Genomic DNA, 72,089 nt, shown 5'->3' with positions numbered 1-72,089 from the left:
AGGATAAAAGAACCTCTGGTGGAATCACCATGCCTGACCTAAAGCTGTACTACAGAGCAACTGTGATAAAAACTGCATTGTACTGGTATAGTGAAAGACAAGTAGACCAATGGAACAGAATTGAAGACCCAGAGATGAACCCAAAAACCTATGGTCACTTGATTGTTGACAAGGTAGCTAAAGCCATACAGTGGAAAAAAGACAGCATTTTCAACAAATGGTGCGGCACAACTGGCCGTTATCATGTAGAAGAATGCGAATTTATCCATTCCTATCTCCTTGTACTAAGGTCAAATCTAAGTGGATTAAGGAACTCCAAATAAAACCAGAGACACTGAAACTTATAGCGGAGAAAGTAGGGAAAAGCCTTGCATATATAGGTACAGGGGAAAAGTTCCTGAAGAGAACAGCAATGGCTTGTGCAGTAAGATCGAGAATTGATAAAGGGGACCTCATAAAGTTGCAAAGCTTCTGCAAGGCAAAAGACACCGTCAATAAGACAAAAAGACCACCAACAGATTGGGAAAGGATCTTTACCTATCCTAAATCAGATAGGGGACTAATATCCAATATATATAAAGAACTCAAGAAAGTGGGCTCCAGAAAATCAAATAACCCCATTACAAAATGGGGCTCAGAGCTGAACAAAGAATTCTCACCTGCGGAATACTGAATGGCAGAGAAGCACCTGAAAAAATGTTCAGCATCCTTAATCATCAGGGAAATGCAAATCAAGACAACCCTAAAATTCCACCTCACACCAGTCAGAATGGCTAAGATAAAAAATTCAGGTGACAGAAGATACTGGCGAGGATGTGGAGAAAGAGGAACTCTCCTCCATTGTTGGTGGTATTTCAAGCTTGTACAAGCACTCTGGAAATCAGTCTGGTGGTTCCTCAGAAAATTGAACATAGTAATACCAGAGGATCCTGCAATACCTCTCCTGGGCAGATATCCAGAATTTGCCCCAACTGGTAAGAAGGATACATGCTCCACTATGTTCATAGCAGCCTTATTTATAATAGCCAGAAGCTGGAAAGAACCCAGATGCCCCTCAACAGAGGAATGGGTACAAGAAAATGTGGTTCATTTACACAATGGAGTACTACTCAGCTATTAAAAAGAATTAATTTATGAAATTCCTAGGCAAATGGATGGACCTGGAGGGCATCATCCTGTGTGAGGTACCCCAATCACAAAGGAACTCACACAATATGTGCTCACTGATAAGTGGATATTAGCCCAGAAACTTAGGATACCCAAGATATAACATACAATTTGCTAAATGCATAAATCTCAAGAAGAACGGAGACCAAAGTGTGGACACTTTGCCCCTACTTAGAATTGGGAACAAAACACCCATGGAAGGAGTTACAGAGACAATGTTTGGAGCTGTGACGAAAGGATGGACCATCTAGAGACTGCCATATCTGGGGATCCATCCCATAATCAGCTTCCAAACTCTGACACCATTGCACACACTAGCAAGATTTTGCTGAAAGGATCCAAAATAGAGCTCTCTCCTGTGAGACTATGCTGGGGCCTAGCAAACACAGAAGTGGATGCTCACAGTCACCTATTGGATGGATCATAGGGCCCCCAATGGAGGAGCTAGAGAAAGTACCCAAGGAGCTAAAGGGATCTGCAACCCTATAGGTGGAACAACATTATGAACTAACCAGTACCCCTGAGCTCTTTACTGTAGCTGCATATGTATCAAAAGATGGCCTAGTTGGCCATTACTGGAAAGAGAAGCCCATTGGACTTGCAAACTTTATATGCCCCAGTACAGGGGAATGCCAGGGCCAAAAAGTGGGAGTGGGTGGGTAGGGCAGTGGGGGGGGGAGGGTATGGGGGACTTTTGGGATAGCATTGGAAATGTAAATGAGGAAAATACCTAATAAAATATTTTTAAAAATTGTAGATGATCCTGCAGGTCCAGGAGTTGATTGAATGTTTTTATGGGAAAGATAATAGTTTTTTTGAGCCCCTGGGCACTGGTAGGTTTCTACTTTCAAGTAGATGGCCCCATGCTCATGCCCAGATGGGAAGCACTAGCTGGCTTTCATGGGTTATAAACAAACAAACAAACAAACAAAACCCACTAAAGTGGGAATAAGCATGCAAAGAAATAAGAGCAGGGAGTAGATAGGAAATATGAAGAAAATACGATTATATTTACTTGTATGTAGGTATTAATTTCTCATATACAAATGAATAACACATGCCCTGTGTGTTCTATTTGAAAAAGTATTACACAATTAGGCATTAAAATTTTTAATTTTATGAGCCTACCGTTTACAGAAAGTAATAATCATTCATATTGGATTTGAAATATTCAGATTTGATTTCATAAGACAAGTATAATTTTGGAAAATATAAAAAAATATTAGAATTGGCAAGGCGCTTTACATGAAGTGACCCTAGTTAAATCTTACCAGGTTTCTTTGTGAGAATTCCCTTAATTCCCTTTGATGTGTTACTGAACTCTCATTCTATTTTAAGATCTTTTAAACTTATTGACAGACTTTCTGATCCTGAAGATTCAGGATCTCTTACAGGTTATCCTGTTTTGCTAATTCAGTGATGTAAATTTCACAGACATTTGTAGCTCCTACCAGTCAGACAAGGGATGTCAACCACACTTTCCTAACTCACTGAGCCTTGCAGTCAACTAGACTCACATATAATGCAAGTTTCTTTCATACCATAAAAACTAAAACTAAAACTAAAGCAAAAAACAATAACAAAAAATAAACAAATTAAAAAAAAAAAGACAAACCACCTCTATTTCTTCTTCAGTTAGTTTATGTCATGAGAAGCCCACTACATTAGCAGATGGGACAGTTCAGGTAGTGGCTTACTGTCATCTTGTTCTCATGAGACTCATGTTGCAGGAATGGTTCTCAGTGAATCTATGATTAAAGATGAGTTTGTGGGAGGTGTCAAGTAACAGGGCTCTTACCTCATTCTGTGCTAAGTCACTGATGGGCTCATAATTAGATGTACTGTTGAGAAGTGAGGAAAATTTGAGAAGCAGAGCTCAGTTGAAGGCATGCTACTTCAGGGAGTTTCTTTTTTTACTTTTGAGACAGGGTTTCTCTGTATAGCCCTGGCTGTCCTGGAACTCACTTTGTAGACCAGGCTGGCCTAGAACTCAGAAATCTGCCTGCCTCTGCCTCCTGAGTGCTGGGATTAAAGGCGTGCTCCACCACACCCGGCACTTCAGGGAGTTTGTTATCTTCAGCTTATTGTCCTATTTTCCATCCTGACTGACAAAAGAAAAGTCACTTATGTTAGTGTGCTGTGAAGTCACAACAGGATGGGAGTATAGAGCTGAGGACTGACACCTATGAGAACGTGAGTCAAAACAACAAACCATTGTTATTGCTTTTATCAAATATCCTGCATAGCAACAGAAATGATGGTAAACACCGAAAAGTTCATTTTATAATAAACAAAATATCAGGAGACAGAAACATGCTTATGAAACAGCACTAGCTGTGAGATGAGCCAAGGCAAGACTCTCAATATTCACATTCAGCGTTACTCAAGGCCTCTTTCTAGTTTCTTGACATCTAATACAAATGGTCAGTTATTTGATCACTGAGGAAAGGTGTTTCTGGAGACTTGCACAGCATGTTAACTGTAGTTAATGATATTGTACAAAGTTGTTAAGAGGGTAACTTTCCAAATTCTCTTACCACAAAATTGCATTTTAAGTGGATGGACCAATATTTATTTCCATCCTAAGTGTGTCATGACATTAATTTTTACACACACACACACACACACACACACACACACACACACACCCCTGATCCCCAGTCCTGTACCTCTCCTCTCCAACCCAGTTCTCTCTCCATTCACCTCTTATTTTATTTTCCTTACTTAGTGAGATTCAAGCATCTTCCCTTGGGCCCTCTTTGTCACTTAGCTTCTTCGGTTCTGTAGATTCTGACACAGCTTTCCTCTACTTTATGATTAATGTATATCTATAAGTAAGTACATACCATATGTGTCTTTCTGGCTCTGGGTTACCTCATCTGGATTGATCTTTTCTAGTTAGATCCATTTGCCTGGAAGTCGCTTGATGTCTTTGTTTTAATAGCTGAGTAGTGTTCCACTGTGCAATGTACTACATTATCTTCATTCATTATTTTTAATTTTTTTATTAATTTATCTTTTTATACTCCATATTTTATTCCCCCATACTCCCCTCTGACTGTTGCACATCCCACACCTTCTCCCCATCGACCTATATCCCACTCCCCAATGCACCTGAACTCTAAACTCCTTGGGGCCTCCAGTCTCTTGAGGGTTAGGTGCATCATTTCTGAATAAACACAGACCTGGATGTTCTGTATTGTATGTGTGTTGGGGGCCTCATATCAGCTGGTGTATGCTGCCTGTTTGGTGGTCCAATGTTTGAAAGATTTTCGGGATCCAGATTATTTGAGACTGCCTGTCCTCCTACAGGTTCACCCTTCTCCTCAGCTTCTTTCAGCCTTCCCTAATTCAACAAAGGGGAATCAGTTGCTTCTGTCCATTGGTTGGGTGCAAATATCTGCCTGACTCTTTCAGCTGCTTATTGGGTCTTTTGGAGGGCAGTCATTATAGGTCCCTTTTTGTGAGTGTTCCATAGCTTCAGTAATAGTGTCAGTTCTTGGGGTTTCCCCTTGAACTGGATTCTGCTTTGGACCTTCTTTTCCTCAGGCTCCTCTCCATTTCCATCCCTGTAATTCTTTCAGACAGGAAAAATTATGGGTCAGAGTTGTGACTGTAGGATGGCAACTCAATCCCTCACTTGATGTCCTGTCTTCCTGCTGTAGGTAGGCTTTATAAGTTTCCTCTCGCTAATGTCAGTCATTTAGTCTCTCACCTCCCATGTCTCTGTTGTATCTTGGAGGGTCCCCCCAACCTCCTATCTCTTGAGGTTGCCTGTTTCTATGGAAGACTTTCCCTTCTCAGAGGAGGAGCAGGGAAAGGAGAGGGTTGTGTAAGAATAGTACTGGGGCAGGGGAGGAGGGTTGAGGCTTTTATTGGGATTCAAAGTGAATAAATGAATTAGGGGAAAAAAGTCTCATTGATGGCATCAACCTCCACCTATAAAGTGTAGGGTGACATCTCAAAAATTGACCACCCCTTGCTTCAGTATGATGCAGATGGGAATGATCATGGCCAGGCTGCATTTCTAAAATTAAATCATATAAATATTGCAGAAAGCACATAAGTTCTCAATAATTTAATGAGAAATTTCAAGGTATTTTAAGGAGATAGTTTAATATACAATAGTCTATATATGCCTTAGTTACCTATTAAATAGTTTTAAAGTATCTATTATTTCAAAATAGTTATCAGGTTTAACGTATGTATCATCACAAGCCTGCAAAAATAATCCTTAGCTTTTATCACTTGTTCATATGCTGGAAATCTACTAACAAAGCTCAGAAATTGCAAATATCCAACATTCAGTAAAACAATTAGATCATCAGAAAACAAAAGAATAATCTATATTTTGACAAAAAAATCACATTTGGGCTGTAATTTTTGGTCATATCTTCCATTTATTGAATCTTGGAACTGTAACTGGTTTGGTGATTTAAAATAACTATATCACAATTCTATATGATAAAGAAAAATACTGTTAATTAATCTAGTATTTTCTAGTTTATGATGGATCCAAAACACCATTCAATATTCATATTATATATTGATTTGTGGAAGAAACAAGCATAAATTTACAGAAAGAACAAAAAAGTTGCATACAAAATATTATAATGTATCTATATTGAAGCTGGTCTATTTCTAAAACAATGTAAAAAAAAACCAATTCATGTGAAGTTAGTAGTACACTTATAATGTTTAAATTCACTACAAATTTATCTGATTAATATAATATGATCCTCCATAAGCAAAGACAAATAAATCAATGAAATAAATCAATATTTCAAAAGTAAATCATTCATTCACAGTTGGTTTTAGCAAAGTTGTCAAGAATATGCAGTGAAATAAACAACAGGTCAAAGGATTATGGGATAACACACAAATTTTTAATTAAGATTTCTAACCTAATATTGTATAAAATTAACTCAATGTGGATCAAAGATCACAAAAATATGACTTAAAAAGCAATCACTGATATAAATTACTGTATACCTTAAACATGATAATACATACATTCAAAAGAAAAAATTTAAATTTCAATGAAGCATTTGGTTAAAAACTTCATCAAAAGTTGTAATAAAAAGAGTGAAAATGTTCTAGGACTATGGTTCAGTTAAGAAATGCGTTGTCTGGAAAGCATAAGGTCCTGACTTTTATCACTAGAGATTGTGTAAAAGAGCAGGGCATGCGGGACATGCTCATAGTCACAGTAGAGAAGAAGCAGAGAGAGGCAGACTCCTGAGTTTCACTGGCCTGACAGCCTAGCCAAGTCTGTTAATTTCATGCTGGGGAAAGACCCTGATACAGTCTTTTAGCGTTACAGATACACTGGTAAATACATATATACGCTTATGTGCTCCCATACACGCCCGCGTGCCACTTGCAAATAGTCTCCCTAACAAAAGACTGTCATCCAGAGTAAATATTTAAAGCCTGTTACAACATGCCCTAAGTCAAATTAGAGAACATTACAGAAATCCACAAGTGGTCAAAATGCAGAAGCCCATCTCACCATGGGATATTCATCTCCCATTGATGAACTAGTTCAACCCCTACACTTGATGCTTAGGGGACATTACCTGAGATTCAAAAGAAAATTGTTAAGAGCCACATGATCATGTTATCTTCTGCCACAAGATAATATTTCTTTTTTTTTTTAAACAATTTTTTATTAGACATTTTCTTCATTTACAGTTCAAATGCTATCCTGAAAGTCCCTTATACCCTTCCCCCACCTGCTCCCCAACCCACCCACTCTTGCTTTCTGGCCCTGGTATTCCCCTGTATTGGGGCATATAATCTTTGCAAGACCAGGGGCCTCTCCTCCCAATGATGGCCAACTAGGCCAACAAGATATTATTATATAGATGACAGCAAGCTGTATCTATGAAATCTTAACGATATGGTCATCTAACCAAGATGTGTGCCATTTTAATACCAGTTAACATGTACTGGGTTTGGGGAAAACTCACAAGGCCCTATCCAGAGATGAAGAGCTATAGGCAATTATGGCTGCTAAGTGAGCAAATTAGTCCTTTTTAAGAAAAAATCCTTGACAGGCTATCTAAACCTAAGTGGACAGCTCTAAACAACTATACATAGGAAGAACACTAGATGGACCTAGTATGGTAAGGAGGAGACATAATCATAGGCTATTGTAAACAATAGGAACTTATTCTCAGAGTCCTGAAGGTTGGAAGTCCAGAGTCAGGATGCCAGTCTGAGTAAGGTTTGCTTCTCATGGTGTCTTCATGTGGGAAGCACAATGCAAGAAAGCCGTTTATTGTCTCTCTTTAAGAGTATTTATTCTACAGGAGTGTATTCCACCTCATGTTCTCTTCACCTCAGAAATTTCCCACTTCCCAGAACCCTGCAGAGCTCAAAACCTGACACTGTGGGACATCTATTAAGTCCTTGACACTAATAAACATAGATATTTTCTCCACTATTCAGAAATATAGAGATTAAAACAACATATTTTTCATCAAATAAAACAGAAAAACATAAAAGTCAATAAATATTACTGTTTGTAAGCTGGGGAAATATATAGTGTCAGCACTGTGTTGGTGAGAATAGAAAAACAAAGGTATAAAGTCCTGAGGCTTTTTTTTTTTAACTTATTCACTTTGCATAATCCCTGCTGCCCCTTGCACACCCTGAGACTTTTAAGAAAAGTACCGAGGCATATTATACATGCTATACTTTAAATCAGAAGTTCATATTGTTTGTAGTAGATTAGCAGTAATACATAGGTACTGGTTTTATGAAATGTAGATATTTAAATTATGGATCACGGTGTCTCCTTCAAATACACATCAATTTTGTCATTTTGGCATCAGACAGTTTGTTTTCATGTAGGTAAAATGTGACAGTAAAAGGAAGCTTAACAATGAGACCATTTACTTTGCAATAGAACCAATTGCTTTGTTCTATGGGATCAGCTGTTTTGAGAAGACTTTTTAAGCATCTAGGATCTGAAGCAAACCGGAGCATAAGGGGCATCACCTTTTGATCAGGAACCCCCAGGGACCGTGCTCCGCAGGGCATGCTCCAGGACAGTGAGCCACTGCCACAGGAATGGCATTGGGTGAGAGGTATATCTGGGTATAGGTCACAAACCTGTATTTAACCAAAAGATAAAACAACTAGTTTCAATAAATGTGTAAGTAAGAATGAGAGTGACCAGAGTAGATCAATAAATTTCTCAATATACAATGACTTAAGCTACTTTTTATTTATGAAAATCACTAAAATGCCCATTGTTTTTTTCTGTATAGAATAGACATTTAAATTCATAATTTGATTTTCAATTTTAAAATTATAGCCTTGGTAAAGATTATCTGCACAACTGTTAAGCCGGTTGTTTACTGTCACTACTTCTGATTAAAGGAAAGTTTTCTATAATTAAAATTGAGAAATATGTAATAGATAATTTCACTTCTTGCCTATAGCTTTCCAAGTTATATTTAGTTATGTTTTTATTGATAAACTTAGAGTTTTAATTAATGCCTGGAAGGAGAAAATCATACTAGATCACCCCAAACACGCTGGTTGCTGACAAGGAAAAGCAAGATCCCTACCTTTTTTTTTTTTTTTTTCAGGAAATAGAAGACATTTGAAAGGCACATCACTGAAAAAGTTCTAATCCAGCACAGCATATTGCAAGCTGCTTGCTTTCTTCTATTCCCAGTACCGACAGAGAAAATTGCCATCAGTAGATACATGATATGTATCTGTTAGGTTAAGGAAGCCCAGCTCCCTTTATCTGCATTTATTCATGGCAAGTTTACTTTCCAAGGCTGTAGAGTTGCTTTGCACCCAGGGACATCTGGACTCTTGCCTGTTTGTGTCTTCATTTCATATCCCACTAGAACAATGACTTAAAAGATATTGTCTACTGGTCATGAAAAGCTGGCCTATCAATACTTTTGGCTGATAGTTCTATCCATATGAGAACACCATAGTTTTATACAGTTTCCTGAAATACAAAATTTTAATTTTAGTCAATATTTAACACATGATTCCTGAAAGATAATGACACTGAAGCTGGATCTTACCAAGCCTGTTATATTCAAGTACTTTTATTATATTTTCTGTTATGAAAATATTGTTCGGTCAACAGGCAAGATGGACTGGCATGTCATTCTGCTAGACTCCATCTCCTTCTACACATATACATACTGCTCCCAAAATCTAAAATGAGGATCCATATTTTAAAGGAAATTATGTCTTGTACACAATTAGTTTTTGTTTTTCAAACCAGAAATGAGATTGATCATCGCATGAAGGACCCCAAACTTCTGAGTTTATTTTTGACCCCGAGAACTATCTGGTGGTATACCTTAATTTCCATAATAAAGGATGGAGGCCTGGAGTAACTTACATAAAAGTCCTTGGCAGTAGCAAGTGTTATAAATTAAAATGAATATCTAGAGTGATCGTTGAAAGTCAGAGCTGTGCACCGAGCCTCTGTATAATGTACTCTGTGTGGCTGGCATTGCTAAACAGACGAGCTGTCAGATTCTTTAGTGAATGAATATTCTGGGGTTCTTTCTCTGTCAACCAAGGTAGAGAACATGGCAGTAGTCAAACCTGGAGGTGACAAAACTTGAAGTAGTGTAATAAGTCTTGTATTTTGGAGGGTGATTTACAAGTGTAGGGAGTGAGTCGAAGCTCTCACACAGCACCTACACCATAATCCAAATGAAACTTTGGACTGAGAACATCACTATTAAGTTAAAGAGACATTCTCTTAGGATAGATTCCCTATACAGTAAAACCAGACCTTAGAATACAAAAGCAACATCTCTACAAAGGTCCAGCTTAACTCTTTCTACATAAAATCAAGAAAAATTATCTACTATGATTGTGACAGTTTAGTTGGGGAGAAGAAAGTTGTATTGTTACATTCAACAAGGAATGTTACCCTGGTGTTATTAACAGACCACACAAGGACATTTCAATTCAGCCAAAAAAGAATATTCTTTGTTTATCTACAAGACATTTGAATTCTTTATTACTGAATACTAAAATAAAAATGTTTGGATTCATTTTTACAAATGCTTTTTGTAAAAAAGGGCTTATAACTGTTAGCTTGAAATATGAATTTTTTTGAAAGGACTTATGAATTATGGCTATTTGGTGCCACCTAGTGGTGCACCTATTTTAAAATTAGTTTGCTTTTTCCCTGCCTTTGGAAAATTAAAGGAATATAATTAGAAAGTAACTGATATATCAAGTAAAAGAGATGAAAATTAGGACAAAATCCATCACACACGTGCATATGTTGACAGGATTGTCTTCTTTCGTCCACAGTGATGATATGGCTCTCCTTTCTCATTACAATGCTTTAGAACTAAAAGCATCGATTAGAGGTTGACAGGGTAGCATCCTATGCGGTTTTTATTTTCTTTCTTAATTGCCTGGTTTCTGAAATCGAGGCTAAATGAATACTTCAAAATCTTAGAAATGAGATGTCACCTCATAACAATTATTAACTGCATTATCAGTATAATGAAGACTTTATCAGTGTCTTTGTGATGGCAACATGAAAGTAACATAAGCATCATAACACAGACATTTTGTTTCTTTTGTGACAATTCCAAAGTATGTTTGTTTCAGAATTTAAAAATAATGGACATTCCAAATTTAGTGTCTTGCCATCTGGGAAGTATTATGGTATCTTCCCCCTCTTTTCTCCCTCTTCTTTCTCTGCCCTCTTGCTTTTCCCCTCATTCTGTCCCCCTTCCCTCCCACTTTAGCACCCTCCTCTCCCTCCCTCCTTCCCTGATTCCCTCCCTCCCTCTCCTCCCTCCCTTTCCTCATTCCCCTCCCTCCCCTCACCCCTATCTCCCTTTCTTCTCTCCTTCTTGTTCCTTCCTGCTTGTATTCTCCTTCTCTTTGGAATCTGATCCACTGGCCACTTTTACAAGCAGTATACTCACAGTGGCCAATCTCACAGTGGCCAATCCCTGTATTTAGTGGAGTGTGTCTTCAGGTGATGAGCAACCAATCTATTATGGGTGTGGGCTGACCCAGAGAGCACACATGGTGAGTGACTGGGTGTGTAGAATATGGTAGAAAGGAGGAATCTTAAGACTTGAGTTTGTGCTCTATTCTCTGAGAGCAGGATTTTTTTTTCTTTTTTCTTAATTTGATATTGTTTTGATATAACTTTCAATTCTTCTTCAGTATTATCCATTTCCTTACACTTTACACAAATATCTAAAATCCTGTCTTGCTGCTTCATTAAGGTGTTTCAGTTGTGTGTGTGTGTGTGTGTGTGTCTGTGTGTGTGTGTTAGGATTATGTGGTAGAAACCCATGTCTGAAAGAAATAAATCAGGAAGGAGACTTTCTCTTGTCTATATTGAGTAGTGCAGAAGAGCTCCTTTACAGCACAGTACGGTGTGGGGGGGGGAGGTGTGGTGGTTAGGGGGTTGGTTCTGCTTCCAAAAATTTCTGCTGTGCAGGGATTGTGGCAGAGTGGCCAGACCTCAGGAGGAAAGAGTGAAAACTTTATTTAGGCAAGGAAACACATATGTCTCAGTTATACTTCAAAAAAAAGGCAGCAAAGAGGAAGGGAAACATGGAAGGGAACAGCCCTACACTAAGATCTGTTCTACTGTCCAAAGCCAGATGGAACCCTTGACTCCACCCTATTTTGGGTAAAACCTGCCAGCCAACAACCTCACTCTGACACAATTCAAGAAAGAGAATGAGCTAATCTTCTAAGGATAAGAAGAAGGTGTCTTAGGAACTAGACATGAGTTGTCTGTCACAGAACAGTATTTTTTTTATAGACATTAGTGCCTGGGTTGTGAGAGCATCGCTGCTCTAAAATACAACACATCTCATTGCTACTTCAGTCAATTGACTTTTAATTTTATGCACACTTTATGGATATCTGCTAAACACACTGCTTTAGCACATCTCAGACATCTAATTAAACAAATATAGATATGTGTTTTCCTCAGTGTTGGATCTTGGAGTAAATTTTAGATGAGAAGTGCCCTTTGGTCTTGTGATTTGCAGTCATGTTTGAACCAGCACTCTGGGGTTGCCATTAAAATTACTTCTGTGCTTTTGTCTTTGCTGTTTAAATCCTTTTTTCGAGTATCTGTAATTTATTTAGAAATCTTTTTCTGTAGAATAAAGACATCTACTTTCTCTAAGGATATGTTATAAACACTGTAGGAAGAAGTATGGAAACGCCATTGCTAAAGATAAGACATGTTGGTATCAGTTCACAAATTACTTATGGGTTGCCCTGGGGTAAGGCACTTCAAACGCAACTGTAAGGGTAGATCATAGTCCTACCAAGTGAGACTTAGATGATTCACTTGATCATACCCGTGGTTTCTGACTTGAACTTGGTCTGTAGTTGTGAAAGATCCTGGCAGAATGTAAAAGGTCATAGAAGCCCTGAAATTGGTAAAATAGATTTTATTGTTAGTAGAACTGGCTTCACTGATTTAGAAAAATAAAGGTGCACAATGCTTTGGCCACTCCTCGAACCTGTGTGTCTGCCAATGTTCTGACCAGGTGTGTGCCCATTGCTGCACCTTCATTAGATTTTTTCCTTGTTTCCCTCCCATACCCATTTCTTGAAGAATTAATCATTTTAGAATAGATATTGTTTAGATCTGGAAATCCCCTAATCTCCCCCTTCTCCTTTCTCCCCTGAGGGCCTATAAAAACTGGGAACTCTTTCCCCTCAAGGTCGACTCCTCTACCCCTGCGTGGGATATGAGTCGTCCCCAGAGCTCTGGCTTTCCCCGAATAAAGCCTCATGTAGTTTGCAACAAGCTCGGTCTGTCGTGAGTTCTTGGGTGTCCGCTATTGTCCTGAGGCCTGAGTGAGGGGCTCCTCTCGGAGTCTTCCAGTTGCTAATTGCTTGTTTCTTCTTAACCCTCTGGTTTTCCAGACATTGATTGGCTTTAAGGGTGACATCCTTGGTGTCTTCTTGTTCTTCTTCCCTATACAAACATTGGCATCTGATGGACTCCTAAGTTGATTATGTCATCTGCTGGACCAGTAAGGGTTGATGAGCAAACCATTGGCTTCAATATCACAGATGTCTGTGCCTCATGCCTCATAGTTTGGTAAAGAAACACAAGGAAAGATGCCTGGTGGGTCAAATTGATTTAGAAACTTTGTAAAATCAGTAGGATCAATGAGCACTATTATATAGGGATTAACGCAGGACTGTTTTAACAGATGTAGGACTGTCCCATGCATCTTGCTGCTAGGATCCAATCCATTCATGGAGATTTCTAATGTATTTCCTTAAGACCCTGGGGCCTCAAAAACACTTTAGTCAATCACAGATATGGGGACAAGACCTGCTTTAGGAAAAGGACTTGAACCTTTATTCCATGGAGCACTAGATATTTCTCTATTTAGTCTTTATGGGTTTAGCATTTATCAGTCAAAAACACAATTGCTTCATGAACTCCTTAGTATCAGATTCGATAACATATCAGTGCAGGCACTGGGAACATGGGAATCTCAAAGCCCCCCCTTTTTTTGGCTTTTACTATATCTGGGCATTGAGGGGCAACTTATGGATCTATATAAAATCATAAAACTGAGAGTTAGTCTAACCTTCCTAGTGAATTCTTTTGAAATATTCATCTTAGATTGCTATTTCTTAGGTAACTTAAAATTGGTTGGATTTTCTCTCTCTGTCTTCTCTCTTGTCTTCCTTCTGTCTCTTCCTCCCTCCCCTGTTCTCTCTCTGTTTCTCCCCCTTTTCCTAGTCTCTATTCACCCCCTTCCTCATTATTTCCTCATTTCAAACTCCCTCCCTTCTCCCCTTACTCTCCCCTTCCTTTGCTTGCTCACCTCCAGCATGTCTTCTTATATGCTGCTTCTGTAACACACACCTCAGGCTGAGTCAAAAGTTGAGCACATTATTTTTCTATATACCTTTTAGAACAGAATATGCAATGTAGCTATACAAGTTTTAATAGTACTTCTTCAATTTTCAAAGCTAAATGATCAATGGGCTGGTGAGAGAATCTATGGGTAGAGACACTTGCCTCACAAGCCTAAGTATTTTTGGATTCTCAGAACCCAGAACCTAAGTAAAGTTGAAAAGAGAGCACTGCCTCTACAAAGACATTCTCAAACCTCCCCAAGGGGACCTGTACTCCGACATGTGGACCTCTCCGTCATATCATAACACTGTAACAATAAAAGTAAAGTGGAAAGTCGGGCATTCTTTAAGTTGTGATCTTGTCTTGATTAGGAGTCTACAGAGGAAAAATATGTAAATGCTTGTATATACATGCAGTCTGATTGCCTGTGCTAGTAAACTTTTTAGAAATACTTTAAATATTCATTAAATACTACACACAATTTCACAGATACTCTTTCCTGGTCTTGAGTTTCATAATCTTTAAAACACATGGTTACGTGAGACAGGAGACCAGTGTTATCCAAGACAGGGCACAAGAGTGCTCCACTGCCTGCGCCCCATACACCCAAATGCCCAGCAATGAAACCCACCATGAGCTGTTTGTTATCTGGGGTGGCCAAGAGTGACAGACCAAGGCCTGAACTCAAGTCTCCCACCTGTTCCCCTCCCCATGACACCTTCCATTTTGCTCTTTTAAATATAACCAGCATGCATTCCATCATTAAGCTCATTAGCTCCTGAATGCAGTCCTGTTAATTTTCTAACTGAAGTGAGCTATAGGGAAGTAAGCATAACATTCAGGTGTAATATGAGAAACACATAATATACTCTATTACTTTCCTTGATTAAGTCATTATACATTTATCAAACCAAGACATAATACTTTTATTAAATATGCATACATTTCAGCTAATTTTAAAACAATCTTTTACATTTCCATTATGAGTATAATATGTTCACTGTAGGATATTTGATACGTGCACACAAAGATGTAGAAATTATAGAGATACTAAAAGGATATAACTTACATAATTTTTGCACCTACATAAATATTTTGTGTGCTTTCTGGTAGGTTAAGATTTTGTTTTATTCTTTTCTTTTTCAATATTCACTTTATGACTTGCCATATTAGTATGACTTAATTAAAATATACTAGATTAGTTGAGTAAAACACTTAACCATGCATGCATGCATGTATGGTGTTAGTACATAATGGAATCTGCAAACAATGGTATTCTGAGTTTATTGCACTATATAGTGGTTTTCATGAGAATATCCCGCACAGGTTCAGATAGTTAAGCACTTGGTCTCCTTGGTTGCATTGCTTGGAGGCTTCGGAGTTGTGGTTTTGTTGGAGGAAGCACGCTAATTCAAATGGGGTTTGAGTATGTATAATCTCATTCCAATCACAGTTGACTTTTTCTACTTTGTTCTTGTATTTGAAGATGTGAGGTCTCAGTTTCCCATTCTTGCTGCCATGCCTGCTTCTTGCTACTGTGCCTTTCAGCTATAATGGACTTTTAACCCCTGGGAAAGTAAGCCCCAAAGAACTCTTTCTTTTCTGAGTTGCTTCAGTCATGGTTTTGTGTACAGCAACAGAAAAGTGAGTAAAAACCTTAGATTACTTTTGTACAACTAAAGTGCTTTTATATTTTATGCTATGGAGGAGAGGCCCTTGGCCTTGCAAAGATTCTATGCCCCAGTATAGTGGAATGCCAGGTCCTGGAAGAGGGAGCAGGTGGGTTGGGGAGCAGGGTGAGAGGAGTGTATAGGGGATTTTCGTAAAGGAAACTAGGAAAGGGGATAACATTTGAAATGTAAATGAAGAAAACATCTAATTTAAAAAAAAACAGCTCTTGTGCCTATTTCTGTAAACCACTACAGACTGCAAAAAAGTTAGAATACAAAATTTTACAAATACCATTATGTGACAAAAATAATACAAACATGCATAGTTAAGTGCTTTATTCAACTACTTAAATCCATTTTAATTAAGTCATACTATTTTGAACAAATTGTATTTTGTGGATATTTTGAAATAAAATATTTAATGATGAAAATAGTTTAAGAGAAGTATATATGTTTTTTGAGTGTCTGTCAATTTTTTGAATACATATTTACTTTTTGATTTTTTATTAAACTCCTGGCTACTATACATGTTAAAATCTGCTTTTGCAGCGGAAGACTTAAGTAGATGGCACAGGTAGTACAGGGTTCTGTAACTGGGCAATACCTACTTCTAGTACCTTTATCTTCAGAACACTAAACACCTACCTCTGGTCAGATCAAGTGGGGGTTCTACTTTTTGCTTCTAGTATCTTCTGAAAAATTGTCAGCAAATTTAGAATTTGTCTGATGCTCAGCCTTTTATCATAAGTTGTCTAGCTGATATATTTATAGCAAAAGTGTTTTGCTCAGAACTTTCCACTAGCCCTGATCAACATTATTACCATTTACCTCTCTGTGCTTGTCTTTTTTCTTACACTATTCTCCAGCAATTTCCGCGATGAAGTTTTGCAGGAATAGTTTTATGTTTTATCATGAAAGTATATTAGAAATAAGTGCTCCATGAGAATGTTTATTTTTAAAAATACCATTGTGTTCTGTTTCCCACACTGCTTCTATATTATAATTATTGAACCCCAGAATGCCATATTTATAGGCACTGGGGCATATGTGTATGAGTATTTTAGTAATAAACAAAATTTAAATAATCCATTTTGAGAAGAAAGTTTATGGTGATAAACACACAAATAGAAATCTGAGGTATGATAATGCTTGTTTATTGTGATTCTTTATGATTTATATGGAATGCTATCTGTGTCCTTTGTAAGATCATGCTGATTTAAATACCCATATATTGTATATTAAAATTACATGAAATACAGTGGTCAACATAATGGAGTACTACTCAGCTATTAAAACAATGACTTCATGAAATTCTTAGGCAAATGGATAGAACTAGAAAATATCATCCTGAATGAGCTAACCTAGTCACAAAAGAACACACACAGTGCGTACTCACTGATGAGTGGATATTAGGATAAAAGCTCAGAATAATCATGATACAACTTACAGGCCATATGAAGCTCAAGAAGAAGGAAGACCAAAGTGTGGATGCTTCAAGTTGTATCATGAGGACAGGATAAGGTGTGAGAGGAGATGGAGGAGATGTACTGAGGGGTCAGGAAATTGAACAGTGATGTGTAGCAATGGGGAATGGGGAACTGGGGTTAGCCAACAGAAAGTCCTGAATGCCAGGAAAGCAAGAGGCTCCCAGGACCCAATGTGGATGACATTGTCGAATCCACTCTCGACCAGCAAGAATGACATGACCACCAGTTCTTCTAACAGTAGTTTATTTAGCAAGCTTCATTCTTCATCACTCTCCTCCAACGCCGGGCTTCTCACTCTTATATACTCTCAGCCCCCATCCACTCATGGCAGGCCACATCACCTCACCAGGCATGGGGCTTCAGCCAATCAGGGCAGCAGGGGCACGTCTCCACCAAATATGGACTTGTTTACACCACCAGCTCTGCATCCAGCAGGTGCCATCTTTCAAGTGCTGCTCAGGCAGCCCAAGGAGGGGGGTAGGCCACAGCCTCCCACATCTCCCCCTATTTTGTTTTATTGCTGCAAGCAAGCCTCATGGGTGAAGGTAGAGGTCTGATGCCTAGTGTGCAAGCATAGGGGCCCTACACAAAACCATCCCTCGGGCTCATCATCCAGAGAGGTCTTGGCCAGCTCCTGTGTCGTTTTTCCTGGGGGAAAGGAACTAGGACACTGAACCTTCATGCAATCAGACGTGCCTTCCACAGGATGCCAACAGCTCACAAGCTATCCTCTGTGCAGTGCTTAGCCTCACAACCCATGTCATAACGCAGCATTATTTCTTTAGGGCAGCAAGCCAAATCCGAAATGGCAAAGGCCTGCGCCACCATGGCAGAAGTGTGGGCCTGCATGCTCTGCTCCCACACATGCACCAAACACACAACACACACACTATTACAAGCATACATCCCAAGGCTCCCATTCCCGCCCATTCCTTCAGATGATTCATGGCAGAGGCACAGCCCTGAGGCAAGGGATAGATCCACTCAAGTTGGGCAGGACTGCAATCCAAATTGACTGAATCCACCTGAGTCACGGTCACAATGGCCAGCCGGAGCTTCTGCATGGTAGGCATCCGAGTAACCACTGCCAGAAGTCCCATCCCAACATAGGGTATCATCAAGGCTTGGGCTCTGCGCTGCATGCAACAGGTGCACCAGAGGCCAGGACGCTGATTAATATCAGACACAGGGCAAGTCCATCAATTCCAGCCCACTCTTTCAAGTGGGAGACAGCTGTGAGCAATCCAAAGCTTCAGAAACACCCGCGGATAAATTATTCACAGCTGCGGCAGTTTGTAAACAAAGTAACTTGAACAGGCAAAGGTACAAAGCAAGGCATCCCAGTATTCAGATGCATTCCAGCACATACTATAACTACCATTATAAACAATAAACACAAAAGGAGGCCACATACAAACAGGCGTAGCCTGAAAAGAAACATTCCTTCCTCCAGCAAATTGAAATACAGAAGTTTCAAACACATCAGAACCATGCCAATAGTAGATACAGCTGAACACAATCACTCACCTGTGAAATATTTGGAATCATCTGAAAACACAACAATCCCTTTAGCTGAAGCAGCATAGATTCCTGCACGGGAGCTATCTCTCCATCCCATGGTAAAAAAGACAATTGTAACAAAGCATTAGATGTAAAGAATCTAGGAAACACTTGCACGGAATGCGTCAATGGCATGGGTTTCGGGAACACAGACATAATTCCCCAACGTAGCTCTTCAGTTCTCACTAGCAGGAGCATTCCCAGCCACAGGAACATCCACGTCCTCATAGCTCTGCTTGTTTTGAATTGCTCTGGTCAGCCGTTCTGGGACCCACAGCGGTTGTCTGTGATCCTGAGGAAACACAAACAGACCCCCTCGCCCAAACCAATTGAGAGTGCTCCTCTCTTACCTGATTCAGCACCTCATTACCTCTCTGGAGTTTGCGCCACATCTTTCTCTATCTTCTATGCAATTTCTCACTAACTTCCAGACCGACAAAACCCCTTTTAGTAAAACCCTCTGTTCATCTGCAAACCTCAATTCCCTATGGTGCTTGGTGCAACTTGTCCCCAAACTGGGAACCTTATCATTACTTTGTGCCTGCTTCCTGGAAACTTTATATTCGCCTCTGTTTTATCCGAGGTCCTTCCCCAAACTCCTGGGGTCGTAAGTTTCACTTACCATGAATTTACCCTGCGGGCAAACACTGACTGCTGAAAGTTCTGAACTTGTTGGTGGGGGAGTCGGGTCTCTGTACTGGCCACCACTTGTTGCATCCACTCTCAACCAGCAAGAACAACAAGACCACCAGTTCTCCTAACAGCAGTTTATTCAGCAAGCTTCAGTCTTCATCTCTCTCCCTCTTCATCTCTCTCCCTTCATCTCTCTCCCCCCGAACCCCGGGCCTCTCACTCTTATATATTCTCAGCCCCCATCCACTCACGGCAGGCCACATCACCTCACCAGGCACGTGGCTTCATCCAATCAGGGCAGCAGGTTCAGATTTCTATATAGAAGGCTATTTTAAATAATAATAATAAAAGAGATCTTAAGTCACAAGCCAACCCTCAGTTTCCCAAATGAAGTGAATTACTTAGGAAAATGTGAAATAAATTCAGTGTTTCACTACTTAACAATTATTCAGTGTGTTTTCCTATAATCATTTATCTACAGTTTATAATAAAACCGTAAAAGCTATTCTCAAAGGGACTCTTCATTCTATAGGATCCAATTTTAATAATAATAATAATAAATTAAAAATAATATTTACCAGTTTCAGATGCTGCTGCAATCAATTTTCACAGTGATTTCAACTACATGTTTACCTAATAAATAGGGAATAGGAGGGGTGTGCTGCCTGATGGGAAGAAGGCAGTTGCATCATGTTCTTGTTATATACTATCATGCAACAAAGTGCTCCAAAATTCGCCACCTTTTCATGTAATTGTCAATAGTTCTTCATGTTTACTAACGTAATCTGTATGTTACTCATCTAGCATTTTTAGTGAGCCATTAGTAGATAACAGTGGCAGGAGTCTTTGTGACTTCTGGGTAGATGGTTCACCCACATCCTGGCAGCTATCTCTGCCTGTCAACTGTAAGCAGAACTCTTGACAGAAATTCTCACAACTGGTTTCTTCATATAACTTCGTCTTTTTCTATCATAATTTTGACTTCTAACAGAGAATACGCCACAGGTGAATGTTTCAAAGGGGAGAAAATGGAGACTTGCAGTGCTTTTAAATCCAAATGTAGATTCCTGATAGTGTCACCATGCTTGATTCTGTTGACCAATGTAGTCATAGCAACTACCCATGATCAATGACAGAAAATAGCATTTGTCTGTTGATGGGCGATGTGGCAAAATTACCTTGCAAGCTAGCAAGGCATGTTATTATAGACTTTTTTTCTGTTACTGTGAAAAGTACTACAGTGTAAGAAATCTCGAAAGATAAAAATATTATATCTTCCAGTGTTGAAAGCTGAATTCAAGAGAAATAGCCTTACCATGGCAGACACAGCACAGGGTAAGAGGTTTAATAAAAGATGCAAGAATTGTGTGTGTGCCCACTTTCATAACAGAGCTCCTTTTCAGCTAACGACTTCCATGATGATCACAAGATTTTATTCACAGTTGTAGGGCTTCCTTGTCCTGCTGCCTTTCATGATCTGCCTGCCTATATTGTAAGGAGAGATTAAATTACAAGCTTTGGAGTGTACCTGTCCAAATTATAGCAAGAAATATTTATTATCACTATGGGAAACATAACCAACTACACAATAACAGTCTTAAAATTTATATATTAGTTGAATCATATGATACTACCTAGGTAAATGTAATACAACTCTTTAAACATTCTATTTAACTGAAGAAATTCAGTAAGAGTTTTAGTTGTGTGTAAATTGCAAGGCCATCACTAACCTACATCCTATCATGTAATTAGAAATAAAAGCTAGCTTCCAGAGTTGTTTCTTGGGATCAGTTTTTCCATATGGTTTACAAACAAATGCTTTATTAATTTTTTATTTGAATAATTTAGAAATTAAACTTTGTTTCAATAACATTAATAAAAAGACATATTTACTATTAAATTTTAAATATTCATTAAAATAAGTAAATTATGATAAAGAAATTTTTCTTGTACTTAGAGATATTTAGAGTTTGCTGAGAAATTCTGTTTACTGTGACATTTTATAATAGAAATTAAAATTTAATATATATCATACCTTTAGGATCTCATATACAGAAGTGACAGATGATAGACCTTCTTTTGGATACACTTTACAATTATCTTATTTATATGTAAAAATAAATGGTATTAATTTTATTAAACCAGCTGCTCCTGACCAATTGACTAGGACTCTGGTATCTTTTAAATTGATGGGAAGCTATAAAATTCCCACATAATTCTGTTGTGATAAGAGTGCATAATGAAATATGTAAGTGTTGGCTGGACATTCTCACTTGAGAAGCAGAATAAATAATGGAATTGAACTCTATGTTCATTTTCCCCACACTATCTCTATTTTTTTAACCCTCTGTATAGCTAAAAATGTTTTCGTTTAGCATATGAGGAGCTGGGAATTGTATTTTAGCTAAGAATGTGTCAAAATGATTCTGATTTGAAAACAGCATTCATGAGACAAGGGCTTATCCCCAGCAGTAGTACTTAGAATAATCTGGGAATTGAGACTGTACAGGTCAAAAGTCTTCTGCTATATGACAAAAAGAAGGTCATTTTGAGAAAGAAATTGATTTGTGAAGTCTATGTGAATCCTGAAGGAATTGGGGAGCACAGTCATAAAATCATTAAATGAGAGATATCTTAGCTTTCACATCCTTTTTTATTCAACAGGTCTATCATTTATCGTACAAGTTATGCCAGCCTCCTGACTTTGGAAAATGCTTTCATTGCTAATACACAGAGTTCCAAAACTTTCTGCACTCTTGGGGAAAATTAAAAGTATGGGTGCATATAAATGGAAAACTTTGAAGCTGTCCCTACTGCTACCTGCTCTAGGAAAGAAAGACAACCAGCAGTATGAATACTTAGTAAGAAAAAACATGATGTTAAAATTTAATTAAACTAACAATGAGTTGACTGAGATGAACATTTACCAATCAATGTGCATTGTTGAGAAGATACTGTGAATTAGATGATACAAGCTTGGTGGGAGAATATCTACTTAGCAGGTATGAGGGACTGTATTTGTTCTCCCAACACCACATCAACTTAGGTAACTAAATTGGTAGGTAAGTAGATAGATAGATAGATAGATAGATAGATAGATAGATAGATGCATACATACATATTTAGATGTATAGATAGATGTATAGGCATATGATAGATACACAGATATCTAGATATATAGATAAATGGTCTATAGATTGATATTATAATGAAATTTATGCTTGAGAATGTTCAAGAGTATGTGATCATATTGAAAAACATTTCAGAATTATTTAGTTTTGATATGTATGTTTGTCCTGACTGTGTATGAATGTGTACTCACAAATGCCCACACAGGTCAGAAGAGAATTTCAAATTCCCTAGAAATGAAATTCCAGCTGGTTGTGAGTTTCTATGAACTGAACCTGGGTCTTCTGCAAATAAACAAAGTGCTCTTAACTCAGTAAGTTATATGTTTAGCTATTTCTTTATTATCAATTAGATTATCAATATTGTCAAGTTTAAATAATACAATCATAGAGTTACAGCTTTCTTTGACTCCCAAGTGCTAGGACTGAAGGTGTGCACAACTATGACTGTCCAAAAGTAGCTTCTTAAATTTGAATAATACACATTAACTTTAGACACTTCATCTTCTCCATCTTCATTCATGTGTCCAGGGAATTCTACATCCATGGATGGTGCTGTGTGGAATGTCTTGGAAGTGCCATTGTAAATTCATCTGATTGTCCATCTGAAGCAATCATGCAATAGTTGTGACCCACTCTCGTTGAACTCATGGGTCACTTCCTGTCATGTGTTTTGACTTCATTGTCTTTTGGAACTAGCTGCTAGTACCTGTTCACATTTTGTTCTTTGATTTTCTGAGTTTTAAAGCCCCCCTCTCTGTCTCTCTCTCTCTCTTTCTCTCTCTCTGTCTCTCTCTGTCTCTCTCTCTGTCTCTCCCTCTCTCTCCCTCTCTCTCTGTCTCCTAGAAAAAGAAATATAATTCCTACATTGTAATGTAATATAATTTAAGCCCTTTCAATTACCCAAGTTTATCATAATGGCACATTGGCTAGTATGAGAAGTTCAAACTACAGTTAGCATTAAAACATGAATTGCTATGAATGAAGATTTGCATTCATTTAAAAAATAACACTTGAAAATTACACATTTTTGTGTGTAAATATATACATACATGCATACATACACATATTACATATGTCTGTCTATTTTGCCTAACTGTGAAATAGTTACCTTATCTATTTTTTCTGGACTGTATATAGTATAACATTGCATGAACTTATAAAATATTTGCTCATAAATGTTTAGTTATTTTATTTGGTTATAAAAATACTACAACATTGAACTATTTTATTATGCATGCACTAGGGTTTTTAACATATATGTACATGTGCATCTTTGAGCACTAATGAGCTGTGTACTTATCTATAAGTTCAATTAAGGTATATTTGAAATTTTAATACCTTCAGCTAAGCTGTCTTTCATTTACCCGATAGTAGCTCTAACATTTGAGAGAAGAATCTGTGTTTGGCATGAACACTGTTTGACATGACAGAAAGATTTAAATAAATCTCTTCTGTTTGGGAGAGTCGTATATTGATTAAAACTCATAGTGCATGGATTAATTTTGATTTAATGATCTGGCATATCAAAAGAGGAAAATCCTATCCTATTTTCTACACTATTTCAATACTTTTCTATGTGTCTGTTTCTCTCAGGAGAAAGAAGAATGTCACTGTCAGGAAGTATATGATAGATGCTGTTAAAATAAAGGATGGCTTGGTACAACCTGCTGACATTGAAATTAAGATTTAATTTTTTTCCCTTACTGATTTTTTTGTATAGGATGTATATCATATACAAAACTTATTGATAATTCATTGTGTTTTGTTTTTAGAAACTCTCTAAACATGCAGATAATGACAGAAGATCAATTTGACATATCTGTACATTTGCACTGCAGTGGACTCATCAAGCTGACTGCTGAATTCTTTCATGATGAGATAATTTTCCTTCAAGTCTTAATACTGTGGAGGTCACATGGTTTGCTGATATTCATGAGGGAGCTGTCACTTTCAGGCTTCTAATATCAGTCACTCTTCTATCTATATTTGGCTTATGGATTCAGGAAAGTGTGATAGCAGTTATTAGCTGCTCTCAGAAAATCCTCTTACAAGATAGATTTATTTCCTGATTAATGATGGAAATGATCCAGTATTAATTTCAGTTTTTGATATCAACAATTTTGTGTTAACATCAGTCTTGCTGTGTTCACCTTTCAAATTACTATGATCATTCTAATGATTAAAAGCAATTGTTTGATTTAGACACACTATGCAATTACCAGACAGAGCATTTCTGACATTTCCAACTAAATTTGGGTACATGAGGTCACATCTCCTGGGCCAACAAAAGGTTTTCCTAGAGCAGTATTTTTTGATTATGTGAATCTACGCAAGTTTAAGGCATGAAGAAACAAGGGAATGATAATTCTCATAAGTCCTGCTTACTAAATATTGCGTTCAATAGGTACTTTGGGATTTTAAAATCTTTATTACCTTGAAGTTAGATAAATTATTCAGTCTCCTGTTTGAACTGTCATATATTTCTCAACTTTTGTTTAATAGAAAGAACAAATTGCTTTTTCCACTTGTCTAGATTTGCTGGGGTTTTGTTTTTCTGGTAGGTTTTCATTTTGTTTGCTGGTTGGTTTCTTTACATGAGTTTCTGTATTCTTGCTGATTGGGTACTTTCTATATAATCCAGGCTTACGTAAAGCCATGAAATCACTTTTACATCCCCTGGAGAGTGTTGAAGTAACAGGGGTGAGATAGCTTATTTATTTCATTTCTCTATTTTTAAGTTGCAGTCTTAGATTATTTGAACTTTTTTCATTGTTCTCTTGTTTATTGAGAATGGGGACATTTAATTGCAGCATGATAAAGTGAATGATCCAAGTCACTGACTGAATAATGCAATTTTTATCTTAATAATTCCTTTTCCATGATCTGATGAAGTAAATCAATGAGGAAAACAATTGATTTATCACAAAATTCTAAAGAAACATGGTGAAATTTACCTTTTAAGACTTAATTATTTTCATTTTTTTCAGCTTTGAGCACTATTTGACAAATTAAAACTTATTTACATTTACAGTGTTCCAGGTGATGCAAAGTTTGTGACAATTAAATTCATGAAAACAGCCACTAGCTTTCAGTTACCATGTTTTGTCTGATGTCTTAGTTAGGGTTTCTGTTTGCTGTGTCTGATAAAATATCATGATCCAAAGCAACTTATAGGGGAAAGGATTTATTTCACTTACACTTCCAGATAATAGCCCTTACCGAGGGAAGTCAGGCCAAGAAATCAAACAGGGCAGGCATCTGGAGGAAGGAGCTGAAGCAGAGACCATGGAGGCGTACTGCTTTTTAATTTGTCCCCATGATTTGTTAAGCTTGCTTTTATGGCACTCAGATCAACCTACCCAGAAATGATACAGCCCACAGTGAGTTGAACACTCCCACCTCAATCAATCAATCAATCAATCAATCAGTCAGTCAATCAAGAAAATGCACCACAGGCTGGTTCATAAGCCAATCTAATTGGGGCATTTTCTCAGTTAAGGTTCCCACGTCTGGAATGACCCTAGCTCATGTCTAGTTGACATAAAAGTAGTCAGCACTGTGATAAGTCTATAATATTAGAAAGTCTGAAGCTTATAGCATTACTAAGTAGTCACACAGTACATCATCTCTCCCAAATGTGCGTTTCATACTTAAGAGTGAGCCTTTTCACAATCTCCACCTAATTAGAGGAATGACTACTATTCTCTGAGTTTGTGTTTCTAACATTAGATGTGGAAGTAAGAATGTGCAGAGGACTATTATCCAATATATATAATGAACTCAAGAAATTAGACTCCAGAAAACAAATAATTCTATTAAAAAATGGGATACAGAGCTAAACAGAGAATTCTCAACTGAGGAATATCAAATGGCCAAGGACTAAAGAAATGTTCAATATCCTTAATCATCAGGGAAATGCAAATCAAAACAACCCTGAGATTCCACCTCACACCAATCAGTGTGGCTAAAATAAAAAACTCAGGTGACAGCAGATCCTGGAGAGGATGTTGAGAAAGAGGAACACTCCTCCATTGCTGGTGTTATTGCAAGCTAGTACAACTACTCTGGAAATCAGTCTGGCTGTTTCTGAGAAAACTGGACATAGTACTGCCTGAGGACCCAGGAATACCTCTCCTGGGCGTATACCCAAATGACATAAAACAAGGACATATGTTCCACTATGTTCATAGCAGCCTTATTTATAATAGCCAGAAGCTGGAAAGAACCAAGATGTCCTTCAACAGAGGAATGGATACAGAAAATGTGGTACATTTACACAATGGAGTACTACTCGGCCATTAAAAAAACAATGACTTCATGAAATTCTTAGGCAAATGGAGTGAACTAGAAAATATCATCCTGAGTGAGGTAACCCAGTCACAAAAGAACATACATGGAATGTACTAACTGATAAGTGGATATTAGGTTAAAAAGCTCAGAATACCCAAGATACAATTCACAGACCATATGAAACCTCTTCAACAATATCATAGAAGATAACTTCTCTAATCTAAAGAATGAGATGGCCATAAATATACAAGAAGTCTACAGAATACCAAATAGATTGGACCAAAAAAGAAAATACTCTTGTCACATAATAGTCAAAACACTAAATGCACAGAACAAAGGAAAAAATATTAAAAGTTGTAAGGGAGTAAAACAAGTAATATATAAAGGCATACCTCTTATTATTATTAGTCCTCTATTGAGGACTTCTCAACAGAGACACCAAAAGACAGAAGTAAAGCTTTGGACTCAGAGTAAAAGCTGGAAAAAGTTTTCCAAGCAAACAGTCCCAAGAACAAGATGGAGTTGTCATTCTAATATCTAATAAAATTGACTTTCAACCAAAAGTTATCAAATGAGATAGGGAGGGACACTTCATATTCATCAAAGGAAAAAAATCCAACAAGAGGAAGTCTCACTTCTGACTATCTATGCCCCAAATGCAAGGTCACCCACATTCATAAAATAGACTGTATTAAAGCTCAAAACTCACATTGAACCTTACACAGTAATAGTTGGAGACTTCAATGCCCCACTGTCACTAATGGACATTGAAACAGAAACTAAACAGAGACATGACGAAACTAACAGAAGTTATGAACCAAACGCATTTAACAGATATCTACCAACATTTCACCTGAAAACAAGAGAATACACCTTTTTCTGAGCACCTTATGCAACCATCTCCAAAATTCACCATATAATCAGAGGTAAAACAAGCCACAACAGATACAAGAAGATTGGAACAGGGGGTTGGAGAGATGGTTCAGCAGTTAAAAGCACTGACTGCTCTTTCAGAGGTTCAGAGTTCAATTTCCAGCAACCACATCGTGGCTCTCAACCATCGGTAATGGAATCTTATACCCTCTTCTGCTGTGTCTGGAAACATCTGCAGTGTACTCATATACATGTAATAAATGTATATTTAAATAAGAAGATTGGAATAATCCCATGCATTAAATCAAATCACCATAGATTAAGACTGGTCTTCAATGACAATAAAAATAAAAATAATCAAATTTTCCTGATGGCAGTCATAGATGAGAGTAAGTAAATGAAGAATTGTGACACTCAAATCTATATTCAGAAAACACACATTTCAGCAAGTTGGTTATTTTTAGTGTGTCTGCACAGTAGTGAATGAGTGTGGCATCAACATTCATCTTTGATTTTTCTCAATAGGATTACTATGACTGGTCCATAACCCTGAAATGCTCCCCTCAATATTACCAAAGGACATAATTTCTTTCATAGAAACTGGTCCCTATATTAGATCAATATGCCTTTATTTTAAAAATTAAAGCTGTTATAAAGAGAATTTTCCATCCAAAAGCAATAAAGGAAAGGTCAAATTTATATTCTTCCTTATTTGAATATATTTTAAATCCTCATGTAGATATAAAGAGAACATGAAAATGACAAAATGGATCACACCAGAGAGGACAATTTGAACACAAAATGCTTATTTAGTAAAGACATTGTTTAATATTCAGAACCTTCTTTAGAGTCGATTGATTTCTAAATTTCAAACTCAGAAGACAATACCCATCCTCTTACATTACACGAAGTTTATTGGCTCCGCAAATGGAATTGGAAATGATTGCAAAAGGTTCATAAACTTTAATAGATGACAAGCTGGGTTAGCTACTTAGTGTTAGAAGCAAGTAGGAGAATCAGTTTTCAGGATCATAGTCAAGTGTTCTGCTATAAAAAAAAACCAGTGCTCTTTTTACTTCAAAGCCATCCTCACATAAACTGACCCTGCTTGTTTAATGCAGTGTTCTGATTCCCCTTCGACTGTGTTTCCTAGTGTTATAATCTGCTGTCACAAATTGCACTTAACTTTAAATTCTCATGATGTAGGGCACATTCTTATTTATTATATACTTTATAAATTCTGATTGTTAGTATCAATATAGTGCATTTAATTTTCTTAATCTAAATAACATCCTATTTCTTTTTGCTGATTCTAAGTTTTTGTCACATTGACTTGGAAGCTCCTGAAGGGACTTTATTGTGAAAGCTTTGAAAGTGCAGAACCTCTCAGCTCTGTCTTTTTCTGTCTTTGCAAAGTATGTATAGGAATAGGAGCAAATCAGAGCATAATGTTATCAACAATTTTAGATATACTCTATTTTATACAATCACCAGCTCATTTGATGTTCCTTTTAAATTTCGCTAGTTTCTATTGGTAACCATGTGGCCTGGATTAACCATGTGGTCTTATCTCAAAACATTGCACCAAAATTTTCAGTTGCTCCATATGTTTTGCTGCACTGCTTTTGTGTATATTCTAAGAAAACATTCCTTTTAGCTGGCATATATTGAGTGTCACTGTTCATTGCCATTTGGGGCTTTGTATAAAACAGTCTGTGATTAACAACTGTGATGACTGTCTCTCTACTTAGGCTCTTATGATCTACTGGCTCAATGATCAGCATGCTAATTTGTGCAGCTGGTAACGCTGCTATAGCTGTTTTTCCTTGCATGTATTAGGATATCTTAAGTGGCTTAATCTCTGTGATTAGACTGTAAATTTTAAACAGAAGAGTAGCATTTTCACGTTAACTTCTATCCTTACTTTCAACTACTCTTCCTCTTGTTACTTGTTTTAAGTCCTGAAAGATGTTTTAATATTTTGATACATAAAATATACTTAGACATTTCTCACTGCATTTCACTGTATCTTGTTACTTGGATACAACATTAATGTCAGTTCCAGATGTAAGATAGCAGAAAGCTTAGGCTAGAGGGTAAGCATAAAGATGAATTAAAATTGACTGTATAATATGAATAAATGAATTAATGAATGAATATGAAAGAAATACTATTCTATTCTTGATATGTAAAAGTAGCATTTATTTGCCAGACATAATTGTTGTCTCAGAGGCTTACTACTAAATAAACTCACCCTTTCTAGCTCTTTCTGAACTCTGGTTCTACTCAGCTGTTCTGGCTCCATCTCCTCTCCAAACTGACTGATTAGCTTCTTTTGGCTTCTGACTGAATTGTTCTGGTTAATCTCAAATTACTGAGGCAATTGTTCCAGTGCTTTGGATCCTTCTTATTCTGTGGCTTCAAGTGCCTCCAATGACTGGCAAGTAAATAGTAGATTGTGTCCATCACTAACGTCTTATATTGCCAATACCTGTAGCTTTACTCTGGGCATCAGAGAATGTACCAGAAGTAGAGAGCTTCTTATAATTTTTTTTTCATATTAAAAGAGCAGAGAATAAGAAAGGAAGACTTCTGATCTCTCTCTATTCACTTAAATTGAGATTTGCTGAAATCTTTTTTTTCCTGAATTCTTATTAGACTATTAGAAATTCAAGGAGCTTATTTAATAACTTTTAATTTCTCATTTTTAGGTGCCATCAGAAAAGAGAGAAGAAATTAAAAGTAAAAACAAAAACAGAAAAGAAGCACCCTACTAACTATTGTGTTCAGTTAGAAACACTATGAAAGAGTTTCAATTCATCATTAATTGTTGTAAATACAAATTTGTGACTGTATATTAGTACACAAAATTGTCAATACTACAAGGACTATAACAGAATTAAATGATTGGAAGACTTCCTTGAAGTTCAGAAAATGAGGCAGAGATACCAATTTTAAAGTATGGAGTGTTCTGAGGACAATGATGGACTGTACTGGGCAACACTACAAGTATGAAACTTAAGGACAGTATACAGTCTGGAAGAAGCCAAACAGAAGAGCACATTCTATCCCTTTTTAATGATCAATGTTCATCATACAAATATCTGCAGACAGAAAGATTAGGAATTGACGGAGGCTTAGGAGGGTTGAGAAGGTGAGATAACTGCTTATGGGCACAGATCTTTCCCTTGATACAATGAGTTGTTTTGAAGCTGAAGACAGGTTTTATAACAAAGTGGGTGTCCTAGATTCAAGGAAGTTAGCTGGACCATGTGAAGTGGTTACTGTTAAGCTAATATTAATTTTAACCTCAGCTTGATCTATTGAAGGGGGCCTAAAAAACCTCCTCGTCCTCCCTCTCCTCCTCCTCACCTTATTTTCCCAAGAACACAAATTTTCTGCTTGGCTAAATTAAATCAAAATTCTTTATATCATGTGACTATAATTACATTAAGTATTCACCCAGGAGGCTTCTTTAGTTGGCAATAAGATGCAGGACTTTATAGAGAAATAAAATAACTTCCAACAACAATGTGTTTAGTGACAGATACTGGACAAGGGCTATGCAAAAACACCTCTAAACATCTCCATAAGAAGCAGAAAGCAACCAGGCAAGCAAGTAACAAATTGTGAGTAAAACTATCAAGGTCTACTAAGACACAGATGGATGCAAGAAACTTTAGAGCTAATTATTACCAGTTTTTAGACAGCAAACCTCTAAAAATATTAAAACATAGTATGATATGACATGTTATGATAGGCTATGATAAATAAAAACCAACATACCAAAAAAATGAGCAAAGCAAAAGCAGCACAAGAAAAGGTAGAAGATAGACTCTGAGCTTTTAAAGGAAAATACATGCTGCTTTTTATGTACAAAAAAATGCACTAGAAATTCAGACAGTTAAATGAAATTCAACATCATTTTAGTAGGTATTGAAACCTGTACTGACCTGGCATATAGCATCTCATACTAAAACATATATTTTAAAAATAATATGGGGAAATGATTATAACATTTATTTCTCTGCTTTTCAATAATGGCAGGTTTTCAGAGCCCATTTGTGAATGTGTGGTATTGTTTTGGTTAAAAGATGAACATTTGGTGGATTTTTATTAAGATGCTTGGTTCACCTGCAGGGCTCTATTGACAAGCTGATATGATTTTTTTTTTTTTATTTTTGGAACATGTAGAGTGTAAAGAATTTAGCTGCCGTCTATATCTGCTTTTCTTCCTATTCTCAATAGACAGTGTGCAATGGCACTTTTTGTCCCTGAAAAGGGAGAAAGTTGTACCAGACAAAGCACTTATAAGCTGTACAAGCTTGCCTATAATACATCTATGTATTTAATGTATCCAGGGAACAGCCTGATTAGGAGGCATTCACTACAGTGCATATTTAGTTGAAATGCAGATGACCTGCATTGGACTCTTGATACTACTGTAAAATGTCAGGCAGGTTTTGAGTCAAAGAAGTGAGGACATTAATACAACTTTCTAGTTCACAGAGTAATTATTTTTTTCCATACAAATACAAAGGTTGGAAGTAAAGAGATTTTGATATAGATGTAACAAAGTAGCAGTTTCATTAGTTGTGAATTCTAATGACCTGGAGTTGGGTACTGAGTGCTACCAACTGTGTTTACAACCCAGACAGGTCATCTGTATTCCATATAACTTAGTTTCCTACCATACAGGGACTGTTGTATAGTGACATCATTTAATCATACATCATTATTATTATTATTATTATTATTTCAATGGACTGTCCTGCGAAGAGAGCTAAGTTTTTCTCAAAATGTTGTTTGTGGACTTCATGCTATTGAATGAATAACAGAAGAATGTTATCACAGTGAGATATCCTACTCTTCAGATTGTTGTTTTGTTGCTAACACAAATAATACATTTCTTACCATGATGAGTAACTGTAAATTCACCACTTATGTCTTCTAATCAGGTCTGGTCTTCACTAACAGCAGTCACATCTCACGATTTCTTCATCAATGCCTCATGCACAGGTGGGTCATTTCACACTGCTTACCTGTTCTTTATTTTCCGTGACACCATCTCCAGTATTAAACCAAGTCAAAGACAAATCTAGCGTGAAACATGTGTGAAGGGTCAAGAGGACATATGAACCCAGGACTATTAGTGTGACATAAGCTCAGGGAAGCATTGTGGACATTCACATGTGACACAATATGGTGAACAATGGTGTGGGAAGGACAAGTACTTGGTAAACAGGAGGGAAATGACTAGTGACTGGGCTGGGTGAGAACTGGGAGAACAAACTTTCAATATTCAAGCTCAATTGTTTGTACTTAGATTCTATTTTAGATTGTGTCAAATAACACTTTACCCACCTAGCTATTGGGAACTGACATTTAATTAGTGAATGACAAGCAAGGAATAGCAAGGCGACATGAGGAACTTTGGAACAAAGCAGAATTGTTTTTTTTTTTTTTCTTTGTGGCTTCTGTTTGCACAATTTTGTGTTGCCTTTTACTAAACCATTACAGCATTCCTGAGAGGAAGATGGGTGACAAGAACTAGTTATACTTTTCCCTTGTGGCCTAACAAGGAACAATTGACAATTGGTTTATAATAAAGTAAAAATTTCTTGGGTAAACTCTACAACTCTGCTAAAAATTATCTTCTGTATGAATGCTATTAAATTTGCTCATCTTTATTATTACAATTAGTCAGCTATAAGCTGACCCTAGGATGACAGAGAAGGCAAAATAATCTTTCCATACTGTATGGTTAGTTCTCTCTTCTCTTGACCTTAGTTTTCTTCCAAAGTATTGCCTTGTTTCCTGATTTTTTTCTACATTTATTATTTTTTCTATTATTTCTATTTATTCTTTGGGATGATTCATTGAAGGATCCTACAATGGAAACTAGTGTGTGGATTACAGTTATATTACCATTGAACTACCCACATTGACACACACACACACACACACACACACACACACACACACACACACACACACACATATATATATATATTCGTTGGGAATAATTTCTAGCCATGTTAAAAAAAAAACTATAAGACACTATAATACAGAGAGAAAAATTTCAATACAGCAGGAAAATGAATCAAGAATAATGTAAGGAAAATTACTGGATGGTATTTCCTTGTTGTGGTTTGGGGTCATAAGTTTCTCCCATGAAGGAGTTACCCTTTTAAGGAGCAAGGTGCAGTAGTCACTGAATCATTGAATCAACCAGAATTAAGCCCAGATAATGCACTAAGCACTGTCCTTGGACATAGATATCAGGTGGTATTAAAACAAATGAACCTGTCTCTCCTCATGGAGAGTAAATTCCAATGGGAAAGATAGACAGTAGCTATGATAAGTAAGATGCTCACTAGGTAGACTGCTGATGTAGTCCTAGGAGAACAACAAAGCACAGCATGGCATATAAAGTATTCTTGTGATTCCCAGGCAGGAAGATTATCTTTTGGTATATGTTACATGAAGCAAGGAAAAGAGTCTTCTGGGAGAAGATAATTCAGGCGCCGGAAGCAGTCAATGGCACCGATAAGCTCATAAGGATAAAAGAAAAGACATTTCAGAATAAATAAAGACCTGAAATGGCTTCTTCAACAATTTTGTTGTCAGGTGACATGCTCATCTCCGGTACTCCATCATTCTGCTTTTGATTCCATATCTCCAGAAATAGATTCCTTTGTCACCTTTGGTGACTCTCTAGCTCTCAGCCAATAACCTTGATTTCCAGGTCTCATACTTTGTGGTAAATTCTATCAGGGTATAATGGGTGCCCTTATCCTTATCTTAGATTGAGTCTTTATTAGTCCTCTAGATGACAGCAATAGCTTTTCTCAATCAACTGTTACTCTCACCTCAATCCAGTGGCTCCACACATCCCTGTATAGCATTATTGAGGTCTATAGATCTGTACAGCCATTCTCACTGTGTTATGTGGAAAGGCATGCACAGGAAACTGGCATTGTTCTTGCTGCCACATGGTGTTGCTCAATATGTAGCTCTTACATGGGTTCTCTTTCTTGTTGCTGTGGCAAAATGCTTGCCAAGAAGCTACTTAGTTTTGGTTTGTGTATTGATGGGATGCAGTCTGTAGGAGGTGGGAAGGGAAGCAAGGCCAATCTGGAGAAGCTCTCAGCAGTGATGTCATGAGCAGGGTCCTCCTTGAGTTTTAGGAACCAGGAAGCAGAGACATATAGATAGTGGCCCAGGTTATTAGGTTCAGTGTTTATTTTCCCATTCTTTTATGCAGTGTCCACCTCCTGATTGTTCAACAACCTCTGAAATAGTTATCCAAACTGGAAACAAAGTGTTAACACTTGTTCACAAGTGGGAATAGTTTATATCCACACCAAAGCATCCTTTTTGAGCTGAAACAGTTCTAGCGCAGCTATGTGGCCGTTATCCAGATGACTGCACAGCTTAACAAAGTAAGAATAATATCATTGCTCCAGAGGACTAGTAGGCTTTATTATTGTTGCTTCGGTATTCCTACTATGCTAGTCTCAATAGTGTTAGGTGAATTCCGTCTCCACAGAGATGTATATTTGAATATGAAGCCATTAAACAGTAAAAACCTTTACTTTTATACCTTTCAATGTTTTCCACTATACTTGTGTTACTTGCAGGATTTTCTAACAGAGGTTTCCCTAAAAACTGTTTTTCAGTCTAACTGGATGTCTACATGTTGGAGAATGCAATTAAATCCATATTCATCACCCTGTACAAAAACTGTGGCCCGTGCCACACATGGAATATGTTCTTCTAGCTGAACTCCCTTGTCTGGCCTCAGTGGGAGGGGATGCACCTAAACTTTCAGAGACTTGATGTGCCATTAGGGGTTACCCAGGGATGCCTCCCAACCTCTGAAAGGAGAAGAGGAGTGTCTCAGTTAGGATTTCTATTCCTGCACAAACATCATGACCATGAAGCAGTCAAATGCTCTACCACTGAGCTACACCCCCTTGATCACTAATTGAGAAAATGCCTTACAGTTGGATCTCATGGAAGCATTTCCTCAAATGAAGCTCCTTTTTCTGTGATAACTCCAGCTGTGTCAAGTTGACCCAAAACCAGCCAGTACAATTGACCCCTTGTCAACTTGACACACAAACACATCACTAGTAAGCCTCAACCCTTAATTTCTTATTCATCCCCCAAGATCTAAACAACTTTAAAAGTCCCACAGTCTTTACATATTAAAAGTCAATCCCTTTAAAATGTCCAATATCTTTTAAAATCCAAAGTCTTTTTATAATTAAAAGTCTCTTAAATGTGGGCTTCACTAAAATAGTTTCTTCCTTCAAGAGGGAAAATATCAGGGCACAGTCATAATCAAAAGCAAAAATCAATCTCTAACCATCCAATGTCTGGGATCCAACTCACAATCTTCTGGGCTCCTCCAAGGGCTTGGGTCACTTCTCCAGCCATGCCCTTTGTAGCACAAGCGTCATCCTCTAGGCTCCGGATGCCTGTATTCCACTGTTGTTGCTCTTGGTGGTCATCTCATGGTACTGACATCTCCAAAACATTGCATGACTCCTTCAGTCCTGGGCCATTAACTGCAACTGAGGCTGCACCTTCACCAATGGCCTTCCATGGCCTCTCACAGTGCAGAGCCTCAGCTGCTCTGTGTGACCCCTTCATGCCTTCAAAACCAGTACCACCTGGGTGATCCTTACATATTACCAAGTCCCGCTGCAGCAGGAGTACAATCTTGGCTATCTCTGGAACACAGCCTCTTTGTGCTTTCAGAAAACACTTCCCAGAAGATGTCACCTCAATGATGCTGATCTCTTCTTAATCACCGCTATTTTCTTAGCTCCAGCTAACCAGCATCAATAGTCACAGTAATGCAAAAGTTTTCACTTTAGTAGTTATGGTATCTTGTTAATCACAGCTGATTGTTCAGCCCCAGCTAACCAGAACCACAGAATCTTCCCAATCAAAATAGCAATGACCCTGAAAAGAGTCTTTAATTTTCCCTCTGAAATTTCACAAGCCAGACTTCCATCTTCTGCACTGTTCTCAACATTATCTTCCAAGATACTACACAACATCTGACAGAACTCTTAACAACAAATGGATCTTCAAGCCCAAAGTTCCAAAGTCCTTCCACAGTCCTCCCCAAAACATGGTCAGGTTGTCACAGGAATACCCCACGTTGCTGGTACCAATTTGTCTTAGTAAGGGTTTCTATTCCTGCACAAACATCATGATCAAGAAGCAGTCAAATGCTTTACCACTGAGCTATTTGATCACTAATTGAGAAAATGCCTTATAGTTGGATCTCATGGTGGCATTTCCTCAACTGAAGCTCCTTTTTCTGTGATAACTCCAGCTGTGTCAAGTTGACACAAAACTAGCCATTACAAGGAGGCAATGGGGGAAAATTTTGGGAGGGGGCGACTGGGAGCAGAGTGGGGGCATCATAAGCTAATGAGTGGGATGAAAAGGGAATAAAAAAGAAAGTATTTGTCTTTTAAAAGAGATTCTAGGTACATAAGAATACATGTGTGACAATGCAAAAATATTTTCTTCTTGTGCCTGGTCATTGTGGCATATTCCTGTAAGCCCAGAATTTGAGTTCCTGAGGCAGCAGAATTACCAGAATGAGGCCAGCCTGGGCTACAGAGTGAAGAGTAGGTAAGAAAGGACTAAATAACAATAAAGACAAAACCTGTGTGTGTGTGTGTGTGTGTGTGTGTGGTGTTTGTTTGCTTTTGTCTTGTCAAAACTGTCAGTTGACATAAGACTTTTATTTGATATTCACTCTGTTATACATATTTTATATCTGATAGAATCCTAAGCCTCACAAGAGTTGAAAAAAATAAATAGCTAGATAAATAAATAAATAAATAAATAAATGAAAAGCATGATGGAGTGTTGGTATATAGAGCACCAGTAGCTCTTGCAGAGGACCCAAGTTTGTTTCCTAGCATCTACCTGGCCGCTCACAGTTGTCTGTAAGATCAATGCTAGGGGATTTGTCACCTTATTCTGGATTTTTGCAGCAATAAGAATTCATGTGGTAGACATTTACTTTCATGTAATAGTAAAATAAAATATTAAAAATATACAAGTTATCTTGGTCCTTGGGAGTTTATATTTCACATACAAAAGCCAATGTTATGCTTACTTAACAAGAGAGAAACTACTTTAGACCTTTTTGGATTCCTTTCACTCCAGGTTCTCAATAACTTGCTGAGAACACTACTGCTTAAGGCAGTAAGCAAAGATCACAGGTGTTTGCAAATTACTTTGATCTGCAGTGACTGTCACAATGTCATTTCTGCAGAAATGAGAGAGACAACTGAGGATACAATCCTAGAAGAAACCAGCCCTAGTTAAAATTCTGTTTCTACTATTTAAAGAAGTGAAAATTAATAAAAATATCACCTTGATAATAAAATTTCTTTGGGTCCTTATCATGCACTCAAATTTTTGTTCTAAGAATTCCTGGAATTACTTAAACTTGTAAACTGTCCTGTGGTGTAAATGGCATGATTGCTTTGATTCTTCAGGTGAAGCACACAATTGGTTCCTTTTCCAGGATCGTGTATTACCAGATAGAGATTGAATTAGAGTCCATTAAAATTTGATTCATAATTTATGCATCAAAGAGGGTAGTAAGTGATAAGTTCTGCAACTTTTCATATTGTTGGACGTTGTTGATAAGTTTACTTGTTTGTGGCTGTATGGATAAATTGGTATTTCTCTAATTCTGCCTCTGTTATTTTAATATTGTTTATATTCAGAGTAAATTCATGAGATCCTGGGCATACAGCCTAATATATTAATTTCTGGGCTTCAATGTTGTCATACATTTGAACTGAATTGGACACAAGTTCATAAGAAGTTGTGATGCTTTTTGCAATGCTGGGCAGTATCTATAAATCTTAATATATATATATATATATATATACACATATATACATATATATACATATATATGTATATATATTCCTTATAAATTTTGAACCAAACAACAACAACAAATAAAAACAAGCAATACAACAACAACAACAACAACAGCAAACCCAACCAAAACAAACAAACAAAGAACAATGAAAACAAAGCATGTGTTTCTGAAACTCAGGTTATAGTTATCATAATAGTAGAAAAACTTCATATTTTCAGATGTGGTAACTATAATATTTTGTAGATCAATGAATAAAAGACACTGTATATATTTATTAATGATACCTTTAGCATATGCTTTCTGTGTTTTTGTGTTATCCATATGCTGTATTCAGAATTCAGCAAAATTGATATGTAAGTGTGTTTCCATGTATATGATGAGTGTGTGTGTGTGTGTGCTGATCTATGGAGGTGCATGTCTGTACTTGCCTTAGTGTCTGTGTATAGTTTCCAGAGCAACCTCAGGTGTTCATGGAAGCCTTCTATTTTCTGTGAAACCCGGATCTCTCTTCTGCTCTTCACAAATGCATATGATAGTTACCCCGGTTTGGAAACTTCTTGGGATTGTTCTTTCTGTGCTCCACAAACCTCCACAGAAGTATAGGAATCACAGGTATGCAATATTGCACCTTGCTTTTAAATGGATTTTATTCATTCAAACTCGGGCGTTATGCTTGTATATTAAAACAAACAAACAAACAAACAAACAAACCCATTGAGCCCTCTCTACATCCTGAAATTGGTTTTATTATTTTTTTTAATTAGGTATTTTCCTCATTTACATTTTCAATGCTATCCCAAAGGTCCCCCATACCCACCCCCCCAATCCCCTACCCATCCACTGCCCCTTTTTGGCCCTGGCGTTCCCCAGTACTGGGGCATATAAAGTTTGCAAGTCCAATGGGCCTCTCTTTGCAGTGATGACCACTAGGCCATCTTTTGATACATATGCAGCTAAAGACAAGAGCTCCCTGGTACTGGTTAGTTCATATTGTTGTTCCACCTATAGGGTTGCAGTTCCCTTTGGCTCCTTGGGTAATTTCTCTAGCTCCTCCATTAGGGGCCGTGTGACCCATCCAATAGCTGACTGTGATCATCCACTTCTGTGTTTGCTAGGCCCCGGCATAGTCTCACAAGAGAGAGCTATATCTGGGTCCTTTCAGCAAAATCTTGCTAGTGTATGCAATGGTGTCAGCATTTGGAAGCTGATTATGGGATGGATCCCAGCATATGGCAATCACTAGATGGTCCATCCTTTTGTCACAGCTCCAAATTTTGTCTCTATAACTCCTTCTATGGATGTTTTGTTCCCATTTCTAAGAAAGGGTGAAGTGTTCACACTTTGGTCTTCGTTCTTCTTGAATTTCATGCGTTTGGCAAGTTGTATCTTATATCTTGGGTATCCTAAGTTTCTGGGCTAATATCCACTTATCAGTGAGTACATATCATTTGAGTTCTTTTGTGATTGTGTTACCTCACTCAGGATGATGCCCTCCAGGTCTATCCATTTGCCTAGGAATTTCATGAATTCATTCTTTTTAATAGCTGAGTAGTACTCCATTGGGTAAATGTACCACATTTTTTGTATCCATTCCTCTGTTGAGGGGCATCTGGGTTCTTTCCAGCTTCTGGCTATTATAAATAAGGCTGCTATGAACATAGTGGAGAATGTGTTCTTTTTACCGGTTGGGACATCTTCTGGATATATGCCCAGGAGAGGTATTGCTGGATCCTCCGGTAGTACTATGTCCAATTTTCTGAGGAACCGCCAGACTGATTTCCAGAGTGGTTGTACAAGCTTGCAATCCCACCAACAATGGAGGAGTGTTCCCCTTTCTCCACATCCTTGCCAGCATCTGCTGTCACCTGAGTTTTTGATCTTAGCCATTCTGACTGGAGTGAAGTGGAATCTCAGTGTTGTTTTGATTTGCATTTCCCTGATGATTAAGGATGTTGAACATTTTTTCAGGTGCTTCTCTGCCATTCGGTATTCCTCAGGTGAGAATTCTTTGTTCAGCTCTGAGCCCCATTTTTTAATGGGGTTATTTGATTTTCTGCAGTCCACCTTCTGGAGTTCTTTATATATATTGGATATTAGTCCCCTATCCGATTTGGGATAGGTAAAGATCCTTTCCCAATCTGTTGGTGGCCTTTTTGTCTTATTGACTGTGTCTTTTGCTTTGCAGAAGCTTTGTAATTTTATGAGGTCCCATTTATCGATTCTTGATCTTACAGCACAAGCCATTGCTGTTCTATTCAGGAATTTTTCCCCTGTACCCATATCTTCGAGGCTTTTCCCTACTTTCTCCTCTATAAGTTTCAGTGTCTCTGGTTTTATGTGGAGTTCCTTAATCCACTTAGATTTGACCTTAGTACAAGGAGATAGAAATGGATCAATTCGCATTTCTCTACATGATAACCGCCACTTGTGCCAGCACCATTTGTTGAAAATGCTGTCTTTTTTCCACTGGATGGTTATAGCTCCCTTGTCAAAGATCAAGTGATCAAGTGATCAAGTGATAGGTGTATGGATTCATCTCTAGGTCTTCAATTCTGTTCCATTGGTCTACTTGTCTGTCACTATACCAGTACCATGCAGTTTTGACCACAATTGCTTTGTTGTACAGTTTTAGGTCCGGCATGGTGATTCCACCAGAGGTTCTTTTATCCTTGAGAAGAGTTTTTGCTATCCTCGGTTTTTTTGTTATTCCAGATGAATCTGCCGATTGCCCTTTCTAATTCGTTGAAGAATTGAGTTGGAATTTTGATGGGGATTGCATTGAATCTGTAGATTGCTTTTGGCAAGACAGCCATTTTTACAATGTTGATCCTGCCAATCCATGAGCATGGGAGATCTTTCCATCTTCTCAGATCTTCTTTAATTTCTTTTTTTTTCTTTCCATTTTTTTATTAGGTATTTAGCTCAATTACATTTCCAATACTATCCCAAAAGTCCCCCATACCCACCCACCCCCACTCCCCTACCTGCCCACTCCCCCTTTTTGGCCCTGGCGTTCCCCTGTTCTGGGGCATATAAAGTTTGCGTGTCCAATGGGCCTCTCTTTCCAGTGATGGCCGACTAGGCCATCTTTTGATACATATGCAGCTAGAGTCAAGAGCTCCGGGGTACTGGTTAGTTCATAATGTTGATCCACCTATAGGGTTGCAGATACCTTTAGCTCCTTGGGTACTTTCTCTAGCTCCTCCATTGGGAGCCCTGTGATCCATCCATTAGCTGACTGTGAGCATCCACTTCTGTGTTTGCTAGGCCCCGGCATATTCTCACAAGAGACAGCTACATCTGGGTCCTTTCGATAAAATCTTGCTAGTGTATGCAATGGTGTCAGCGTTTGGATGCTGATTATGGGGTGGATCCCTGGATATGGCAGTCTCTACATGGTCCATCCTTTCATCTCAGCTCCAAACTTTGTCTCTGTAACTCCTTCCATGGGTGTTTTGTTCCCACTTCTAAGGAGGGGCATAGTGTCCACACTTCAGTCTTCATTTTTCTTGAGTTTCATGTGTTTAGGAAATTGTATCTTATATCTTGGGTATCCTAGGTTTTGGGCTAATATCTACTTATCAGTGAGTACATATTGTGTGAGTTCCTTTGTGAATGTGTTACCTCACTCAGGATGATGCCCTCCAGGTCCATTCATTTGGCTAGTAATTTCATAAACTCATTCTTTTTAATAGCTGAGTAGTACTCCATTGTGTAGATGTACCACATTTTCTGTATCCATTCCTCTGTTGAGGGGCATCTGGGTTCTTTCCAGCTTCTGGCTATTATAAATAAGGCTGCTATGAACATAGTGGAGCATGTGTCCTTCTTACCAGTTGGGGCATCTTCTGGATATATGCCCAGGAGAGGTATTGCTGGATCCTCCGGTAGTACTATGTCCAATTTTCTGAGGAACCGCCACACGGATTTCCAGAGTGGTTGTACAAGCCTGCAATCCCACCAACAATGGAGGAGTGTTCCCCTTTCTCCACATCCTTGCCAGCATCTGCTGTCACCTGAATTTTTGATCTTAGACATTCTGACTGGTGTGAGGTGGAATCTCAGGGTTGTTTTGATTTGCATTTCCCTGATGATTAAGAATGCTGAACATTTTTTCAGGTGCTTCTCAGCCATTTGGTATTCCTCAGGTGAGAATTCTTTGTTCAGTTCTGAGCCCCATTTTTTAATGGGGTTAATTGATTTTCTGAAGTCCACCTTCTTGAGTTCTTTATATATGTTGGATATTAGTCCCCTATCTGATTTAGGATAGGTAAAGATCCTTTCCCAATCTGTTTTTGGTCTCTTTGTCTTATTGACGGTGTCTTTTGCCTTGCAGAAACTTTGGAGTTTCATTAGGTCCCATTTGTCAATTCTTGATCTTACAGCACAAGCCATTGATGTTCTGTTCAGGAATTTTTCCCCTGTGCCCATATCTTCAAGGCTTTTCCCCACTTTCTCCTCTATAAGTTTCAGTGTCTCTGGTTTTATGTGAAGTTCTTTGATCCATTTAGATTTGACCTTAGTACAAGGAGATAAGTATGGATCAATTCACATTCTTCTACATGATAACAACCAGTTGTGCCAGCACCAATTGTTGAAAATGCTGTCTTTCTTCCACTGGATGGTTTTAGCTCCCTTGTCGAAGATCAAGTGACCATAGGTGTGTGGGTTCATTTCTGGGTCTTCAATTATATTCCATTTTTCTACTTGTCTGTCTCTATACCAGTACCATGCAGTTTTTACCACAATTGCTCTGTAGTAAAGCTTTAGGTCAGGCATGGTGATTCCACCAGAGGTTCTTTTATCCTTGAGAAGAGTTTTTGCTATCCTAGGTTTTTTGTTATTCCAGATGAATTTGCAAATTGCTCCTTCTAATTCGTTGAAGAATTGAGTTGGAATTTTGATGGGGATTGCATTGAATCTGTAGATTGCTTTTGGCAAGATAGCCATTTTTACAATGTTGATCCTGCCAATCCATGAGCATGGGAGATCTTTCCATCTTCTGAGATCTTCTTTAATTTCTTTCTTCAGAGACTTGAAGTTTTTATCATACAGATCTTTCACTTCCTTAGTTAGAGTCACGCCAAGATATTTTATATTATTTGTGACTATTGAGAATGGTGTTGTTTCCCTAATTTCTTTCTCAGCCTGTTTATTCTTTGTGTAGAGAAAGGCCATTGACTTGTTTGAGTTAATTTTATATCCAGCTACTTCACCGAAGCTGTTTATCAGTTTTAGGAGTTCTCTGGTGGAATTTTTAGGGTCACTTTTATATACACTATCATATCATCTGCAAAAAGTGATATTTTGACTTCCTCCTTTCCAATTTGTATCCCCTTGATCTCCTTTTGTTGTCGAATTGCTCTGGCTAATACTTCAAGTACTATGTTGAAAAGGTAGGGAGAAAGTGGGCAGCCTTGTCTAGTCCCTGATTTTAGTGGGATTGCTTCCAGCTTCTCTCCATTTACTTTGATGTTGGCTACTGGTTTGCTGTAGATTGCTTTTATCATGTTTAGGTATGGGCCTTGAATTCCTGATCTTTCCAGAACTTTTATCATGAATGGGTGTTGGATCTTTTCAAATGCTTTTTCTGCATCTAATGAGATGATCATGTGGTTTTTGTCTTTGAGTTTGTTTATATAGTGGATTACATTGATGGATTTTCGTATATTAAACCATCCCTGCATCCCTGGAATAAAACCTACTTGGTCAGGATGGATGATTGCTTTAATGTGTTCTTGGATTCGGTTAGCGAGAATTTTATTGAGGATTTTTGCATCGATATTCATAAGAGAAATTGGTCTGAAGTTCTCTATCTTTGTTGGATCTTTCTGTGGTTTAGGTATCAGAGTAATAGTGGCTTCATAAAATGAGTTGGGTAGAGTACCTTCTACTTCTATCTTGTGAAAAAGTTTGTGCAGAACTGGAATTAGATCTTCTTTGAAGGTCTGATAGAACTCTACACTAAACCCGTCTGGTCCTGGGCTTTTTTTGGCTGGGAGACTATTTATAACCGCTTCTATTTCTTTAGGGGATATGGGACTGTTTAGAAGGTCAACTTGATCCTGATTCAACTTTGGTACCTGGTATCTGTCCAGAAATTTGTCCATTTCGTCCAGGTTTTTCAGTTTTGTTGAGTATAGCCTTTTGTAGAAGGATCTGATGGTGTTTTGGATTTCTTCAGGATCTGTTGTTATGTCTCCCTTTTCAGTTCTGATTTTGTTAATTAGGATTTTGTCTCTGTGCCCTCTAGTGAGTCTAGCTAAGGGTTTATCTATCTTGTTGATTTTCTCAAAGAACCAACTCCTCGTTTGGTTAATTCTTTGAATAGTTCTTCTTGTTTCCACTTGGTTGATTTCACCCCTGAGTTTGATTATTTCCTGCCGTCTACTCCTCTTGGGTGAATTTGCTTCCTTTTTTTCTAGAGCTTTTAGATGTGTTGTCAAGCTGCTAGTATGTGCTCTCTCCCGTTTCTTCTTGGAGGCACTCAGAGCTATGAGTTTCCCTCTTAGAAATGCTTTCATTGTGTCCCAAAGGTTTGGGTACGTTGTGGCTTCATTTTCATTAAACTCTAAAAAGTCTTTAATTTCTTTCTTTATTCCTTCCTTGACCAAGGTATCATTGAGAAGAATGTTGTTCACTTTCCACGTGAGTGTTGGCTTTCTGTTATTTTTTTGTTATTGAAGATCAGCCTTAGTGCATGGTGATCTGATAGGATACATGGGACAATTTCAATATTTTTGAATCTGTTGAGGCCTGTTTTGTGACCTATTATGTGGTCAATTTTGGAGAAGGTACCATGAGGTGTTGAGAAGAAGGTATATCCTTTTGTTTTAGGATAAAATGTTCTGTAGATATCTGTCATATCCATTTGTTTCATCACTTCTGTTAGTTTCAGTGTGTCCCTGTTTAGTTTCTGTTTCCATGATCTGTCCGTTGGTGAAAGTGGTGTGTTGAAGTCTCCCACTATTATTGTGTGAGGTGCAATGTGTGCTTTGAGCTTTACTAAAGTTTCTTTAATGAATGTGGCTGCCCTTGTATTTGGAGCATAGATATTCAGAATTGAGAGTTCCTCTTGGACGATTTTACCTTTGATCAGAATGAAGTGCCCCTCCTTGTCTTTTTTGATGCCTTTGGGTTGGAAGTCAATCTTATCAGATATTAGGATGGCTACTCCAGCTTGTTTCTTCATACCATTTGCTTGGAAAATTGTTTTCCAGCCTTTCATTCTGAGGTAGTGTCTATCTTTTTCTCTGAGATGTGTCTCCTGTAAACAGCAAAATGTTAGGTCTTGTTTGTGTAGCCAGTTTGTTAGTCTATGTCTTTTTATTGGGGAGTTGAGACCATTGATGTTAAGAGATATTAAGGAAAAGTAATTGTTGCTTCCTGTTATTTTTGTTGTTAAAGTTGGCATTCTGTTCTTGTGGCTGTCTTCTTTTAGTTTTGTTGAGGGATTACCTTCTTGTTTTTTCTAGGGCATTGTTCCCGTTCTTGTATTGGTTTTTTTTCTGTTATTAACCTTTGAAGGGCTGGATTCGTGGAGATATAATGTGTGAATTTGGTTTTGTCGTGGAATATTTTGGTTTCTCCATGTATGGTAATTGAGAGTTTGGCTGGGTATAGTAGCCTGGGATGGAATTTGTGTTCTCTTAGTGTCTGTATAACATCTGTCCAGGCTCTTCTGGCTTTCATAGTCTCTGGTGAAAAATCTGGTGTAATTCTGATAGGCTTGCCTTTGTATGTTACTTGACCTTTTTCCCTTACTGCTTTTAGTATTCTATCTTTATTTAGTGCATTTGTTGTTTTGATTATTATGTGTCGGGAGGAATTTCTTTTCTGGTCCAGTCTATTTGGAGTTCTGTAGGCTTCTTGTATGTTCATATGCATCTCATTCTTTAGATTTGGGAAGTTTTCTTCAATAATTTTGTTGAAGATGTTTGCTGGTCCTTTGAGTTGAAAATCTTCATTCTCATCCACTCCTATTATCCGTAGGTTTGGTCTTCTTATTGTGTCCTTGATTTCCTGGATATTTTGAGTTAGGATCTTTTTGCATTTTCCATTTTCTTTGATTGTCGTGCCGATGTTCTCTATAGAATCTTCTGCACCTGAGATTCTCTCTTCCATCTCTTGTATTCTGTTGCTGATGCTCAAATCTATGGTTCCAGATTTCTTTCCTAGGGTTTCTATCTCCAGTGTTGCCTCACTTTGAGTTTTCTTTATTGTGTCTACTTCCCTTTTTAGGTCTAGTATGGTTTTGTTCATTTCCATCACCTGTTTGTATGTTTTTTCCTCTTTTTCTGTAAGGACTTCTACTTGTTTCATTGTGTTTTCCTGTTTTTCTTTAAGGACTTGTAACTCTTTAGCAGTGTTCTCCTGTATTTCTTTAAGTGAGTTATTAAAGTCCTTCTTGATGTCCTCTACCATCATCATGAGATATGCTTTTAAATCTAGGTCTAGGTTTTCGGGTGTGTTGGGGTGCCCTGGACTGGGCGAAGTGGGAGTGCTGGGTTCTGATGATGGTGAGTGGTCTTGGTTCCTGTTAGTAGGATTCCTACGTTTACCTTTTGCCATCTGGTAATCTCTGGAGTTAGTAGTTATAGTTGACTCTGTTTAGAGATTGTTCTTCTGGTGATTCTGTTACTGTCTCTCAGCAGACCTGGGAGACAGATTCTCTCCTCTGAGTTTCAGTGCTCAGAGCACTCTCTGCTGGCAAGTTCTCTTACAGGGAAGGTGTGCAGATATCTTGTTTTTGGACCTCTTCCTGGTCGAAGAAGAAGGCCCAAAACAGGGCCTCTCTCAGAAGCTGTGTTGCTTTGGCAGTTCCCAGAAGCTGTCAGCTTCTGTGGTGCAGACTCTCACCTGTGCAGACTAAATTCCTAAGTTCCAGGGAGTCCTGGAACCAAGATGGCAACAGCTGCTCCTGAGGCTGAGGCTGCCTCCCGAGCCAGGCGGACACCTGTCCTCTGGTCCGGAAGGTGGCCAGCTGTCTGTGGCCCGCCAAGGGTGCTGCCTCAGCGGCTCTGTGCTTCCGCCCGTCCCAGAAGCTGTCTGGTTCTCTGGTGCACCCTCTAACCTGTTCAGACTAATTTCCTAAGTTCTGCTGAGTCCTGGAACCAAGATGGCGACCGCTGCTGCTGAGGCTGAGGCCGCCTCCCAAGCCAGGCGGACATCTGTCCTCTGGTCCGGATGGTGGCTGGCTGTCTGAGGCCTGCCAAGGGTGCTGCCTCAGCGGCTCTGTGCTTCCGCCTGTCCCAGAAGCTGTCCGGTTCTCTGGCGCACCCTCTAACCTGTTCAGACTAATTTCCTAGGTCCCGCAGAGTCCCGGAACCAAGATGGTGACCGCTGAGGTCACTTATATATACTATCATCATCTGCAAAAAGTGATATTTTGACTTCCTCCTTTCCAATTTGTATCCCCTTGATCTCCTTTTGTTGTCTGATTGCTCTGGCTAGGACTTCAAGTACAATGTTGAATAGGTAGGGTGAGAGTAGACATCCTTGTCTAGTCCCTGATTTTAGTGGGATTGCTTCCAGCTTCTCACCATTTACTTTGATGTTGGCTATTGGTTTGCTGTAGATTGCTTTTATCATGTTTAGGTATGGGCCTTGAATTACTGATCTTTCCAAGACTTTTATCATGAATGGATGTTGGATTTTGTCGAATGCTTTCTCAGCATCTAAGGAGATGATCATGTGGTTTTTTGTCTTTGAGTTTGTTCATATACTGGATTACATTGATGGATTTCCGTATATTGAACCATTCCTGCATCCCTGGGATGAAACCTACTTGGTCAGGATGGATGATTGTTTTGGTGTGTTCTTGGATTCGGTTAGCAAGAACTTTATTGAGGATTTTTGCATCGATATTTATTTATTTATTTTTTTTTTTTTTGTTTTTTTTTTTGTTTTTTTTTTTGTTTTCTTTTTTTTTTTTTTCCCATTTTTTATTAGGTATTTAGCTCATTTACATTTCCAATGCTATACCAAAAGTCCCCCTTACCCACCCACCCCCACTCCCCTACCCACCCACTCCCCCCCTTTGGCCCTGGCGTTCCCCTGTACCGGGGCACACAAAGTCTGCGTGTCCAATGGGCCTCTCTTTCCAGTGATGGCCGACTAGGCCATCTTTTGATACATATGCAGCTAGAGTCAAGAGCTCAGGGGAACTGGTTAGTTCATAATGTTGTTCCACCTATAGGGTTGAAGATCCCTTTAGCTCCTTGGGTACTTTCTCTAGCTCCTCCATTGGGAGCCCTGTGATCCATCCATTAGCTGACTGTGAGCATCCACTTCTGTGTTTGCTAGGCCCCGGCATAGTCTCACAAGAGACAGCTACATCTGGGTCCTTTCGATAAAATCTTGCTAGTATATGCAATGGTGTCAGCGTTTGGATGCTGATTATGGGGTGGATCCCTGGATATGGCAGTCTCTACATGGTCCATCCTTTCATCTCAGCTCCAAACTTTGTTTCTGTAACTCCTTCCATGGGTGTTTTGTTCCCACTTCTAAGGAGGGGCATAGTGTCCACACTTCAGTCTTCATTTTTCTTGAGTTTCATGTGTTTAGGAAATTGTATCTTATATCGTGGGTATCCTAGGTTTTGGGCTAGTATCCACTTATCAGTGAGTACATATTGTGTGAGTTCCTTTGTGATTGTGTTACCTCACTCAGGATGATGCTCTCCAGGTCCATCCATTTGGCTAGGAATTTCATAAATTCATTCTTTTTAATAGCTGAGTAGTACTCCATTGTGTAGATGTACCACATTTTCTGTATCCATTCCTCTGTTGAGGGGCATCTGGGTTCTTTCCAGTTTCTGGCTATTATAAATAAGGCTGCTATGAACATAGTGGAGCATGTGTCCTTCTTACCAGTTGGGGCTTCTTCTGGATATATGCCCAGGAGAGGTATTGCTGGATCCTCCGGTAGTACTATGTCCAATTTTCTGAGGAACCGCCAGACTGATTTCCAGAGTGGTTGTACAAGCCTGCAATCCCACCAACAATGGAGGAGTGTTCCTCTTTCTCCACATCCTCGCCAGCATCTGCTATCACCTGAATTTTTGATCTTAGCCATTCTCACTGGTGTGAGGTGGAATCTCAGGGTTGTTTTGATTTGCATTTCCCTGATGATTAAGGATGTTGAACATTTTTTCAGGTGCTTCTCTGCCATTCGGTATTCCTCAGGTGAGAATTCTTTGTTCAGTTCTGAGCCCCATTTTTTAAGGGGGTTATTTGATTTTCTGAGGTCCACCTTCTTGAGTTCTTTATATATGTTGGATATTAGTCCCCTATCTGATTTAGGGTAGGTAAAGATCCTTTCCCAGTCTGTTGGTGGTCTTTTTGTCTTATAGACAGTGTCTTTTGCCTTGCAGAAACTTTGGAGTTTCATTAGGTCCCATTTGTCAATTCTCGATCTTACAGCACAAGCCATTGCTGTTCTGTTCAGGAATTTTTCCCCTGTGCCCATATCTTCAAGGCTTTTCCCCACTTTCTCCTCTATAAGTTTCAGTGTCTCTGGTTTTATGTGAAGTTCCTTGATCCACTTAGATTTGACCTTAGTACAAGGAGATAAGTATGGATCGATTCGCATTCTTCTACATGATAACAACCAGTTGTGCCAGCACCAATTGTTGAAAATGCTGTCTTTCTTCCACTGGATGGTTTTGGCTCCCTTGTCGAAGATCAAGTGACCATAGGTGTGTGGGTTCATTTCTGGGTCTTCAATTCTATTCCATTGGTCCACTTGTCTGTCTCTATACCAGTACCATGCAGTTTTTATCACAATTGCTCTGTAGTAAAGCTTTAGGTCAGGCATGGTGATTCCACCAGAGGTTCTTTTATCCTTGAGAAGAGTTTTTGCTATCCTCGGTTTTTTGTTATTCCAGATGAATTTGCAAATTGCTCCTTCTAATTCGTTGAAGAATTGAGTTGGAATTTTAATGGGGATTGCATTGAATCTGTAGATTGCTTTTGGCAAGATAGCCATTTTTACAATGTTGGTCCTGCCAATCCATGAGCATGGGAGATCTTTCCATCTTCTGAGATCTTCTTTAATTTCTTTCTTCAGGGACTTGAAGTTTTTATCATACAGATCTTTCACTTCCTTCGTTAGAGTCACGCCGAGATATTTTATATTATTTGTGGCTATTGAGAAGGGTGTTGTTTCCCTAATTTCTTTCTCAGCCTGTTTATTCTTTGTGTAGAGAAAGGCCATTGACTTGTTTGAGTTAATTTTATATCCAGCTACTTCACCGAAGCTGTTTATCAGGTTTAGGAGTTCTCTGTTGGAGTTTTTAGGGTCACTTATATATACTATCATATCATCTGCAAAATGTGATATTTTGACTTCCTCTTTTCCAATTTGTATCCCCTTGATCTCTTTTTGTTGTCGAATTGCTCTGGCTAATACTTCAAGTACTATGTTAAAAAGGTAGGGAGAAAGTGGGCAGCCTTGTCTAGTCCCTGATTTTAGTGGGATTGCTTCCAGCTTCTCTCCATTTACTTTGATGTTGGCTACTGGTTTGCTGTAGATTGCTTTTATCATGTTTAGGTATTGGCCTTGAATTCCTGATCTTTCCAGAACTTTTATCATGAATGGGTGTTGGATCTTGTCAAATGCTTTTTCTGCATCTAACGAGATGATCATGTGGTTTTTGTCTTTGAGTTTGTTTATATAATGGATTACATTGATGGATTTTCGTATATTAAACCATCCCTGCATCCCTGGAATAAAACCTACTTGGTCAGGATGGATGATTGCTTTAATGTGTTCTTGGATTCGGTTAGCGAGAATTTTATTAAGGATTTTTGCATCGATGTTCATAAGAGAAATTGGTCTGAAGTTCTCTATCTTTGTTGGATCTTTCTGTGGTTTAGGTATCAGAGTAATAGTGGCTTCATAAAATGAGTTGGGTAGAATACCTTCTACTTCTATCTTGTGAAAAAGTTTGTGCAGAACTGGAGTTAGATCTTCTTTGAAGGTCTGATAGAACTCTGCACTAAACCCGTCTGGTCCTGGGCTTTTTTTGGCTGGGAGACTATTAATAACTGCTTCTATTTCTTTAGGGGATATGGGACTGTTTAGAAGGTCAACTTGATCCTGATTCAACTTTGGTACCTGGTATCTGTCCAGAAATTTGTCCATTTCGTCCAGGTTTTCCAGTTTTGTTGAGTATAGCCTTTTGTAGAAGGATCTGATGGTGTTTTGGATTTCTTCAGGATCTGTTGTTATGTCTCCCTTTTCATTTCTGATTTTGTTAATTAGGATTTTGTCCCTGTGCCCTCTAGTGAGTCTAGCTAAGGGTTTATCTATCTTGTTGATTTTCTCAAAGAACCAACTCCTCGTTTGGTTAATTCTTTGAATAGTTCTTCTTGTTTCCACTTGGTTGATTTCACCCCTGAGTTTGATTATTTCCTGCCGTCTACTCCTCTTGGGTGAATTTGCTTCCTTTTTTTCTAGAGCTTTTAGATGTGTTGTCAAGCTGCTAGTATGTGCTCTCTCCCGTTTTTTCTTGAAGGCACTCATAGCTATGAGTTTCCCTCTTAGAAATGCTTTCATTGTGTCCCAAAGGTTTGGGTACGTTGTGGCTTCATTTTCATTAAACTCTAAAAAGTCTTTAATTTCTTTCTTTATTCCTTCCTTGACCAAGGTATCATTGAGAAGAGTGTTGTTCAGTTTCCATGTGAATGTTGGCTTTCTGTTATTTATTTTGTTATTGAAGATCAGCCTTAGTGCATGGTGATCTGATAGGATACATGGGACAATTTCAATATTTTTGAATCTGTTGAGGCCTGATTTGTGACCTATTATGTGGTCAATTTTGGAGAAGGTACCATGAGGTGCTGAGAAGAAGGTATATCCTTTTGTTTTAGGGTAAAATGTTCTGTAGATATCTGTCAGATCCATTTGTTTCATCACTTCTGTTAGTTTCAGTGTGTCCCTGTTTAGTTTCTGTTTCCATGATCTGTCCATTGGTGAAAGTGGTGTGTTGAAGTCTCCCACTATTATTGTGTGAGGCGCAATGTGTGCTTTGAGCTTTACTAAAGTTTCTTTAGTGAATGTGGCTGCTCTTGTATTTGGAGCATAGATATTCAGAATTGAGAGTTCCTCTTGGAGGATTTTACCTTTGATGAGAATGAAGTGTCCCTCCTTGTCTTTTTTGATGACTTTGGGTTGGAAGTCAATCTTATCAGATATTAGGATGGCTACTCCTGCTTGTTTCTTCATACCATTTGCTTGGAAAATTGTTTTCCAGCCTTTCATTCTGAGGTAGTGTCTATCTTTTTCTCTGAGATGAGTTTCCTGTAAGCAGCAAAATGTTGGGTCTTGTTTGTGTAGCCAGTTTGTTAGTCTATGTCTTTTTATTGGCGAGTTGAGACCATTGATGTTAAGAGATATTAAGGAAAAGTAATTGTTGCTTCCTGTTATTTTAGTTGTTAAAGGTGGCATTCTGTTCTTGTGGCTGTCTTCTTTTAGGTTTGTTGAGGGATTACCTTCTTGTTTTTTCTAGGGCGTTGTTCCCGTTCTTGTATTGGTTTTTTTCTGTTATTATCCTTTGAAGGGCTGGATTCGTGGAGAGATAATGCGTGAATTTGGTTTTGTCGTGGAATACTTTGGTTTCTCCCTCTATGATAATTGAGAGTTTGGCTGGGTATAGTAGCCTGGGCTGCAGTTTGTGTTCTCTTAGTGTCTGTATAACATCTGTCCAGGCTCTTCTGGCTTTCATAGTCTCTGGTGAAAAATCTGGTGTAATTCTGATAGGCTTGCCTTTATATGTTACTTGACCTTTTTCCCTTACTGCTTTTAGTATTCTATCTTTATTTAGTGCATTTGATGTTCTTTTTATTATGTGTCGGGAGGAATTTCTTTTCTGGTCCAGTCTATTTGGAGTTCTGTAGGCTTCTTGTATGTTCATATGCATCTCATTCTTTAGATTTGGGAAGTTTTCTTCAATAATTTTGTTGAAGATGTTTGCTGGACCTTTGAGTTGAAAATCTTCATTCTCATCCACTCCTATTATCCGTAGGTTTGGTCTTCTCATTGTGTCCTGGATTTCCTGGATATTTTGAGTTAGGATCTTTTTGCATTTTCCATTTTCTTTGATTGTTGTGCCGATGTTCTCTATGGAATCTTCTGCACCTGAGATTCTCTCTTCCATCTCTTGTATTCTGTTGCTGATGCTCAAATCTATGGTTCCAGATTTCTTTCCTAGGGTTTCTATCTCTAGTGTTGCCTCGCTTTGAGTTTTCTTTATTGTGTCTACTTCCCTTTTTAGGTCTAGTATGGTTTTGTTCATTTCCATCACCTGTTTGTATGTTTTTTCCTCTTTTTCTGTAAGGACTTCTACCTGTTTGATTGTGTTTTCCTGTTTTTCTTTAAGGACTTGTAACTCTTTAGCAGTGTTCTCCTGTATTTCTTTAAGTGATTTATTAAAGTCCTTCTTGATGTCCTCTACCATCATCATGAGATATGCTTTTAAATCTAGGTCTAGGTTCTCAGGTGTGTTGGGGTTCCCTGGACTGGGCGAAGTGGGTGTGCTGGGTTCTGGTGATGGTGAGTGGTCTTGGTTCCTGTTAGTAAGATTCCTCCGTTTACCTTTCGCCATCTGGTAATCTCTGGAGTTAGTAGTTATAGTTGACTCTGTTTAGAGATTGTTCTTCTGGTATTCTGTTACCGTCTATCAGCAGACCTGGGAGACAGATTCTCTCCTCTGAGTTTCAGTGCTCAGAGCACTCTCTGCTGGCAAGCTCTCTTACAGGGAAGGTGCGCAGATATCTTGTATTTGGACCTCCTCCTGGCCGAAGAAGAAGGCCCAAAACAGGACCTTTCTCAGACACTGTGTTGCTTTGGCAGTTCCCAGGTGGTACAGACTCTCACCTAAGCAGACTAAATTCCTAAGTTCCTTGGAGTCCCGGGACCAAGATGGCGACCGCTGCTGCTGTGGCTTAGGTCGCCTCCCCAGCCGGGCGGGCACCTGTCCTCTGGTCCGGAAGGTGGCCGGCTGTCCCCGGCCCACACAGGGTGCTGCCTCAGAGCCTCTGTGCTTCTGCCTGTTCCAGAGGCTGTCAGGTTCTCTGGCGCACCCTCTCACCTGTTCAGACTAATTTCCTAAGTTCGGCGGGTCCCGGACCAAGATGGCGACCGCTGCTGCTGTGGCTTAGGCCGCCTCCCCAGCCGGGCGGGCACCTGTCCTCCGGTCCAGACGGTGGCCGGCTGTCCCCGGCCCACAAAGGGTGCTGCTCAGCGCCTCTGTGCTTCCGCCTGTTCCAGAAGCTGTCAGGTTCTCTGGCGCACCCTCTCACCTGTTCAGACTAATTTCCTAAGTTCGGCAGGTCCCGGACCAAGATCGCATCGATATTTATAAGGGAAATTGGTCTGAAGTTCTCTATCTTTGTTGGGTCTTTTTGTGGTTTAGGTATCAGAGTAATTGTGGCTTCATAGATTGAGTTGGGTAGATTACCTTCCGTTTCTATTTTGTGGAATAGTTTGTGAAGAACTGGAATTAGGTCTTCTTTGAAGGTCTGATAGAACTCTGCAGTAAACCTGTCTGGTCCTGGGCTTTTTTTGGCTGGGAGACTATTAATGACTGCTTCTATTTCTTTAGGGGATATAGGACTGTTGAGATCATTAACCTGATCTTGATTTAGCTTTGGTACCTGGTATCTGTCTAGAAACTTGTCCATTTCATCCAGGTTTTCCAGTTTTGTTGAGTATAGCCTTTTGTAGAAGGATCTGATGGTGTTTTGGATTTCTTCAGGATCTGTTGTTATGTCTCCCTTTTCATTTCTGATTTTGTTAATTAGGATGCTTTCCCTGTGCCCTCTAGTGAGTCTGGCTAAGGGTTTATCTATCTTGTTGATTTTCTCAAAGAACCAGCTCCTTGATTGGTTGATTCTTTGAACAGTTCTTCTTGTTTCCACTTGGTTGATTTCACCCCTGAGTTTGATTATTTCCTGCCTTCTACTCCTCTTGCGTGAATTTGCTTCCTTTTCTTCTAGACCTTTTAGGTGTGTTGTCAAGCTGCTAATGTGTGCTCTCTGTAGTTTCTTTTTGGAGGCACTCAGAGCTATGAGTTTTCCTCTTAGGAATGCTTTCATTGTGTCCCATAAGTTTGTTATGGCTTCATTTTCATTAAACTCCAAAAAGTCCTTAATTTCTTTCTTTATTCCTTCCTTGACCAAGGTATCATTGAGAAGAGTGTTGTTCAGTTTCCACGTGAATGTTGGCTTTCTATTATTTATTTTGTTATTGAAGATCAGCCTTAGTCCATGGTGATCTGATAGGATGCATGGGAAAATTTCAAAATTTTTGTATATGTTGAGGCTTGTTTTGTGACCAATTATGTGGTCAATTTTAGAGAAGGTACCATGAGGTGTTGAGAAGAAGGTATATCCTTTTGTTTTAGGATAAAATGTTCTGTAGATATCTGTTAAGTCCATTTGTTTCATCACTTCTGTTAGTTTCACTGTGTTCTGTAGATATCTGTTAGATCCATTTGTGTCATAAATTCTGTTAGTTTCACTGTGTCCCTGCTTAGTTTCTGTTTCCATGATCTGTCCGTTGGTGAAAGTGGTGTGTTGAAGTCTCCCACTATTATTGTGTGAGGTGCAATGTGTGCTTTGAGCTTTACTAAAGTTTCTTTAATGAATGTGGCTGCCCTTGTATTTGGAGCATAGATATTCAGAATTGAGAGTTCCTCTTGGACGATTTTACCTTTGATCAGAATGAAGTGCCCCTCCTTGTCTTTTTTGATGCCTTTGGGTTGGAAGTCAATCTTATCAGATATTAGGATGGCTACTCCAGCTTGTTTCTTCATACCATTTGCTTGGAAAATTGTTTTCCAGCCTTTCATTCTGAGGTAGTGTCTATCTTTTTCTCTAAGATGAGTTTCATGTAAGCAGCAAAATGTTGGGTCTTGTTTGTGTAGCCAGTTTGTTAGTCTATGTCTTTTTATTAGGGAGTTGAGACCATTGATGTTAAGAGATATTAAGGAAAAGTAATTGTTGCTTCCTGTTATTTTTGTTGTTAAAGTTGGCATTCTGTTCTTGTGGCTGTCTTCTTTTAGTTTTGTTGAGGGATTATCTTCTTGTTTTTTCTAGGGCGTGGTTCCCGTCCTTGTATTGGTTTTTTTCTGTTATTATCCTTTGATTGGCTGGATTCGTGGAGAGATAATGGGTGAATTTAGTTTTGTCATGGAATACTTTGGTTTCTCCATCTATGGTAATTGAGAGTTGGCTGGGTATAGTAGCCTGGGCTGGAATTTGTGTTCTCTTAGTGTGTGTATAACATCTGTTCAGGCTCTTCTGGCTTTCATAGTCTCTGATGAAAAATCTGGTGTAATTCTGATAGGCTTGCCTTTATATGTTACTTGACCTTTTTCCCTTACTGCTTTTAGTATTCTATCTTTATTTAGTGCATTTGTTGTTCTGATTATTATGTGTCGGGAGGAATTTCTTTTCTGGTCCAGTCTATTTGGAGTTCTGTAGGCTTCTTGTATGTTCATGGGCATCTCTTTCTTTAGATTTGGGAAGTTTTCTTCAATAATTTCGTTGAAGATGTTTGCTGGTCCTTTGAGTTGAAAATCTTCATTCTCATCTACTCCTATTATCTGTAGGTTTGGTCTTCTCATTGTGTCCTGGATTTCCTGGATGTTTTGAGTTAGGATCTTTTTGCATTTTCCATTTTCTTTGATTGTTGTGCCGATGTTCTCTATGGAATCTTCTGCACCTGAGATTCTCTCTTCCGTCTCTTGTATTCTGTTGCTGATGCTCAAATCTATGGTTCCAGATTTCTTTCCTAGGGTTTCTATCTCCAGTGTTGCCTCACTTTGAGTTTTCTTTATTGTGTCTACTTCCCTTTTTAGGTCTAGTATGGTTTTGTTCATTTCCATCACCTGTTTGTATGTTTTTTCCTCTTTTTCTGTAAGGACTTCTACTTTTTTGATTGTGTTTTCCTGTTTTTCTTTAAGGACTTGTAACTCTTTAGCAGTGTTCTCCTGTATTTCTTTAAGTGAGTTATTAAATTCCTTCTTTATGTCCTCTACCATCATCATGAGATATGCTTTTAAATCCAGGTCTACCTTTTCAGGTGTGTTAGGATGCCCTGGACTGGGCAAAGTGGGCGTTCTGGGTTCTGATGATGGTGAGTGGTCCTGGTTTCTGTTAGTAGGATTCTTACATTTACCTTTCGCCATCTGGCAATCTCTGGAATTAGTTGTTATAGTTGTCTTTGTTTAGAGATTGTTCCTCTGTTGATTTTGTTACCCTCTATCAGCAGATGTGGGAGACTAGCTCTCTCCTCTGAGTTTCAGTGGTCAGAGCAGTCTCTGCAGGCAAGCTCTCCTCTTTCAGGGAAGGTGCACAGTTATCTAGTGTTTGGACCTCCTCCTGGATGAAGATGAAGGCCCAAAACAGGATCTTTCCCAGAAGGTGTGTTGCTTTGGCCAGGAAGGTGGCCGGTTGTCTGTAGCCGAAGATTGGTGCTGCCTCAGAAGCTCTGTGGCTCTCGCCTGCCCCAGAAACGGCTGGCCTCTGTATTCCACACCCTCACCCCTGCAGCCTGCCCTCCGAGGAGTCCGGGAGCCAAGGAGGCTCCCGCCGGGGCCTGAGGCCGAAACCTCTCGGGCCGGGTGGACCCCTGTGCTCTCACCAGGAAGGTGGCTGGTTGTCTGGAGCCGAAGATGGCGCCGCCTCAGAAGCTCTGTGGCTCTCGCCTTACCCAGAAATGGCTGGCCTCGGTATTCCACATCGTCACCCGTGCAGCCTGCCCTTCGCGGAGTCCCGGAGCCCTGAAATTGGTTTTATATAGAAGTTAATCTTATATAAAGGCAAAGTCGGAAAGTTAACCCTGGTGGCACCAGTACTGTAGAGCTAACAGGCTGAACAACACAGATAACACCCCGGCCCAGACACAGAATTGGCAAACCCCAACATCATATGCTATCTAAACTGTTGGTTCCATAAAGGGATGGTCCTGCAGAACCGAAGCTGCAGACATGACACAGGGCAACAGCAGGATAATAAGAAGAATCCTGGTGAGGATCCAGTATCAATAAGGTAGCAGAAGACTGATGCCTCGAACCATATCAATGATTCATAGCAATGAACACTTGCAGGTAAGAATATTTGGGCAAAAGGGAGTACTAAGTGACATACCACAGCTTCCACAGCAAGATGCTTTTTATTTTCTATTTTATTTATGTTGTTGTTATTGTTTTTATTTTATTTTATTTTATTTTATTTTATGGGGTAGGCTGTAAGGACAGATGGTAGGGATGATTGGAAATGAAGTGCATGATGTGAAATTCACAATCAATACAAAGTAAAAGGAGGTTAAAGAAAGAAATGCAGCTTCTTATCATATAAATAGAGAATGATTATTAAGAAATAGTTTCAGATTTGCAGTTTTTGAGCTTTTCTTAAAGTGGCATGAAATTTAAGAGTAGTCAATATATAAGCCACTTTCTTAACATCTTGGAGACTTAATTGAAGTGATAAAACATTTCAGTATTTGTATTTAATTTATACAAATGCTTTGTCTATATGTATGTGTGTGTAGTATGTGCAGGCCTTGTACCTATAATGGTCAGAAGAAGGCACTTGATATCCTGGAACTGGAGTTACAGAATGTGTGAGCCAACTGATGGCTGATGATCAAAGTCTTATCCTACACAAGACCAACTTATCAGCCCAGCAATCTCTCTAGCCTCTTGTGTGATGAAGGTTTTTTGCTAAGATGTTTCTGTGTATACACTTTTCATTGCATGCACTTGGACATAATCCTTTGGGATCCTTCTCTCACAGGATACAAGCAAGGTAGCTGTGCTCTACCTCTGGCTGAAAGGTCCACTAGTGCCAGAAATAATCCAGAGTTTCCTATAAAAAGACTGACTTTCAGAATTTAGGATATGAATTTTATAAATCTTAGTGATTTCAGTTTTGTTTTTTTTTTTTTTTAACTTCCAAACCATGCAAGTCCTACTGCAAGATAAACATTTTCAATTGCATGCATGTGGATTGCTTGGTAGACTCAAATATGTCTTTTTGTTTATATACAGTGCTTATGACGTAATGGAAGAGTTTTATTGTCTGGCACTTGTTGGGTATGATTAATAGTTTTCAAGCTCTTTTGTTACTGGGTATGTTTATATCCTAGTGATAAAACAAATACATGTGCCTAGTTTAGAAATGAGCCACTGGTCACATACTTTAAAATTGAACTACTCCTAGAAATATCTTATAAAAATATCCATTATTCTTCATAGATTGAGCTTGACTATTTCCTTCCTTACAGAGTGGGAATTAATCATCCAACCTATCTATTCATCCAGCTGAGGGCTCTGTATGTCACACAGTACTAATGTGGTATTCACGTTTGCCTTTCTAAACCATACCGTATTAGAGAGATCTTGTGTTTCAGTGTATATTGGGACTTCTTCCAAAATGAATGAAAATAAATGACCAGTAATAGCATTCTGAAATAGAATTTGCAGCAAGGCAAATAGTCTGGCTTCGGTGACTGCAAACCACACTTTGCAGACTTCATTTTGGTCATTATTAACATGGAGTCTAGTTAACAACGTTTTATATAAGAGTTCTAGACAGGAAGAGAATGTGAGAGAAGACTGTTGTTTCTAGTCCTAGGGCTGGCTAGTCCTTGGTCTACAACGGTAATTTTAAAGGCATACACTACCCTGACATTTTATTTTCCCACCTCACTCTTAACCTTTCCTGTGTATTACAGGTCCCAGAGTAGTGAGTTTGACTCGCCAGTTGCCAACAGGAGGAAGTGATGTATTTCTGTGGTGGACCACCTAGGCTGGTACAAAGCTTAGGGTTTATAGCAACAACCCGAGTACAAGTGAGCTTGAGCCTGCTCAGGTGAAACACTGGCACATTATGGAAGACAAAAAAGCATTTCATCATGTTCTGGCTTAGACAGAATTGCTGAGGACTCTCTAACACACAGAACCATAATTATAGTGTATCACTAGGAAAGGGACAACTCAAGTCCAGATGACTGCATTTGGGAACTTGCTACTCTGCAACATTTTCTCTCACTCAGATGCCCAATTGAGAGGCATCTGTGATGAAGGAGTTGTACAAAAGTGTGAGAAACCCGAGAAAAAAGAAAGATTTCTATAGCTACTGAACCTTGTCAATCATTTCTTTTGTTATGTAATTTTAAACTAGATTAGGCATCCTTCTTTAATAAACACCAGGCAGGGCTTGGTGAGGGATGCACAATGATGAGACAAAAGTACAGACAGAAATAAAGAAATAGGTGACCTCACTTCATCTATTGATTCTTTCCACATTATTTTGTAAGAAGTGGGATATTTATTTACTTCTTCACTAGACTTCTAGATCAGTTAGACAATATGCTACAGCTTTGGTGGCTTACATTACTTTTCTCATCTTATCCCATGCTGTAGACCAAGATTCAGAGGCTGCCTAGGTGGGCGAAACTCGAAAATTTTCTACTTGTCACACAAATGATCCTTGTTATTCTGTTTTCATATGACTCTCTCTTTATAGGTGTACATATCTGGACTATTGTTCTTGTGGTGGTTTGCATATACTTGGCCCACGGAAAGTGGCACTGTCACAAAGTGTTCACCTTGTTGTGATACTGCCAAAAGACTTTGAGATCCTATGCTCAGGCTCCATCCTATGCAGAAGAGAACTTCCCTTCTCTTGGCTGCCTTTGGAAGAGAGTCTTCTTTTGGCTGGCTTCTGATCACAATGTAGAACTCTTGGCTCCTCCAGCACCATATCTGCCTGCAGGCTGCCATGCTTTCTGCCATGATGATAATGGACTGAACCTCTGAACCTGCAAGCCAACCTCAATTAAATGTTTTCTTTCATAAAAGTTGCCATGTCATGGTGTCTCTTCACAGCAATGGAGACCCTAAGACAATCCTTAACTATGTATAAGACCTATTATACTGGAACATTATTTAATCTTAATTGTTTCCTCAGAGCTCTTGTCTCAAACTGTAGAAATATTAACTAGGGCTTTAACACATGAATGTTGGGACTATACAATTCAGTCAGTCATGTGTACATTATTATGTTAGCTATACAAAAATGAGAATCTAATCTACTCTTTAAACATGGTGGTTGACACAGACTAAATGTTTAATAAATGATAACTAGTTACCAAAGAAATTAATATAATTATAAAGTTTAGTACAATATAGGGAATTAAAGGAACATATTTTGATATAGCAGGTTAAAGCCCTGTTTTACCTATTACACAAATCTAGTTTCTATATCTGTAAGTCAATGCAATAATAATGCCACCTTTTTGAAATGTTAAAAGATTAAATGAGTGTCTGATAAATGATTAACTCCCTGTAAATGTTACTTCTGATCACTATTTAACTGTACTCTCTTTGTTTAGCCTACTTTCATTTGCCTAACAGCCAAAGCCCTACCTTTCTGGTGTGATAAGCAGGGCCAGAGCATGCTGGGAAAGTATTCTCTTGGGCTTGTTTCTGTGTGCTTGGTGGTGGTATTTTGGCCCTCATGATAGTAATATTTTTAGTGTTTTCAGGAAAAGTTAGGCTAAATTAATTTTAGAACTGACCCACTTACATATTGCTTTCTTTACTTTAGAATACGGCAGCTGAACAGCTAACTTAGACAATTTACAAACTTTATTATGGCTTATATGGGGCAAACTACTCTAGAAATAGGACCAAGTGGCCCAAGAGCAAGCAGTTGCTTGATAGATTCAAAACCAGTTCTTAACCCTTGTTCTTCTTCCTGAGGTTCAGAAGTTTGGAGAGTAAGAAAGAATGTTCTATTCTATTTGGTGTGTGTACAGCTCTCTCTCTCTCTCTCTCTCTCTCTCTCTCTCTCTCTCTCTCTCTCTCTCTCTGTGTGTGTGTGTGTGTGTGTGTGTGTGTAAGAGAGGGAGTATACCAAATAGTCAAATAAATAAACAGAATTACATCAACTTTCAGTTAAACTGAACTATTTCACTTGCTAAAGTAAGATAGTAAACTTGGATTAGTTTACAAGCTCAAGCAAGAATTCATTATCAGGGCTGGAGAGATGACTCAGTGATTAAGAGCACTGGCTGCTTTCATGAGGAATTGAAGTCTTATTGAAGAAACTGCTATGGTATTTTTTTTTTTTAGACATCTGTAATTCCAGATAGTAGTAGTGCTAGGAATATGATGGTCTCTTCTGGCATCCACAGGCACCAGGCATTCATATGGAACACTTAAATACTTTCACGCAGACACTCATACACATAAAGTAAAAAAAAATAATTCTTTATAAAAATAAATAAATAAATTAACCTAAACAACAAAACTACTTTGAACTAAAATAATTTTTTTCTCAAGTTTAATGAGCTTTATTTTGGACCTTCAAATATCTTTATAATCACTCAATACATTATAGTTTCTTGGCTTCTCACATTCTCATTTTCATTCTCATTATTAGACTCAAAACTCATCTTTATCTCAGTATCTCTTGCAATTTCACATATGGAGCCACATAGCAGATGCTAGAAAAACACTAATTAAATCTGCTGCATTACCATCTATGATGACTTAATCATCTCCATCTTCCTTTTATGTAACATGCTCAGTGCATCTTTTTCTATGGAGGTGGACTCCAGATTAAATTTTCTCAAATGGTCTCTAAGGAGATCTGTTGCAGTTGGCATAAGAATGAAACCTCATTGATACTCTGACTTTTACCTCTCCAGATAGAACAGGCAGAAAACCAAACAAATTAAAACTAAAAATGTTACCAAGCGTAACTTAAATATGTGCTCATATATGAAGATTTGGAGCCAGGAGTATCAGATGAGAGAGAACCTGTGATGTGTGTCTTCCTTGGTCAGGTTTACCTCATTCAATGTGTTCTTTGTTTGTTCTACTTACTCACTTACCCACAAAGTTAATGATGTTACTTGCATTTACATGACAACAGCCAAGCATAGTGTGAATGAAGTATACATTTACTATGCGTTTGTCAGTTAAAGAACCTTTAGCTTGTTTCCATTTCCTAGCTATTATGAATAGGGAAACATGGAACATGGTTGAGTAAGTTTCTACCCAGGAGGATGCTAAGTTCATTGGGAGTACACCAAGGAGTGCTTACAGCCAAGAAATAGAGTAGATTTAGTTTTAAACTTTTAAGGAATTCTCCATACTGACTTCCATGGTTGCTGTACTGGTTTGAAATCCTACCTATTATTATTACTTAAACAATTCAGCATAACTGTTATTTATGCAAGTTTACATAATTTTTCTTATGTTAAGTAATTTATGATGTAGTTATATGTAGTTGACCATATCCAGAAGAATCATGAAATCAGAACTCCAAGTTATTAAAAGATACCCTATTTTAGTGTACAAAAACCAGGTAGTTCCTGTCAGTATTTGATAAAGCCAAATAAGTGAAATATCATACTATAAATATTATAAAGCATTATGAGTTCATAAGTTTGTCACTTTTAAAATTATTAAATAGAGTGTTCTACCCTTATTTTGATGAATTTATTCAATGTAATATCAAATAATCTTAAGATGTTAGTCACCATACCCACTGCAGAATTCAGTTTGACTGCTACGTTAGATTGTGGAATTCTCTTCATTCTCGTTCCCAAGTTTCCACTGCATTTGTGATGATTATAATAACCTTCAGAGCTGCTTTAGACTTTTAACTCATCATAAATAAATGTACTATTTTTGAAGGTTGGACATTTTTGATGTTTATTTTTATGTGCATAAAATTGTTATCTCTTTCTATATTTCAGGGAAACTTTTGAGGCAGAGGGCTGCTTGACCATGAACATATTTATGCCCCTCATGAAAACACCAGAGGCACATCCTTCTTACAGTAGACTTGGTGGATGAGTTGAATCAGTAGCATAGTCTACAGTGACACTATCACAGTATCAGAATGGGCTGAGTGCTGCGTTATCACTTTAGTGTTTGGGAGATGTCCACAGAGACAATGAGCTACTTTCTTCAACAAGTGGTCTCCAGACATGTTACCCTACTAGTGGCTGATGGAAATTAAAGGTAATAGGATATTTCATAGTAATCAAACCAACAAATAATGTGACTGTACATTTAAGAATTATTTTTGGCAAATAATATTTTCATGTCAAAAAGTTATAAGGATAATGGTTTTTATAAAATTCATAAGTATAGCAAATAACAATGGTAATTTAAGAATGACCTATTTTTACTTTAACATCCTTTATAGGAAATAGCATTGTTTCAGTTGACCATATTTTGAATGAGAAATAATGTTTTCATCTGTTAATATAAAACACACAGGCCCAAAGTGGGATCCAGCTCAAGGGGAGGTCCCAAGGCCTAATTTCTGGACATATCTTAAACTTGCTTATTTTTTTCTAAATTGAAGAGACATTATGTGTGACAATACTCTGGTTGGATTTGGTTTTAAAATTAGCTTGTGTTCCTTTCTATCCAACTAAAGGTAAGTTACAAAAGAAGACACTCAGATTTCTAACATTTTACTGAATATGACTATGGTCAAAACATTTGAGTCACAGCCAGGAGATGGTGGCGCATGCCTTTAATCCCAGTACTTGGGAGGCAGAGGCAGGCGGATTTCTGGGTTGGAGGCCAGTCTGGTCTACAAAGTGAGTTCCAGGACAGCCAGGGCTATACAGGAAAACATTGTCTCAAAAAAAACCAAACACTTGAGTCACATTTGTACTTAGTAACAGTGTTGTCGTGATGTCTGAGTATGGAGCACATTTTCACAATTGCTGCTCTAGGGAATGCTTTAAGTATGCCTACACAGTTATGGGAATTTATTGGCTATTTGTAATGAATACTATGTAAAAATACTTACCTCATACATACTTTTTTCCTTTAAACTGAAATATTTAGCACTAATGATGATTAAAATATTTAGAGATAAGTTCATTTCAACAGAAAATAAGGATCTATGTTTGAAAAACAAAACTATCAAAAATTAAAATGGCCCCTCACCTACAAATATGTTTGCAGTTTCAAGCTGTTTTCACTGGAATTTAGAGGTCTGGTCGGGTGGGGGTGGTGACATCCTCTTGTACGCAGGGTGTGTGTGGAGAAAGTATGGGTTGTGGAATAGTTGGAGGGTTGATTGGGAGGGTAATAAAATCTGGAATATAAGAAAAAGAAAATTAATACTATTACTAGTAAAAATAGATAAAATTAGAAGACCACAGTTCACTTCTCTATGAAAGAATCAGTATCTCCTTCACCCCTTATTACCCCCAGAGAAGCAGCATCCCATAAGGTCTCAATTTCATGTTTTTATACCTCTTTCAAACATAAAACTGGGCTGAAAAGATGGCTTAGCAGATAAAGGCTTTTGCTATCACGCCTGATTATTGAGTCTCACCTGGATTCCACATGGTGAAAACAGAAAGCTAACTCCCACAAACTGTCCTTTGACTTACATATAATCGTCCTGCCACCCACACACTGATGACCCATACACATACATAATAAAAAATTAAAGATAGAAAATGTAAAATACAACTGTTCCATTATTTTAAATTTTGCTTATTAGAATTGTGTGCATGATGAATATGCACGAGAGAGCCATGCTCATATACTATACCAAGCTGGCTCTACAAGTGTTTTCCATCTGAGCCATTTCCCTGGCCCTTATACTAGCTCTGCATTTCTATTTGCTTGTTTTGCATAATTCTTCAAATGTTTCTTCAGGCAAGTGAACTGAATACTTACAGGGCTGAATCATAACCCAAGCCTCTTGATCCCCAGTATCTACTTTGCTCTAAATTTAGGCCTGCCTTGCTTTTAATCCTTCTGTTCCAGTCTTGTCTTTGTTCATAGGAGGAATTTAGAACTCTACACAAAGAGCTTACAGCTGGCCCATACGTGAAGCATGCCTGCCACATGCTGGGCAGATAGAATCCACTGTAATTATTCTGAGTTTGTAAGGGCTGAAACTCAGATGCAGAAAAGTTAAGTCATTTGTGAGAAGCCACATATAAGCAAGCATTTTCTGAGATGGAGATAGAAACCTTTAATCAAGAAGAGGTTAAAATGTCAGGATTCCAAATCTGAAATAGATGGTCTGAAATGGAAGATTCTCAGGAGAGAATAATTAAAGGAGTTGACGCCTCATTGTCTTTAACGATATTCCTCACTGTTCCATCAAACCATTGAATAGATAAGAGGTGAGCAATAAGTTTCAAGCTGATCTTTTATGTGGCAAGATAATTTAGACACAAAGCTCACAGGGGTGATGTGTAAAGAAAATTCACCTGTCTGGCAGCCATGTTTCAGATTTTAGCATCAGGTGAACAAAAGATCCCACATGATGACTATAATCCAGTTTCCTTTTACAGACTTTGCTGTTTGAAACCACAGACCTTGTGTGTCATAGAATGTCTGGGTGTGACTCTTTGGAAAAAACTGATATGCTGCTTCTGAATTTTAGAGTAGATAAACAAAGTGCATTCATATTCACCTATGCTCAGAATGCTTAACCTGTAATGTTATAACATAGGTAACACATGTTTAAAGGGCAGAGGTAAATGGGACAAACAGCGTCAGGCAAAATTGTAGACAATTACTGTCACATATGGGAAGCTCTGGATGGGAAAACTTACAGTTCCTCTTCTTCATTGATTCAGTTCTATCAACCTCCTGGGGGGAAAAAGGTATGCTGTTGCTAAATTTAAATTTCTTACTTTACCACTCAATAGATGCAGTATCTATTTACCACATCTTCTCTCATGGTTCTAATTTCAAAGTGGCAGTTTTAAAAAATTGGTTCTCTGATATCTTCATTCTTCATACTTCATATAAAATTATGTAAAGTTTGTCCACTTGTGTGTGGATTATAACTTTGCCTTCTTCTTTAAATTTTTTGAAATGTTAATGCAGAACAATGCACCTATATCCAATAGGGATCATATTGTGAGGTATGAACCTCACTTATTAGAAGCCTTGGAGGGCTGTTAATAAAGTCTTACTATTGCTCTTGGCTAAGCTCTAGAACTCAGCAGTAAGAGCCCTCTGCTGAACACAACACATGTTCAAGTCAAGAACATGAAGGAATCAAGCCGGTATTGTCATAGAAGCTTTATTAGCTTACATAGTCTTGGAGAAATTTTGCAAGCTGTTAGATTAAAAAAAGAATTAATCAGCCATCTTAGCCACCAACGGAGCATATAAACTATAGTAACCATCAGCCTGGAAAGATATGCTTACTAATGGAATCGTGGCAAGCATGCCCAGGGACCAACCAACCAAATTCTGATTGAATTTAAGGCCCACCACACTCAATGAAATACATACCTGATCTATGGTTAGGTAGATCATGGGCCCTGTCAGAGAAAGTACTACTATTTTTCTGCTAAACTGGCATATAGTTAAACCAATTCTTAGTTATTTATCATGATACCCATAAGGCATCAACACCAATCACAGAAGCTTCTGTTTATAGGAGATGATGACTAATACTGAGACTTAACTGGCCAAGGTATCCCCCCCCCCCAAAAAAAAGAGACTACAGAATATCCAGCTCTAAATGGAATAAAACAGATTTTCCTACACATATAGCCTCCAAAGTTTCAGGAATAATTGTATTATTATAGGAGGACACAGACAAAATGTAGGAGTCAGAGGTGGTAGATTACTTCATAAAATATATATGGACACAGCAGGGTAGGTGAACATATGAACTCAAAGTGATTGTGACATCATACACAGGACCTATGCAAGACTAAACCAGACCTAACTTCAATACAAGAAAAGGATTTGGGCATAAAGTTTCATCACTATCCAAGGAGTTTTCATAAATGTTTAGCTGCTGGGAGTGGGAAGGCCCATTTGCTCTAAAAGTGAAACCTCTGATAATTTAGCCAAGCTCCAGTGGAAAATTACATGTCCAAGAACACTCTGGAAATTATCATTGATGAGAAAAGAAGAAAAAAAATACACAATTGGATTAGAAGGAAAGTGGGGTGAGTCTGGGAAGAGTTTATGGAGGGAAGGTGGTATTATTAAAACAGATTATTATAAATTCATTTATAATTATATATAATTATATATATAAACTTTTAAATCTTATTTTTGTTTTCTTTTAAATTTAATCTTATTTTTAAAGTATTTACAAAATAATAAATTTTAAAATTTATTTTATTCTTTGAGTATTTCATATGTGTATAAATAACTTGTTCATATCCAGTCTAAATCTCCCCTACATCCCAGACTTAGTACTTTCTCCTTCCTATCGTCACCATTTCTTCCTCCTTTTCTTTTTTATAATCTATTGAGTTCAATTGATGTTACCTATAGTGCATGAATATGGAACTACTGGAAAATCACTGGATGTTTTCTTTGACCAGAAATGTTATAATATCTTTGCAGATGATAAATCAAAAATTTATTTAAATAATATATATTAATTAATAGATAGTTCTAAAATTGGGTACCCTAATGGATGGACCATACTTTTCTCAGGGAAAAAAAAAAGACCATGAGATACCTTCCTATGGTCACTTGTTTAGGGAGGTTTCAGAGTCCCCCAAAATAATGGCAAACTATTTCTATTGCTCTTGGTTGCTTTCCATAGCTAGATGGTAATATCTTTTGCTGAAGACACAACATAAATTTCAGAACATAGAGAAATGAAGCTGTATCTGACATGGAAACCTCCTTTTGGTTTGGTTAGCTTTCACATTGATAGAAGTTGTATGGAGGTCTCTGAAAGAGAAAAGTTAACAATTGGATTTACCCAACAATGAAACCTGCATGACAAATACTTACCAAACAAAATACTTCTACTGATTCAACTGTGGCATAATTGTTATGAAGTTTGCCAGCCACTCTCCAATTGTATTTGAGGACTGCACCACAGGAAGAAATTAATGATGGGTATTGCAACCTGGTCATAAGTTCATGGGAGAAGAGTTCATTAGTTCTAGAGTAGAAACTCTAATTGTTTTTATTTCCAAATTGCTTTCAAAATATCAATGTTTATTTCCATAAATTAGTGCTCTGTCCACCTTGGACAAAGAGTCTTCTTTTGCAATGGTCGGCAGTCAATGAGGAGACCCACAAATGGTCAAAATGATAACAAGTGACTCTTGAGTGCTCAGCCTCAAATATGGCAGTCATATCAACCCTGCCTATCAAGCTTCTGGCAATATCATAGAAGAGGGGCCAGAAACCACATAAGAAGAATATAAGACAAGTGCTATGAAATGCTATCTTCTGGACGTGATAGGGACCTTTTTACATCTGTGTATTCAGCAGCTAGGATTACCTACACAGGGCACATACAAGATATAGCCAATCCACACTCTAACATAGATGATAAAAGGGCTCCTGAGGTTCTACTTGTAAGTAGAAGATATTTTACAATTGAAATTAATTGGGGCAGAGAGAGTCATCTTGTGTTAGGAGTGTGGCTCGTGGCTGATTTCCATGCTTCTGTGGACAGTCCCACATCCACACATATACAAGTAGTGCTAATTGGACTCAATGGCTTATAAAGAGGAAGAAGAAATAATGAAAGTGGGATGGAGTAAGTATTGGAAGAGTTCTGGGTGAAGGTGGGATTTCAGTTGCATGCAATCAAGAGATTTCATATGTATATATGAAGTTTTTAAAGAATAAATCAAAATTCAAAATGAGAAAGAAAAACTCCACATGAAGTCCTACTACTTTATAAGCTACTCTGGAAACAAAATTAACATTAAAAATAAACATAAAGATGAAATAAACCTGTTTACTTGTTATTGTAAGGGGTTCTTTGAAAATATAAGGAATATTTATTTATTTATTTATTTATTTATTTGGTTTTTCAAGACAGGGTTTCTCTGTGTAACTCTGGCCGTCCTGAAACTCACTTTGTAGACCAGGCTGGCCTCAAACTCAGAAATCTGCCTGCCTCTGCCTCCCAAGTGCTGGGATTAAAGGTGTGTGCCACCACACCCAGTTCGGGAAACATTTTTAGTAGAAAAATCTCCTTATGGGAAAGAACAGTGCAATAGTGGCATCAACAGTGCTTTAGGATTCTTTTCTCAGCTGGGGAATCATTGGACATTCTTCTTGACTAGGAATATATAATGATCACTCTGTGGTTGCTGTGATGAGAGCCTCAGTACCTCATTGAGGTCACTTGCTTGACTCTCAAACTTCTACTTCATTGGTCACGCCAGCCCTAAGTGCAGGTATGATAAAAATACCTAACAAAACAGGTCTAACTGCAACAAGATATCTTTGTGAATGAATAGGAAAATATTTCAATGTATTAATTGTTCTGCAAGTAACTAAGATTAGAAAGTACTGGATTATGAGACAGTTTATCAATGGCTAACTGATACTACAAAAGAAAGAAGGAGGAGGAGGAGGAAAAGGAGAAGAAAGAGAAAGTAAATAAAAACAATGGAAGAACAAAAAAAGAAAAGAAAACCAACAAAACAAACAAACCAAGCTGCCTCCCTTGGCTTATCCTGAAACCTTTCTTTGCATTGAAATAAGGAGGATCTGAACGTTCCCTAGCCTTTTGGTTTGGAAGTGTTCTACATGACTTAAATTGTAGATCCGGACTCCAGAAAAGAGGTATACTGCAATTGAATGTGGGAGTTGAGAAATATTTGGCAACAGCAAAAGGTTTCTTAAGTTCTATGACCAAGAAGGAATTCTAAGTCAAACATAGGAGAGTGTCTGGCAGAGCCCTTCCTTGTTGCATACCATTGTGCAACACATTCTCTGCATTCACACAGGATATTGATGAACCTTACCTGAAACACTTCACTCAGAATCAAGGCGGTTGCGTGCTATGGAACTTAACACATTTGTGATATATAGTAAGTTTTCTGCTCTAGAAGGAGATCAATAATCCTACTGTGCAAAATAAAGACATTTACTATCTTCTTGCTGCATTTCTCAGGAAGAAACTAGAGATAACCACAAATTAGTTTATTGTTGGTCTGACTTTAATATGTTAATATTTTTATTTTAGAATTTAATGTTTGAGTTGCTGACTGAAGTTTCATTAAAATGTTAAGTGAACCTTAGCTTGAGATGAGGGTAGAATTTCCAATAACCTATAAATCCTACACAGTAACACTGTGTACTAATTCAACACATACTCAACAGTGATGGTCTGCTATGCTCTCCGGTCGAGTCAGCTGGACAAGCCGAAAGGCTTAAAAGTCACTCATGAGGCAAAAGAGTTTCAAGGAAGCTCTCCTCCTGGAGTCTAGCGTTCTCTACCCATACATTAATTTTTCATTCCTGTGTTCCATTTCTGCGTTAGTCTAGTGTATAGATCCATGTGTTCTCTTTCAGGATTTTCCTATTATAAGTGCTTTTTAAAATTGAATTCTGACATGGCTAAAGCCTTCCACCAGTGTTCCAACAGTCCTAGAACATCCTTGACCAAGATCAAGGGCTTGGAATTCAGTAAGATTGTAAAAGCTAAGTCA

General features: G+C 38.2%; 1 long non-coding RNA gene across 1 annotated transcript; it reads left to right on the top strand.

Annotated features, from left to right (window-relative positions):
- Positions 1-27,397: 27,397 nt before the first annotated feature.
- Gm36300 lies at positions 27,398-65,571 on the top strand. Its single transcript, XR_377348.3, has 3 exons — positions 27,398-30,845; positions 32,650-32,710; positions 64,410-65,571. It is a non-coding gene; the product is annotated as a predicted gene, 36300 (long non-coding RNA).
- Positions 65,572-72,089: the final 6,518 nt, after the last annotated feature.

Source organism: Mus musculus, chromosome 6, assembly GCF_000001635.26.
Source record: "Mus musculus strain C57BL/6J chromosome 6, GRCm38.p6 C57BL/6J".
NCBI lineage: Eukaryota > Metazoa > Chordata > Mammalia > Rodentia > Muridae > Mus > Mus musculus.
The sequence above is the reverse complement of the archived record's forward strand: the minus strand, read 5'-3'. Positions and strand labels throughout refer to the sequence as shown.